Source organism: Lampris incognitus, chromosome 19 (genome assembly GCF_029633865.1).
Source record: "Lampris incognitus isolate fLamInc1 chromosome 19, fLamInc1.hap2, whole genome shotgun sequence".
Lineage (NCBI taxonomy): Eukaryota > Metazoa > Chordata > Actinopteri > Lampriformes > Lampridae > Lampris > Lampris incognitus.
Genome location: NC_079229.1, coordinates 14,622,942 through 14,695,030, shown reverse-complemented (window position 1 = coordinate 14,695,030; position 72,089 = coordinate 14,622,942). Strand labels below are relative to the sequence as shown.

The 72,089-nt window shown below is 44.4% G+C and overlaps 3 protein-coding genes across 4 annotated transcripts in view; 1 reads left to right on the top strand and 2 right to left on the bottom strand.

The window, feature by feature from the left end:
- Nucleotides 1-16,220, bottom strand: part of ppp1r16a (protein phosphatase 1, regulatory subunit 16A) — a 25,498-nt gene extending 9,278 nt beyond the window's left edge. Inside the window, exons 1-8 of the mRNA XM_056299731.1 lie at nucleotides 16,168-16,220; nucleotides 14,038-14,081; nucleotides 4,648-4,880; nucleotides 3,627-3,909; nucleotides 2,637-2,707; nucleotides 1,162-1,307; nucleotides 620-723; nucleotides 176-300 (exon numbers count right to left, since the gene is read on the bottom strand). Coding sequence (XP_056155706.1) covers nucleotides 176-300; nucleotides 620-723; nucleotides 1,162-1,307; nucleotides 2,637-2,707; nucleotides 3,627-3,873 — 693 coding nt within the window. The 5' untranslated portion in view covers nucleotides 3,874-3,909; nucleotides 4,648-4,880; nucleotides 14,038-14,081; nucleotides 16,168-16,220. The remainder of the gene's footprint in view (nucleotides 1-175; nucleotides 301-619; nucleotides 724-1,161; nucleotides 1,308-2,636; nucleotides 2,708-3,626; nucleotides 3,910-4,647; nucleotides 4,881-14,037; nucleotides 14,082-16,167) is intronic.
- Nucleotides 16,221-21,214: 4,994 nt separating this feature from the next.
- foxh1 (forkhead box H1) lies at nucleotides 21,215-23,992 on the top strand. The gene is given in 3 exon segments (XM_056299192.1): nucleotides 21,215-21,709; nucleotides 22,611-22,715; nucleotides 23,015-23,992. Coding segments are annotated over 3 exon segments (1,578 nt in total).
- A 4,271-nt stretch (nucleotides 23,993-28,263) lies between these two features.
- On the bottom strand, nucleotides 28,264-68,243 carry oplah (5-oxoprolinase, ATP-hydrolysing). 2 transcript variants are annotated; one of them, XM_056299616.1, is made up of 28 exons: nucleotides 68,160-68,243; nucleotides 67,340-67,511; nucleotides 66,758-66,949; nucleotides 65,620-65,734; nucleotides 65,285-65,408; nucleotides 64,277-64,472; nucleotides 63,317-63,482; nucleotides 62,174-62,312; nucleotides 61,475-61,542; nucleotides 59,016-59,191; nucleotides 58,243-58,383; nucleotides 57,694-57,806; nucleotides 56,837-57,007; nucleotides 55,642-55,779; nucleotides 54,877-55,015; nucleotides 54,608-54,720; nucleotides 54,316-54,467; nucleotides 52,643-52,803; nucleotides 51,475-51,576; nucleotides 51,151-51,325; nucleotides 49,844-50,028; nucleotides 47,533-47,679; nucleotides 45,781-45,915; nucleotides 45,381-45,530; nucleotides 45,046-45,203; nucleotides 31,413-31,573; nucleotides 30,506-30,603; nucleotides 28,264-29,264 (listed from the first exon to the last, which is right to left on the bottom strand). In XM_056299616.1, exons 2-28 carry the CDS (start codon nucleotides 67,508-67,510, stop codon nucleotides 29,106-29,108), a joined length of 3,945 nt encoding a protein of 1,314 aa, XP_056155591.1. In that variant the 5' UTR covers nucleotide 67,511; nucleotides 68,160-68,243; the 3' UTR covers nucleotides 28,264-29,105. The 2 variants fall into 2 exon arrangements, with proteins under 2 accessions (XP_056155591.1, XP_056155592.1); XM_056299617.1 differs by having other exon boundaries at nucleotides 67,340-67,439; nucleotides 68,160-68,223.
- Between the last annotated feature and the right edge of the window lie 3,846 nt (nucleotides 68,244-72,089).

Below are 72,089 nucleotides of genomic sequence, written 5' to 3'. Positions count from 1 at the left end.
CCTAATAACATGAATATTTCTTAAATGGTAGAGTTATTATTGTTCCCTATAATTTTTTTGGCTTAAGTACAAAGTGGGACAAGATGTTGAACACCAAGGAAGGATATGTGGTATTCAAGTTGCTGTTGTTTTTTTTACTAAGTTGTCTTTATGATTTTACATCATAGTGTCTTACCAATGTTGTTCCATTATCATCCTGAACATTTAAGTCTGCTGCACTCTGGACCAGAGCCTGAACATCCCTCAGCATCTCCATCTCTTTAGCCCCCCGACATTCATCAATACGGTCCTGAGTTATCCCTACACAAATATATACACAACATACACACACACACATAAATAAATAAAGCGCAGACATACAAAAACAGGCAGTTAATAATGGTGTGACCATACACTTGCCAGTGACATTCAAATTCATGTATGGATTGACGTTAGTTAACTATGCCACTGTGGACAAGAGCACGTCAAAACGTCTGAAAATTTTGATTTTTCCTTCCCAGGGGAACTGTTCCCTCCATTTATGATAACGTTTTCCTGAGCTCTGAAAACAAAGCTAAACATTAAAAAAAGTTCAGAGAAACTAAAGATTTAAAACATAGTAATTATAGCCTTCACTAACCCTGTTCAGCCATAACCATCTCCATCAACTCCAGGGTGGCCTCATCCTCACAGAGGTCATAGGGCATGTTGCCATCTGCGTTGACAGCCAGCAGGTCAGCCCCACTTGTAAACATACACACACTCAATAGTATTAGAGCATCACTAAGAGAAGGCACAGTGACACACCCTGATGTACTCAACAACTCCAGCAATATTTACACTCTTGTTTTGACAGTCACGCTGCTGTCACATTTGGATTTAATTTAAACTGCACTCCCTCCAATAAGGCTGTCATTTTGTTTACATTGTGGCCTATTGATTTATATCCCCTCTGTCTAAATGGAATGACGTGAATGAGTTACATAACACTTTATCCTAGTGAAGTGGAAACTTGACTAAAAAGCACAATATATGTTCATGGAGATGTGTGTTAACTTGCTGCGATAATAAATGATAAAATTCCCAGAGGAAAGGATGTCTTTTTGAGAGAGAGTAGCAGTGAGAGAGATTGAAGTAAAGAGGGTAATCATAGGGAGTTACTGAAATATTGTTCAGACTCACGCCTGCACCAGTAGCTGCACCAGTCCCGTGTGTCCACAGGTGGCGGCAGCATGCAGTGGTGTCCACAACTCGCTGTCACAGGCATTTACACTGGCGCCTGCATCCAGCAGGCACTGCACCACCTCCACAAAGTCATCGATACAGCACTGGGGAGAGTGGACAGCGGACAGACTGATATTCTTTTGTCTTTTTTCCTGGCCCATCAAGCAACAATATCAGCTACAATTTCTTCCAGATCCACTTTTGACACGGTTGTGATCTGGACTACAGTAATGCCCACTAATATACATCCTAGGGCTTCTACGAGCTGTGAAAACAGAGGCACCCATGGCTGTAAACAAACTGACTGCTGGCCAAATGCATTCTTGGGCCAATACACCTTGACTTAAGCAGAGATCACATGTGCTTTACATTCTGAAATATAAAAGTACTGTAACAAAGACCACATATGTGATGTTGTCCAAATTTTGAGAGCGAAAGCAGAGAACCAGATCCAACACCATCATGTCAAATGAATGTACTGCTGCTCGCTATCTGATAGGGATGGATTTATGTCAGTTGTGAGAGAAGACTGATACTATTAGATAGACAAAAACAAAAAAGTTACAGAGACACTCACAAATACTCACCAGATAAATAATAAAAGTATGTATCAATATTTGCAATGACTAATACATTACAGCATGTGATGTGAATTATTTGAATAGACTCAGCCATGGGGCTCAGCCCTTTGCTGTGTAAATACAGAGTTTTCCATATGGAGCCTTTCAAGGTGGGGGAATAAGTTGACCACTTTTAAAAAGAGTTCTCTGTGCCCTCAAGTGTTGAATTTAGTTAGGTTTGGGATCAGACAAAACAAAGACAAACAGTACTTAGTGTGCTAACAGCCATGACCGCACACAACATAAACAAACACACACACAGTACAGAAGGTGACCTGCCTTGTTGCGGGCAGTCACAACTGTTAGCGGTTAAGTGTTGGTAGCCACTTTTATCTGTAGCAAGGAGATGTTTGTGTAAGCATATGCACATGGGAGTGTACATCTGTACATGTGGGAGTGTACATTTGTACATGTGGAAGTGATGCATTGAGAGGAAGGGAAACTACATGCCACATACTGATGCAATGTTCTGTGTAAGTGTGTGTGTTGTTAATGTGTGATGTGTTTTCTATACTACTTGTAAAAATATGTGGTGGATAGATTAGGACAGAGATCAGCTCCAGTTGGTGTTTTAGAAGATTTTAGAAAACTGTTATTTGGATATATATAGCAAGCCATATCGAGGATTGTTTGGTCATTGCAATTGTAAATGTAATAATATTTTCAGGTTGGCTGAGGGATACAATTGAGACTACACATTTGAATTACTTTTTTGGGGGGGGACAGGGGGATCAATTTCGCAGCTGAATCCATTTGTGTGCTGGGGGGTGGGGGCGCAAATGAATGCAAAGGAAACTCAGAAAATGTGTGTACCTGATGCAGTGCTGTGAGTCCATCCTCGTTGAACAGGTCTGGGCTGACTCCACTGTTAAGCAGCTCCCTCACTACACACACACACACACACACACACACACACACACACACACACACACACACACACACACACACACACACACACACACACACACACACACACACACAACTTTAAAACTGATTCAGGGCAGATTCCCTTCAACACAAATATATTTATACTTGGCACATGGCCAGGTAAAACAAAATATTCCAGTTTATTAGTGTGCGGAGTATGTGTGCAAGTATGTGTGTGCACAGATGCATACATGCAGGTGAGCAGTTGGTCCAATCCATTTCCCACTATAATTGGCCTTAATCCTGTGGCTAACAATAAGGCCATTGTAATCAAATGCCTTGCCTGATAAGCTTGAAAACGGTGACGTATATGGTATGAAATATGTATGAATCACTTCCTTTGGAACTTGGGATTTGTAGAACTCCATGTTACTGGGTTATTGCTACCCATGCCCTGGCCACGACCAAGCTTGAATTTTACTGGATCATCAAAATTTTATTTGGGCCTGCAGTCTTTGTTGGAATCAAAGAGTTCAGAGTTTTCCCTGGCCTCAAAAGAGGCTTAGGTGGCAGCAACGCTGGTGGGGTCAGTTTCATGAGTTCATGGGGGTATGAGACGATGAAAGGTCTCTATGACACACTATCAACTCATTTCTTATTAATCAAGGATTATGCAAAGCAAAATGTTAAATAAATGGGGAAAAATAATCCAGTTAAGATAGAAAAAAAAGTTGAATAGGTAGAAAAACACTGGAATGGATAAGCTAAATTTGGACTTTTCAAAAACAATCTTGTCATCTTCTTGAACAGCTTTTCCTGAATTTCCCAAAATATAGCAATAGAAATCAAGGAAAAGTTACAAAACAAGGCCATTAGAGTATCTAAGATGTTAAATGTGGCCTTCCCTACTTGTGTGCTCTGTCCATGCTGACTTACCCTCCTCTAGATCATTGCGTGAGGCTGCCTCTAGTAGGGTGATGGTGTTGGGGAATGTCACTTTACTTGTGCGCCCTTTCTTTTTGTCCACCTTGGCCTTTGACCCTCGGGCTGTGTCCTTCTCCATCTGAGCCCAGCCCTTCAGCTGCTGAGCCCGACGTTTCTGGGCATGTTTTAGGCGCTCTGTAGCGCTCAAACGCCCCACCGTGGCCATCTCAGCTAGCAGCTCGCTATGATCAGCTGCCATATTGCCACGTCACCTGTGCCCCAAAAATGGGCACTCCTGCCGAGCCAAAGAGACCCCTTGTTAGGGTCAATGGTGAAAGTGGCTGTGGAGATAAGAGTCTATAATAAAAAAAGATACTCTCGTTTTGTCTGCTCAAAGAAGTCTGCTTATAATAAAAGTAAAATCAGGCTAAGCCAGAAAAATGTCCACAAGTTTTATTAAATCAACATCTGACAACTAAAGTCACAGGATCAGGTGACAAATATGCCCACGATCCAAGAGATGAGCAACAAGTAGTGATGATTTCTCCTTCCCATCTGCCATCAGCATGTTCCTCTTCTTATCCAAATCAAGTAAAAACATACCAAAACACATAAAATCCCCTTATATTGCCCCGGAGTTGTAAATTTTCCCCGTCAGTCCTCTTCTCCAAGTCATCTGCAGGTTACTTGGGACAATAATCCACCAGAATGGACACAGACAACAACAAAAAAAAAGACAATAATCCACCAGAATGGACACAGACAACAACAAAAAAAGTACGTAGCAGTACAATGAGAGGGAAAAAGATACTCATTCTCCACAGCAAAGGTTAAATGCGCCCCATTATCATCCAATCCATTGTGTACATGATTGTGCCCAAATGAAGACTCCAATAGAGGCGTAAATCAATGAGGATCCATGTGATATGTTCCACCGGTGCAAAGAGGGCAGGTGTGTACAATAAAATGGCCAATTCACCAGCTAGGGAAGAACCAGGTCACACATTCTAAGGCTGTAAAACTTAAACCTTACCAGCAAGGAGAATTGAAAAGGGAACATTCACAGGATTTTCCGTTACACAGGGCCTGATTCATCTTAAAGCGACAGTAAAAGCATTCAAGTAGCCCCAGGGTGGAGAGTGAGAACAGTTTCAAGGGCAGCCTGCAGTTTTTCTGACTTGGTGAGTCTTCTAGGAGAAGGCTAGGTGTAAACAGGTTTTCAAGGAATCATTGCTCAATGTCAACGATACTCTCCTTTGTTCTCACCTGAGGAGAGACAGAAAAGAGAGAGAGAACATTAAGTGGTGTGTTACAGTATATTGTACATACTCTGCTCTCCTAATCCTGTTATCTTTAACCCCTGAGCTGCTTTACCCTGCTCCCTCATCTCTGCCTTTTCCCACTCTTCTCCTAAGGGAAACCTGAAACCCGAAATGGTGGGACGCTTTTCATTAATGATTGACATGCCCCACAGTCCAACACACGCATACAAAAACACACTTTGCCGTCGTTGGTGTGTGCATAGGCTGAGATCAAGGAAAGGATGTTAGAGGGAAACACTGCTACTTAATGCAAAGTTCTAACCATTGGCACCCCCAATCAGCAACATCTCTTTCACTCCCTCTTCCTGACCATGCAAGTTTACACGGCTCGCACAACCTTGCTCTTTCAAGGCACCTCATTCATTATTTAGGGCTGGGCCTGTGAGCGCTGGGAGGGAGGTCAGCTAGAGGCACTCGGAGGGATGGGGGAGTGAACATGGTAACTGGCGGCGCTGTGCTGTGGTAGTGTTGGGACATACAACTCTACTGTTGACTGGAAAGTGTGCATGGCCAACAGCACTCCATAAATCAGCTGGCATGGAGACAAATAGATCATAAGCGAGTTCAAAGCAGCCAGGTTACAGTTATGGTGTTCCCCGTAGGCCCATGTGTTGTGGTAGCACTGGTACCAGGGATTAAATCTTGATTGGTCTAAGACAAGAGGTGCCAACAAAACATTTGCTAAATCAGATTCCAAGACTTTACAAAGACTGTTCATAAAATATCTTGATGCATGCTCAATAATCCAGGTAAGAAATTCAAATAAGGTTGAATCAGTTCCCCTGGATACAACGTTTATTGACAGATATGTTTCATCACTCATCTAAGTGACCTCTTCAAGTCTAAACTGACTGCAGGATCCCCACCCTTATAAACAATACAGTTGCATAACGACCGAAACCAACGACCAGTTTCATATGCAAATATGGGCGTGACAATTAACTACAGTTTCAATGGCAATGTGTACCCCTTTCAATTTTTCTGCGCTAGAGAGCAGAATGGACAGTATGTTGGCTGCATTTTATTCAAGATAAGTCAACGGAACTCACAAGATGCCTGAAGAAATGCGCCAAGAGGAGGAGGCTGAGGCCTTTGCCTTCCAGGCAGAAATTGCTCAGCTTAGTATGTCCCTGATCAACTCCATCTATTCCAACAAGGAGATCTTCCTCAGGGAGCCGATCTCCAATGCCTCTGATGCTTTGGCTAAAATTCACTATGAAAATCTCACTGACCACACCAAATTAGACAGTGGCGAGGAGCTGAAGACTGACATCATCCCCAATGTAGCAGAATGCTCTCAGAATCCTCTGTGAATGGTACACATGGGGATACCTGCAGTCTTGTTTAGACCAAAGAGGTCACTTAGATGAGTGATGAAACATATCTGTCAATAAACGTTATATCCAGATAAACGGATTCAACCTTCTTTGATGTTCATAAAATAGTGCAATTTCCATTAACTGCATTTGCCATTGTCAATGTTAAAATGTTATTTTACATTTTTTACATTTTTTATATGTTTATGTTTATTTAGATCCCCCATTAGCTGTTACGCAAGGCAACAGCTACTCTTCCTGGGGTCCACATTAAAAACTTCCTACAACAACATCCATGTATACACATGCTTTCACATGCACGCATACATACTAAATAAACACAATTGCATCATTAAATTAAATTCATCCCCCCCCCCACACACAAACAAACACACTTACAGTAGCATTAATCACAGACTGCTCTTACCAACTGCTTTGAGCTACATATTTCAGAATAAAAGTATGTCTGGGCCTTGTAGCAATTTTTATGACTTTTCCTAAGTTTTCCAATTTCATGACTTTTCCTCATACTCCATTTTCCATGACCATAGGGAACTCTGATGGACTGATGGATTAATAGTTTGACTGGCAGTGCAAAATACAGAGCTATAGCTTTGACAGATGAGCAGTGTCTGCAGCTGACAGTCTTGGAGGCGTCACTATGTTCGGGGTTTAACAAGCTAGTATGTACATATTCACATTGTAAGATACTGTACAGCAGTGATGTGCAGTTAGGTCAGAGGCTGGGTAGGTAGTGGGCATTCACAGACCCAATTTACATCCTTTTGTGCTCTCTAATGTTTTATAACAATCTGATCCTACTTCATTCTTCCAATTGCCACAGAATTCTAGAATATTGTGGCCCCCTGGCTGAACTACATTCCAAATGAAAACCTAAACAAAAAATATTGTCAAAGTATATATGAAGTACTTTTTTTCTTGTTTTATATGGTTTTTGATGGCTGTGAAATGACTAAGTAACACCACTGCCTTTCCTTAGAGCTCCCAAACCATTGTGGATTTCATTGCAGTCACTACAAACAGCAGTTATGAGATATTATTTGTAATTATTGTTGAAACATTACCTGAAAAGAAGAACACAAACACAACACAGAGAAACAATATTTGTGGTAAAAATATGTAATGTATGTAACATATACAAATACATACATTTAAATTATGTACCATTTCATTAATTCATTTCCAGTTTTAATAAAATGGCTGATAGCAGAACTGAGAGTGAATTCACACAAATAAACTGGGTGCTGAGGTGACAGAACGTTGAGATCAAATGTATTGAGGTCACCTAGAGATAAATTAAAAACACAAATTTTTGGGCAATACATGGGAAAATAGCAGTTAGTCACTTAGGGCATGCTTTTACCCAAAATGATTTAGAAGCAAACTTACAAAGTGACATCAGCCTAATCAATAGCTCCAATAACGACGGGCGCGGGCAAACATCGGTACACAAAAGATCCACTCATATCTATGGCTCTGTTAGCGACGGGCGTTGGTAAACATCGGGACACAAAGCGCCATGGACATCTATAGCTCTGACAATGACTCCAAGAGGATAAATTCTGAGTCTCATCACCAGCCAGTCAGACTAGGTTCGTCTAGGCAGAAAAGCACGAACTGAGGAAGCCTCTTGGATGAGAGGCGAAACGTCTTCACGGATATATACCAAGTCCAGTTGCACTTGATTCAACTCCGTTGGATAACCATGACCTGGATGAATGAGAACATTCACAGACATCAGCCTAATAGGTGACAAATGGTGAGAAGGTAAACATATAGTAATAACATGTATCCTATCATTAATGCTTGTCCTGTGCAGTTAGATCCCAGTCCAGTTCAACTACATAATATAACAACTTGTAAACACTTTAAAAAGAGAATCAACATAATCACAAAAATTGTATAGTGAAAGTGAACAGTAAATATTATTTATGAGTAATTGCACTGGTTTGTAGAAATGGAAGACAAACTGAGATGACTTGCACAAATCTGTAAATTTGTTGACAACTTTCAGGGCTGTTTTTTGATGTATTAGTGGGAGATGAATTGACAATCAATGAAAAGAAAATGTAGCATGATGCCTTGAGCCAGCCTGAAAAAAAAGAAAAAAAAATTGTGACTGGGGAAGCCATATATGACCCATGTACTCATGTTATTCACAGTACTCAATTTCACATTTAGCCAGCATGTGTGCAAGCATTCACTGCAGCTAAACACTTCAGTTCAGCTACACAACTGCAAAAGCACATGAAAGTAAGAACAGTGGAATACCTTTGTGGACTCTACATTTGTACAGGTTTGTAAAAATGACAAATATCAACACAAAGTAAAGGTCTAAAAGTGAATAATAAATATCAATTCAAATGTTGTATAGATTTGTAAAACCCATTACTAAACACTTCAGTTCAGGTACACAAACAGTTGTATACCTTTGTGAACTCTACATTTGTATAGATTTGTAAAAATGAACGATATCAATGCAAAGTTTGTATAGATTTATAAAAATGAACAATGAAACTTGAATTAAAACATATCTACAAAATAACTGTATAAAGAGCTATTAATAATAAGGATGTTAAGGCGTTTCAGCAATGGTTGTCTGATGCAGGACAGCTTTCTATATAAAAAGTCAAAATTCAGAGAATAAAATCAAATTAAAATCATATTTATATGTTAACTTGTCCAACACAGCAAGACTACATGAAGAACACATTTACATATTAATTTAACACTGCCATGAGCATAAAAGTGCAAAATCAATGCTTACCTTCACTTGAAGATGAAGTCCGTTCACCTGTCTTTTTCCATGAACCTCTCCATGACATGACATGATCTTGATGGCTCTGATTGGCTCGCATTCCCGCCATGAGCAATTCCTTTTCTCATCGGTTGATTTTGCCTTAAGCTACGCAATACACAAGCGCAAACTCCGAAATTCACAATGCTAAAGGCAATCCTGAAAAAAGCAGAGCCTATCCTTCCAATTGAAAAAGTAGGCGAACTTGTGCGCTATACGGCGTTTCGCTCTTAGAAGTTTAAGGCCTTAAAAAGGACAAGGACATAAAAATATCATTAAAAATACTTTATAACACAGCATACTTGTAACTACAGTGAGATTTTGATATATTATAAATTTGTTGCATGGTTATTTTGATTAAATCATCACAGGGGAGGCAGTGCCTACCCTGACTGCACATCATTGCTGTATAGTATGGTCTGTGTCGGTTGAATATTTAATTAGGCCTCCTAAAATGTCAACATAACCCCCTACGTTTGGAAGAAACATAAAACAATAAACCTAATTTGGAGATAAACAGAATTTTGCCATGCTTTCTACTATTTTTAGGATACCTAACCTCTCCTTTGTCTGCCCACAATGTAAGGATTTCCTCAGTTTCAGGGAATAGGTTAACACTCCCTATAGGCTGGAAAAATGGAAGGCTCCCTTGACAAGATTTCCCACAAGAATAGTACTATCATGGAGTTATGTGTGCCAATGGTGTGACCTAGGTGGGTATGCGTTATACACACATTTAACATGCATATAAATGAACAGAAACTATTTCACTTTTCCTCTGGACAATTATTGGTAAATAATTAAGAGATGTACACTGAATAAGCAAAAGTAAAGTCTAAGCTAAACCCTGAGCAGAAAACTGCCTCTTGCTATCAGCAAAACGCTTTGCAGGAAGAAAAGGCCCGGCTATACCAAGTTAGAAGCGGAACCTGCTTGCAGCCAGAGTTTTAAACCACAGCAAACCCATGTAAAATAAAACACGATTTGTGGCACTTTAAGAGGCTTTATAGAGTGACGGGGTAGGGAAAACCCTTACAATCCTCTTTGGAACTTAACTACTTTATTGCCAAACAAAATCTGAAAAATGAATGGCCCAATCTAATAAAATCACAGTTGTGTAGCTCATTATCTTAACTATTGAAAACCAAAGTTGCATTTAACTGATATTTTGCTATTGCAGTCTCCAGTAATATTTTAGTTTTCTAAACTAAACAGGGTACTAATAGTTTTCTATTAGTACCCTGTTGTTAATTTGTTGTTTAAGGTGTCAAAGTACATTATACTTTGTGAATTTTGTTGTGTTGACCTTAATGACCTAACTGTATCAATAGTCTTATGCATATGATGGCAAGATATTGCTACCATAATTATTCATAACCTGTACAAGAGCATAGTCATGCAACAGTTGTCCCTTGTTGCAAAATAAAAGTATGTGAATCTTTCGTTGTTTGATGAGTCTGCTATTTGTCGGTACAAACTTGGCATGACAGAGAAAAACAAAACAAAACAAAACAGAGCAGAAAACCAGCAACCTGCCATTTGAAATGAATGAGGGTTGTGTGTTCACAACACTGAAATTTAGAACAAAACAAAACATAACAATCCCGACCCCTCTGCCAAAACATCCCATCCCTGTATAGAGCAATGTGGAGACTGTGTTTGTTGCTGACTGGGCACTCCACTGATTGGTGTTTTTTTTGTTGTTTTTTTTGTCTCTTTCTATTCTATTTCTGCCCATTTCTTTTATGACTGCAAATCACAGATCTGGTGGTCAGCACAATGAAATCGGTTTGCACTACCTCTGTTTGTTAGACAGGCAACCTCAAACATGGTTCTACTCAATTTTAGCTTCAAATCTGAATTAGATCTGAGCCATGTTGACCTGATGTTGCCTCTGGCTGTGCCACTTTTGACTAGCTAGAATTCTAAAACCACAAGACGTGACAAAGTTAGTCACATCTCTGTCCTCAGATCAATACCGATTGACTGGTAGTTTGGCATTCCAATGGAAATTACAATTTAACTAGAGAACTTACCAAGAACCATCTGATGTATGATAAAGACCTTTTAGTTTCTTTTTAAAATAGAAAAGCTAAGTAAGGAAAGTTACATTTTGATGGAGACCTGGTCCCAGTTTTCTTTGTTATGCGATTTTGTAAGATTTGAGATTACCGAAATACAAAATTGCCACTAGGAACTGAAAGAACACTATATTTTTTGCAACCTTTATGGAACGCAACCTTTATGGAAGTGCAAATTACCCAGTAGCCTACAATGTTACAACCTGGATTATCAAGAAGGCCTCATCATGACTGACACTAATTCTCATCCAATTTCAATCTCAAAATCATAATCTTGAGGCCAATAACAGATTAATCACCACTTTACCAGCCATGTTAAAGTGGTTCCTGATGGACCACATGACACCGTGTCAATTAGCTAAGATAGACTGCATTAGCTTGTTTACTTGTACACTATGTGAATCAGCTTTGCAATAACTGGGACTATACAATTATTTGCCAGGCCAAAGGTTAGAGATAGAAAAAAAAAATCAGAGCTCTTCTGAAAGATGCAGTAAAAAGAGACCTATGATGACCTCTGACCATCTGTTGCAAACACACCACCAGCTCCACAAGTATTTTTATTAGCTGATCTCCGTTATATCATTCCAAGGAAAAAGAGGGGAGTGTCATTGATGTGATCAAACAGGTGCCAATTAGTCGATATTTTGAGGCTTCCGTTTATTTTTTGTTTCACTTAAAATGGAAAACATTGGCTTAAAGGCACTCAGTGCATAAGTGGTATTCTAACCATTGAATCTAGTATATGACGTTAGTGATCACACCTCTTATACTAGTCACTGGGTTCTGTCTGGGTCCAAGAATCAATGGCAACCCCTAGAAAATAGTAGAAAACTGAGACTGCCCTGCTTTGTGGTGTTATTTTCCCCTAAAAACACAGTCTTGTCAAACAGGCATTTATTTTTTTGTGCTTAAAAGTCAAGACAAGTCTGGTGTCAAAGTAGCTTTATTGACCGTGAGACCTAAGAGTAAAAAGTGGGGTGAAAGAGTGCTTTCAACCAAAACAGGTGCTTTACTCTTGCATACACTGTATGCAAGAGTAAGTCATGTCAAGCATATGTAAGTGGGTCATCAGGGTCAACAATTTAGTGACTCAACCTGCTGTCGGGCACTGATCAGCATCCAACTTTTATCAGTAGTAAACCTGAAGTGAGGAGACTCCTAACTGATCCAAAAAAGCATGTGTGTAAGATAACTTGTCTTTAATTCTTGAACTGGTTGTATGTGTTGCATACATAAAACACCAAAATACTAAACTGATAGGCTAACCCTAATCCTACGTGAGAGGGGAAAAACAAACAAAACAATGTTCTTCATTTTGTTCCCTTACCTAATTGGCATGTCCATCCCAACAGATTTAGCCCTAAATCAATTACAACATGCCTGGTGAAAACAAGCCCATTTCAGAAAGTATTTAGATGCTATATTTTTTGCCTTGAATTGAATACTTGTGGGGCAGTTAACTACAGATGCATACACCCGTGCTCGCGATGAATTCAGATTAATTCAAGCTTGGCTGGTTGACACAAACAAAAGCATCAAACATTATCTAGCTTCGGCAAGGGTCCTGAAAACTCAATGGTTACAAGATGCAATCAAACATGACAAATAAGCAAAACCGACCGATCCAAACAGACAATCTTTAACAGTGTCTGACGTAATTTTCTTGACAAACGTTAAAAATGCACCATTTCTGGAAAGCTAGGGCTGTCAAAAGCGTTAACCGACCATGTATAAATTAATCTTTAGTCTTCTGCACAGTTCATGTTGCTTCTGACTAATGACATGTTCCAGCACACACAGCACATGTGATTTTATGAAGGTTGGGCATTCTGTGCAAGAGATTCCCTAACAAGCAGGGACCAACCAGATGGAGAAAAAAAGAGGAGAAACAGTCCTAGCAATGATACAGATTCTCACCTAAGAGGATAGATCATCGGTGAATGTAAGCAGTGTGGTTTAGCTTTATTGTACTAAATAGGTAGGAAAAAACATCACCAACGCCCCTTATGAACGCATGTGTCCAGCAACATTTGTCCACTTCTTTTTTCCTCCTAATGACGTATCAGGAAGGGCTCACTAGAGCTACGGAACATAAACTTGCTCTAAAGCTTGAATGAATAGACTACTATAAATGCACACACATAAAACTGAAGGTCATGCATTTGCTAAGTGGGTGGCACCTTAGAAAAAAAAGCCTGCAACGTAATTCATTAACATTTGGCTTTGTACGGAACTGACAGACAGTGCTCCAACCGTTGCATTCACCTTTTGCAAATGCATCACAAAATGACATGGCATAAAAGTAGTTAAATATCACTGCCAGCCAAATGAGTGATTTGACATGACCTGCAAAACTCCCCATTCATTGAAACAAACAATGGAGAACTTGACTGCTGAGTCAACACAGCTTGGTGATTCAGGAATGATCCTGACTGCTGTCTAAACCAATGCCAGGCGACTGAATCTGTGTGCCAAACATTCAAATAAAGGTCTACTCCTCTCTAACTCTGAAATCATGTGTGGTTAAATGAAAGTGTGAGGGAGGAAAAAGAAGGCCAGAGGAGTCTATAGAACCACTGGAGGTTCTAGGTTTTATAATGTGTCAAAGGGTTGAGCTCCTTGTCATGTTCCATCTGCAATCTCACCTAAAACCACAAAGAAAGAGAAACAGGGAAAGACAGAGACAGAAACAAAGACACAGACATTGGGGTGTGTGTAACAGAGGCAGGCTTGCAGATGTGGAAACAGAAACACAGTCAAACGTTGCAGAGGGCAGGATATGGAATGAGAGGGCAAGAGGATGTAAAGGAAAAGACCGCAATGGAGATAGAAAAAAATATGAAGAGAAGGACGGATGGGGAGGAGACAGACAGACCAGCTTACTTTAAATCCCGGCTGTTTCTACCCAGGATGTAGGGGGTCACGTCCTGTAGGCACAGAGGAGGAAAAAAAGAATACGGAAGCTTTAACTGGTGCCCACAGGATGGTGTGACAAATATGATGTCTGCATGCATGATCTCTCTCCTTCTACATCTGTCCCAGACACTTAACCCAATTTACTACATCCAAATGGACTACATTATAGAGTTAATAAATATATGTTTGCCTTCTAGGACCCCAGGGGCTTTCCCTAATCATTCACCACACAGGCCTCAAAGCATCTCAGATAGATACCAAACTAATGAAATCTAATTAGATTCTCAGAAGCATTTTTTATTGATGGACATTTACACCTTATCTACATGAAACTTTTAAACTAAAGCTTTTTAAACTAAAAAAACTAAAACTTCTAACAGTTTTGTAAAATTCTTAACTTAGAGATTCCTTGGGTTTCTCATTCACTGAACTTTTTGGAAACTGTCTGTCTTCAACACCAATGCCCCCCCCCCCCGCCCCATAAAGCCACACTCTAACCGTTAAGCAGTGGTTAAGCAGTCCCTCAGGTAAGAGCTTGTGCACAGTGTTAAGCACATGGATAACAAAGCTTAACCAGAGGCCAAAACAAACAAATAATTAAGAAATACATTTTGGGTGTCAGAAAAACTCTTTGTTTAATGCAGTAGCAAAACCAGGACTTGGTGTGATCCTGATGTTATTATGTTATAGTACTGAGGAGTAAAACTCTCAAACATAAGACCATTGTTCTAAATGTGTTTTGTATTGATTGGACGGTAGCCTGGGGTCTTTGTCCTTTTGTAGTATCTGAAAAGGAGTTTGCTTAGCTTGGAAAACACCTTGCTGTTGAGGATTAGTCCCCTGGCAAGATTAAAGGGGTTGTCGTCTACTAAAAAGTGTGCCTACAATTTTGCAGTGTAGCCTAGACTTTGTGATAATTTCACAAATCGTTTTAAATCACCAAGTGTGCATGTACCACAATAATCTTGTTTGAATTGTTTGTGTAGGTGGGGTATAGGGTAATCAGTTGTAAACCCTAGCTCTCTGCTATCACTCCATTGGGCAGACAGTCTACATTCAGCTGCCCATTATTTCTAACATGCAAAACTGGGCCCATATTGTGACAACCTATGCTGAGGCACTGTGAAGATGCACTTTGACCCGACATGTGTAATATCCACAAGCCAGACAAAGCAATAACGTATAGCCAGAGGACATGGCTGAAGAGTGGCTGTTTACTCTAGTCTGCCTTTTTTCCTGTTGTTTAAAAAAAAAAGTCGTCAATAAGAATTTCCCCCACTTATATTCATGATATCAACCACAGCGATATACTAACTTACTTTATGGTCATTGTTACCGATGAAGGTCATATTATTTCACTTTTGGGTCAATCACTGTTAACTGAGCATGGAGAGTGCAGCAGGAATTTGTGGGGAATTCTCTAGTATACTCTATTTAACGTTATACCGGTGTTTCTCAATCAGGTCCTCAGGTACCACCCGTACTGCTGTTTTCTATTCTGCCAGGTAGTTCCATTACATTCGCCTAACTCGGCCGTTATTCCAGCCTTCCATCGGAGAGGTTTTAGACCTGGAACAAAAGTTGATGGTAACTAATAATCTAGTAGAAGGCAAAACCAGGTGTACTGGTGCTCCGTCTGAGGATCAGATTGAGAACCACTGTTACTCCACTTCAGGATTATTGCGAGGCAATAAACAGGGCAGATGAGATCACGTGGCGCCCGCCTCACAGGTGGCTACTCTGACAGGTAAGCTAGCGACGTTGCTGCACTCACGTCGAGTGAGTCGACAGTTTAACCAGTCATTCCAGGCGACAATAAACTGTTAAATCACGACACTTGTTAAACTGAATTAAACTCGCTGCATCCAACGTAAAACAAGGTTTAAGATAAATCTGTTGGTCGTTGCCTCGCTTCAAAGTAAACTGACGGTTACTGCGCACCGCATCGCACCCGTTCTGTCGAGGCAGCGAGAGCAAAGTCACGCCGTTAACTTTACGTGACCCCGGTGTAATCCCGACCATTAACGGCAAAACGGTAAATTAACAAAACCGGGGGGAGTAGGATCGAGGTGGCTTTACACGTGTTTCGCTTCTTACCTGTTTCAATTCGTCGTCATTTATTTGTCGCCGCCGGCTTTTTTTCTCTCCGCTCCCCAAAGTCTCGTCTGAAGCCGAGTCCACGGCCGGCAGTCCTCGGGGGGGAAACGCTTCACCATAACAACCGGTGCTGCTCTTCCGCTCCTGTTACGCTGACGTCCAGTAGAGGGCGTGGTCGAGTCACACTGCAGGAGGGACTTGAGCGGGTAATAAATACTGACCGCCGGTGTTGTTTTACCATCTTTCTGCTGATGACTATGAAACGGCAAATGAAGTTTTTTTTGGCGTTTACAAGCAAAAAACCCCAACCTTAATGGGTAATCCTTGTAAACCTCCACTGACTCAATCGTTTTTTAAGTGATCATAAAAATTATGCGTTCAAAAACATGCTGGTTGTGCCTGCAGACAAAAAACAAAACAAAAACAAAAACGAAAAACAAATTCTAATTACATTTTTGTTCTGCTAAAAATATACTGCTACATAGTTGAGTGCAAGTGAGGAAAGCGGGGAAAAAGGCAAACTCTTTATACAAACAAGTTAGTGTGACATTCTGTAGTAGCCTGCAGAACATTTACATGGCGTAAGAGTGTTTGTTTACTCTTATCTGCGTTTCTTTGTGTTTAAAGTAAGAATGACCAACATCTAAAAGGATGATCAAACCTAGGAAAAGAAAAGAAATTGTGATGAGTCTTCGGTTTATAGAAGAGTGTCTTGACTATGTTCTTCCTACACATCTCAGTGGGATAAAGGAAAATCGCACCTATGTAAGTGGATGCTTATTCGACATCTCACAAATCAACCCTCATTTAAATCAGTCAGCAAAGTTTATTGTTCAATTCAAATGTTATGGGACTGTCTGACTGGTAGCGTAGTCCTGAGAAATCTCCCATGAGCCAAGGAGCCAGTTGTTAATACCCAGAAACAGATAGAAAATGATGTCCCTGTAATCTATTGACCCCTCTGGTGACCTGGCCAGTCAGCACAGCAGTGACACTCTGCAGGGATCCGGCTGACCACAGGAAACAGGACAGAGCAGAGGCCTCTGGATTTTTTTAATTTATTTTTTTTACTCTAGCATGACAAGATAGTAGCAGTAATAAAGAAACCACCACATTTGTAAAGCATTAAATAATTCTAACATTTGTGTAGGGGGCGAAAAAATGCTAAAAGACGAAACCAATAATACAAACACAGTTTCAGTTGGCTGGATACATTGTGGCAATCCAATGAAACCAGAGCAGAAATGGAACGACGATGCAACAGTCACATTTACAATGCTAATAAACATAAGGACATAACTGTGCAAGTTGAAACACCACCCAAATGTTCAGCAGTTGCTTGTATGCAGAATGCAGGAGCCTCAGAGCCCGCACTACCAGGCTCAAAAACAGCTTCTTTCCACAAGCTGTTGCCCACCTGAACCTGGCTACCCACTGAATGTCTGTAGATATTTTTTAATATTTTGTACTCCAGCTCTTTCTTTTTTTTAACTTATTTTTAGCTTTTGGTCTTCATGTGTGTATATCTTATATTGTGTTTGCTGTGTTTGTCTGTGTCTGTCTTGCACTGTTTGGTGAAGCCAAAGCCCTCATTTCATTTTTAACATGTGCCTGCACATTGTTTTTAATGACAATAAAATTGAATTGAATTGAATTAAACTGAAGTCAAAAGGTGAACTGATACTGCTAATGGGAACCTTGAGACAGTTTAATTCATCTAGAAACCAGTTTTTAACAAGGGTCAGGGCCTTATTGTGGACTCACACATAGCTACATCAGCTGGGGATACCTCTCACTTTAATTTCACATTTTTATTAATTCATTTTGGATTGAACGATAACTCGGCTGATGTTTTCTATTTATAATTTAAGTGCACCAATGGGTCTTCTCCACATGATAGGACTTGCAGATGTTCTCATCGACACCTCTTCTGAAATAAGATAAATAATTTGGGTCCCTATTTTAAAAAGGTTTAAGAACCTTTCTGATGTAGATTTTTTACCCCAAGTGAGTGACCCCCTCATATGTGAAAGCTGTAAAAAGAAAAGAGAAAAAATAATTTCCAAGAATTAGTTTCTGCAATTGGATTTGCCACTCGACTTGTGATTTGCAAATTGTGCTTGATGTTCTAGGTGGATGAAAAGACCTCTCTCTCTCTCTCTCTCTCTCTCTCTCTCTCTCTCTCTCTCTCTCTCTCTCTCTCTCTCTCTCTCTCTCTCTCTCTCTCTCTCTCTCTCTCTCTCTCTCTCTCTCTCTCTCTCTCTCTCAGCAGGTTTGAATTTACTTTCTTGATTCCGACTCAGTGTCGGGGTGCATCTCAAAGCAGCTTAGGGGGATTTGTCCAGACACGGTTTATGTGAACAGCCTTGTCCAGGATGGCACCCTATTCACATGGTTCCCTCTCATTCTTCTCATGCATGACATGACACCACTAATCCAATCAAAACCTATTAACTAGCTCTGCAGTAGACAGGAAGAGATAGCCTTGGCAGTTTATATTCAAATGAGTTTGTTTTGCAAAGATCAGTGTCACTATGGATAGACTGAATAGGATCTAAACATTGTACATGGGCATATACAAGAGACTGAACACAGTTTGATTATAGGAAAGCAAAATATTAAGGCTCCAGAGACATGCAATAACATTGATGTGGAACATTCTGGTAACAACTGTGCAGCCGTGACCATACTTGTGAAGATTTATCTTACTTGTTTATTGGTGTGTGTGTGGGGGTTACATTTGCATCCCTTGAGAGGATCATCATTCATCTTTCAGTTGATAAATATAACATTTTCTTATAAACAAAGTCATGAGCTATGCAAGAACATTTTTGGAAAATTATCATTAGAAAACAAAACAAATTCAATTACTTAGAAAAGACCATAGCACTAGTATGGTCTAATGGACTGACTCGTTGAGAGTTGGATCCTGTATCATATTTATTTAATTTTTCCAAGGCTATTCGATATGTGGAAAATCCGTACCAGAAGGCCAAGGCTTTTTTTTAGGAGTTTTGAGAGTTGCCACTAGAGGGCGAAGTGAAGGTTTTCCTTCTCCAATAGGCTGATCACGTGTTATTTGTTAACGCTCGCGTATTCAAACGAGCGTCATGAACGCAGTTGCAACAGGCGGGTGAGGTCTGCTGCAGGCCATCGTGTTTCATTTAAACACTTCATCGCTTACAGCAAAAGTAGTAACCGACAATTTGCATGGTGAGAGAGAAAAAAATGGCTCCTGAAGGAAAAGTACCTTGTCGAGATGATGGCAGGATTTAGTTATGAAAGCCGCTGTATTTGTTCTGTAACGCATTCCTCTCTACACGGTCGTCTTTCTAGGAAGTTCCCTCCGAAATTATTTCCCACAGCTTTTCTAAAGTGTCTGTAGTATAAAGACGTCTGTAGAGTTCAGTGGGCACCTGGTAACCAACCAAACCAAACTGGTGAAGAGGTTGTCTTTTCAGTCAAAGGCAGCCCAGTTCATTTTCCATGTAAGCACGTTAACTCGGTTAAAGGTACATTAAATGGTCAAACATTTGCATGTATGTGCTTACTTGAACGTTTCGAGAAAGTGAAATTGTAGCTTGCATCAAGTTGTGTGTTACACCAAAATCTATGACCATTGAACACTGGCCATGTTTGTCCTGAACTGGTATTATACTAAGGCCGGTTTAATTTAAAGAGATCTTTGCTGGGCTATATTTTGAAATGTAATTTCTCCAGTTCTAGGCGTGAATGGCCCATCTACGACACGTATCAGGTTGTTAGCTGTGTAGACGTCTTAAGGTGGTGTTGGAATGGCCCCTGTTTTTCCTCACATGCAAAGCAGCATCGCCGGGAAGGACTGGACCCAGTTTGCCAATGGGAATCCTCCTAATCCAACTTGTTTTCACTGTCTTGCTGGGAGGCAAGTGCGTACACATTAGCACTACATTAACTTGAACAAAAGCGACATGAATTTCCGAAACTTATTCTCACGTGGAATGGCATGCCGCATACTAACGGCGGACCCCACTGTGCGCAATACAACCCCTCGACAGCTCGACGGCCGCTGCTGCATTTCAAAGGAGCTCTACTGTCGCGCACTCATTTTGGAGAGGATCCCATTGTTTCACTTTTGAGGGTGTGTAGTACCACATTTTGAATATGAATCGCATGGATCATATGCCATGACAGTTATGCATCCCCGCACATTCATAAAGGAATCCCAAGACACTAAAATCATTTAAACCCCAAAGGCTCCCGTTACTACACCATAAAACATTCTTCATAAATTATTGATTTGTCAATGGCATTGCTGCGCAATTTCCTTATTTTAACGCGTTAGAAGAACAAAATACATCAGCATTCGTATTGTTCAACAGAAAAAAGTTGATTTCATGAAATCCCCATCGAAATCCCTGTTTATTTCTCTTGCAAGCCACCCTGCCCCCACGCTGTCTTATACCTTTGCAATTGACTTTAAAGAGCGATGCGACACTAAAGGGGGTTACTGGTTTGTAGGCGCATAGGGCACAAAAGTATTTTGCTCCATTCTTTGGCGCTTTTCTCTCTTGCACTGTCAGAGATATGCCTAATATAGGCTATAATAGCAGAAGGAACACTGAAATCCCAGCAGTCTGAATTCCCTCACTGCACATTCCAAGACGCGATTTGGGCCCCTTATGCAAAGGAGATCCTCCAAGCGCTGCTGTATCCACAGCAAAACCCGGCAATGTGTTGATATCATCACAAGGGTTATTTACAGGTTTACTGCTTTCCCCGCACGCACACACACGCGCGCGCGCGCGCGCGCACACACACACACACACACACACACACACACACACTGCCCAGCCCCCCGGGGCGATCAGTCTTTCTGCTCACAGATAACGCTCCATTCTCTCCTCGATTACGCAGCAGGATTTACATGAAACTGTTAATTGTTTGCTCTTCAAATAGAGTCAGCCTGGAGCCAGCGGTCTGCCAGAAGTTAAGGACTGGCTCTTTCCCTCCCCCCTCTTTCCAGTCACTTGTCCGTGCGAGCCGGTCTTCCCCCATGCTGATCAGCATGACAAAGCATTGGTTGGAGTAGCGCGTCTTGGCACCACCCGCCCGCAGCCTGGAGGCGCATCACGACCATCAACTTGACTCGGGCACCACTGCGCACCAGCATGATCTCCGGAGCAGCGTAGTGAGCAGCAGCTCCACAGCCCAACGCTGGCCCCACCACCAGGAACAGATGTTCGTCCAGCAGCCGCTCCGGCTGGAGAAACCCGCCGGCCCCGACCTCCATATGGACTATATGGGTCAAGTGATACCAGCAGACAACCGCGGAGCCCCGGGGTCGACCCGCCCTACACCTCCGTTTAGCGATGGAAATGCTGAGCTGTCCAAAGCGCAGCACGTTTCACGGAACTCGTGGGAAAGCGGAGGAGACGAAAAAACTACCAACGGGAGAAGGAAGAAAAACTACCAGCGTTACCCTAAACCACCATACTCCTACCTTGCCATGATCGCTATGGTCATCCAGAGCTCTCCGGAGAAGAAACTTACATTATCGGAGGTAAAACCAATTTGATGTGTTTTACACTGGAGCGAGTGAGATGGATAGTGCAAAAGTGTGTTTTAAATGCACGCCATTGCGTATTTTAATTGCGGTTTTACGCACGGAAAACTGTTCATTCATCAATGGTTCGTACATACAAATTAGTTCTTACACACCCATGGCATTTTTTAGCCCCTAAGTTTGTCTCAGAGACCAGTGTAGACTCCGGGTAACCCCTGAATTTAGACACCAGTTGGCTAACAGTGATGTCTTTGCAAGTCTGGGTTGCTCGTTGCAAGATGATGTTGGGTGGAAGGAAATCGCCATCAGACTTCGGTTTCACCTGACAGACAATGTTGAGGGCTAAAAAAAATCCCATGGTTGTGTAAGAACAAAGTTGTACCTGCGAACGATTGATGTACGTCTTTAACTTCAGGTTCAAGTAAAGTTCATGATGAAGAATTACCAGATTGTAACACTGGCCTCATTGAAATCGGAGCAGATTCACTTCACGTTTTCCTTTTCAGATAAAGGATAATGTACCAGTGCGATGACGACAGATCATTTTACAGTTTATTAGGTGACACTGAACAGCAGCCTCTCGGTGACACTGCTATCTATGCCATGCTTGGGTTGTTTTGATAAAGACTGTAGTGAAACCAGACACCGATGCATATCAGTAGAAGTGGGTTGATAAAATGGTGCTTGCTTTTGCTTATTTGTTAAAAAGTTGTCCAGGCAAATTTACTGGTTAATTTTCCTAGTCTGTTATTGTTCAATCCTAGAACATGCAGAGATGCATATTTCTTAGTATCTTGGTGGTTTTAATTCCAGGCCCAGAACCACAGCAATAGCTGCATTTGTTTTTGGCTTGCAAAGTGACAGCATAAGTGACTCCACTGTTTAATTTTTTTCTCAGATTCTGCAGGAGATCAGTACTCTCTTTCCATTCTTTAAAGGAAACTACAAAGGCTGGCGGGATTCTGTGAGACACAACCTCTCCTCCTATGACTGTTTTGTCAAGGTTTGTGTCATCCCGTTTTTTCATATTGTAGCCATTTAACAAAGCCCAACTCTAGAAATGTAAGCTTAATTAATGATTATATTATGTGGTCCAGTGTCGTTCAGGGAATAGAGCATGGTACATCTATGGCAATCCTAGTTACACTTATTGAACTGTAAAGGGATAAAAAAATAAACCAAACTGTATGCATATTTTTGTGATTAGCAAGCAGGTAAAGAATGTGAAACTAGCTCAGTCCTGTTAGACCAGGTTGTGCTACTCTTCATCTTGCTCTTCACCCTACCCCCAACCACCTCCAGGTGTTGAAGGACCCTGGTAAGCCTCAGGGCAAGGGAAACTTCTGGGCTGTGGAGTTGAGCCGTGTGCCTCTTGAGCTCCTCAAGAGGCAGAACACGGCTGTTTCGCGTCAGGATGAAACAGTCTTTGCCCAGGACCTGGCCCCCTACATCCTGCATGGACAACCCCACAGGACAGACACAGCAGCTCCCTCTGGTTCTGTCACCTCCCTGCCTCTGCTGTCCTCCACACACCCCTCCCCACCACAGGAGGACCTGTTCCGACCCAAGTTGGACTCATCTTTTGCCATCGACTCGCTGCTCCACAGCCTGAGGCCAACAAGTGTTGCCAGGGAGGAGGACAGGGCTGGTAGATACTGCTGGGGGGAGGTTGAGCACAGGCGGCCCTCCCCCCCTCTGCGACCCCGCTACACCACCTCCGCCCGCAGTGCTTCTGCCAGCTCTGCAAGCCCAGCTTCATCTTCCTCTGATGAGGACTGGCGAGGCATGTCGCAGGCCGGGAAACACATCCCCATCCAAGGTGAGATACGGTCGGATGGATCCGAGGACTGCGAACCCCCGCTCTACAAATCAGCCCGGCGAGACTCCGTTGCCCCTCCGTGGGAGCTGCCCACCTCCTACGCCAAATATACCCCTCCAAATGCTGTTGCCCCTCCCAGCATGCGGTTTAACGGGGCTCCCTTGGTGTCACTACATGGAGGACTTCCGCTGTATGGCTACGGCAGTTCTCCTGTAGCACCCAACCGCTTCCTAGGCCATACTTTTTGGCCCATTCTTCCCAGTGGGCAGGTTTCTCTCCAAGCCCCTCCCCTCATTATGGACCTGGACAGCATGTTGCAGTCCGTGCCACCAAATAAGAGTGTGTTTGATGTCCTGGTACCAGCAAATCAGAACCCTAACCTACATCATCAACCGGCCAGTCAGTACACGCTGCAAAATGGGGCTCCCTTTAACAGGTACAGACAGTATCCCAAGTACTGAGTGATCAGAATACACTAATATAGCAAGATAATGATACAGAGGAACATGATACAGGACCTGAGACAATATGCTTTTTTTTTCTAAACCAAATTTACAAAGAAAATCCATTGTGTTGTTCCTTGTACCCATATTATACACAATTTCAGACAACATGAAAGACAATCCCCCTCAAACAACTGTACAAATATATTGATATCTACCTCAGTCTTTCAAATGAATGAAAGGTGTATAAATACAGGGACTTTGCACTGCCAGTGTTATTTGCACTATTTTGATAGCAATACGGTGATATTTTTATCCAGATACTGCTTGAAAATGTTTTCCTACCTAACCTGATGGCTGAATGTTTGTTGGGACTCCCCCCCCAGAGTTTTGTGGTTGTCTTGTGGAAAACCTTGCACAGACAGGTGTATTACTGAGTGTCAAAACAGGGTCATGATGCCTAACAGAGAAACTATTAACTTGTTTAATGTGATAAGACAGAAATGGGAACCTCATAATGGGTGTGATCATTATTTGGCGCCTGTCTTTGCTTTCATTTTGTGTGCACATCTGTGAGTACATGCCCGAGTCGACCTTTTCATCTCGTGTTTGTGGAGATGGTTAAAGCTGAACCACATCAGGACAAAATGCTTTTGGTGGCTGTCTCATACAAGTTTGGTACTATCCAGTAGATGCCAACCTGTACTCAATAGTTCGATTGAGTTGTAAACTCTCAAGTTTGACTCGTTTTGTCGATCGAAATGAGATCCACATATTGATAACTTGTGTAAGTACCACGGTTCATCAATACCTCGTACTCCTGAGACTTGTTAACATGCAAAGTGGGACCAATTACATGGGATTAATGCCAAAGAGGATCTTAGCTTTGAAGTGAGTTTTTTTATGTCGTTTCGGATCGTTCTGTGTGAATACTACATGGTTTCAAGACACCGGGGCCAGTCTCTCTCTCTCAAATTAATATACAACTATGCAAAATGCCTACCTCGGTCCCTTCATGAATGTAACAAATCTCAGTAAACGGGGCTTTTTGCACTGCCGGTGTCTTTTGCACTATTTTTGTTCTTAAAGAGAAATTATCTAGGAGGGTTGCCTGCTCCTACAGCAAAATGCTTCGTTGGGATTGAAGTTCCCTGCTTTGTGGTTTTCTTCAGAAACCTATAGGTTCTGCTAAATGAAATTGTGATTGTAAGCCTATAGGACTGAAATGTATGAACGAGTTCACAGAAATGCAGTGTTATTATAAGATTGTTGTGGTGCCTCACAGGGTATGAAATAAAGTAGTTTATTGACAAGAGAATGTTTTCTTCTTCTGTGTGTCAACGCACAACTGCAGAGAAAGGAGTCCTTTTCCAATTTAGTTCCTATTTTCTTTGCACTTGCACCACTGTGTGTGTGTACATGCTCAGGTCCACTTTATCGGCTTTTGTTACTCTGTTTTACTGTGTTTGTTCAGATGTTTAAAGAAAAGACAAGTTGTTTAGCCCCCACCCCACCCCCACAAATTAAAAAGGTGTGTGTGTGTGTGGGGGGGCAGGTTTACTTTTCCTAAGTTGTTTTTTGGTCTGGACCAGCTGTGGTTTGAAATTCAGTAATCCCCCACTTAATATCCTTGTTTTTACGATGAAACCAAGATACATAGCCAACACTTGAAACTTCATCTTGTTTCAATTATTTTCATTTGTCATTTAATTGTACCTGAAAGCCACAGATCTAGCTGGTGCAGAAGGAGAGCCCTGGCAAATACCAGAGGCTTTTCTTCTGTAGATTGACATACCACGAAGTATTCATAGTCATCCATGAATGGAGACTTACAATCTTTTGATCCATAGTGCATGGGCCTTACACTGAGGTCCACACACACAGAAACAGACACAGACACAGACACACGCACACACCCCTGATTTACATAAGCAGTCATGCAGCCATCACCCTCCTGCTGCTTCTACAGCAGTGGCCGCTATCTCTTTATCAGATGTCCATACATGCCTGCACTCCCTCTCTCCCTTCCTCCTCCTCCCGCTCCGAGATAGTTCCAGACTCACTGGTGGGGGGGGGGGGTCAGCCCCCCCATGATGAGCTAAACCCCCATCCTAGCACAAACATTGAAACTCGATTGTACCTTTAAAAATGCCATATTAGTAAATTTTTACAGCTATATGGGCTTACGGTTATTTATGGAAAAAAAGATTTTGATAACACTGCAGGCTTGTAACAGGGTTTTGGTGGGGATCATAGCACAAAAGAGTCAGAGAGAGACCTTTTTAGCCTCGAGGTCTTCACAGCTTTCCTTTTCCACGCCCACCTGCAGCCCATTGTCTCTATGCGTGACTGTTGTATTTATTAATGGCAAATTCCAGCTTACCAATGTATAATAATGCCCCTACTTCTATTATTCACAATAACTGTTGGTGATCGATTTATGCTTGTCATGACATCTACTCTACACATAAAGTTGAATCTGTTCATCTGGATATGTTTATTGAGAGAGAAACATTTCATCACTCATCTAAGTGACCTCTTCAGTCTCAACTGACTGCAGGTATCCCCACTCTTACAAACAATACAGTTGCATAACGACCGAAAACGATTATGCCACTGTATTATTTATAAGGGCGGGGATACCTGCAGTCAGTTTAGACAGAAGAGGTCACTTAGATGAGTGAGGAAACGTTTCTCTCTAAATAAACGTGTCCAGATGAACAGATTCAACTTTCTGATTTATTGAGCATGCATAAAGACATCTACTCTTGGCTGTGATATTACTTTTAAGTGCTCCAAGATTCCTGTAGGTTGACACACAAATATATCTGCTAATTGCCCTATCTCTTGCAAGGTGTTGAGGAAAAAAAGTGTCCGCCAAATGAGAAACTAAATAATAAAAATTGTACAACGTTTATATTCTAACATTGGTGACTCGGTGGCTCATCTCCCCAGTGTTTATTGCACGTGGTGGGATGAACACTGGGTGGCAGCACAGTATTAAATGCCTTTAAGTGTAAGGGGTACTTAAAACAAGGTTTATGTGCAATTTCTGCTGAAAAATAAAGAAAGCGTCACTCTTGACAAATTCTGTTTTGGTTGGGGTATTGCTTAATCCTCAGAGGAAAAACACTTGTGGATTCGCAACCTAAAGTTTGACACTGGAGGCGAAGGCTAGCTCCTACAACACTGTGGCTTGTTTCCATGTTAACTAGCATATAGTCTATGCACCTGAATTACAGCTCAACCTCTACAGTTGTTTCCACTCAAGCCCTGCAGTATCTAGTCAAGGTCATCCATTCAAATACGACAAAAGCTGTGATTTGAAACTACCACACTGGTAGATTTTCCTTGGGAGAAAAAGAAAAACCCTCCCATCATAGAAATGTCTCTTGTTTGTCTGGCCTAGACGAGCAAGTGTGGGTACATATATTCGTCTCTGAAGCAACAACATCAAGCTCGTCATGAAGCTGCGCTGTGAATTGGTTTGCTTCAGTTCATCTTGAAACGACAGCCGGTCAGGATCCTTCAGACTACGAACTGCTGTATGACTTGAACAATTCACTTTTTTTCTTTGGACCCCCCCCCTTTCCTCCCCAATTGAATGTTGGCCAATTACCCCACTCTTCCAAGCCATCCGGGCAGGGCTACAGGCTAACATGCCTTCTCCGATACATGTGGAGTCACCAGCCACTTCTTTTCACCTGACTGTCAGGAGTTTCACCAGGGGGACATAGCGTGTGGGAGAATCACGCTATTCCCCCCAGTCCCCCCCAAACAGGCACCCCGACCGACCAGAGAAGGTGCTAGCGCAGCGACCAGGACAGATACCCACATCTAGCTTCCAACCCGCAGACACGGCCAATTCTGTCTGTAGGGATGCCCGACCAAGCAGGAGGTAACACGGGGATTCGAACCACTGAGCCCTGTGTTGGTAGGCAATGGAATAGACCGCTACGCTACCCGGATGCCCCAACAATTCACTTTTGAATTATGAACTTGGTTAAACTCTAGCACGCCACTTTCGGTTTCACGTTTGGAGTCAGCACCTTATTTGATCACTCTTGCTCCCGAGCAGATAAGATTCATTGGGTTCATATAGAGCTCGAGAGTTGAACCACGAGAAATTGGAGAAAATGTACAAGTCTAAAAGGGCTTTTTTTTTTTTGCAAATTGAAGTCACTTCATTCTCAAACTGTGTTTATACTGGAATAAAAGCTGTGCAACAGTCTCTAGCAATCTTTCAGAGCTGTCCAAAGAGAAAAAAATCCATTGATTTACTGAAAAGAAATCCACACCATTGCAATGACCAGGGGGCACCAGTGGTCTGAATTATATAAAGGTTACATTCAACTTGCTCTTACTAATACAGTATATGCAGTTCACAAGTGTCAAGCATGAGGAGCACAACTCTGCAGAGTATAACAGCTTGGGCTTCTTGATGGAAATATTCTTGCTTCGCACCGCAATGTGCAACTATTATTATATAAAGAAAAGGTGAATACTCAGTCTCAATTACTGAAGGTTAACTTTTATCAACAAGATATGAGTTAAGTCGACTGCACATTCATTGAGAAACCGACTAACACGGAGTACACACATCTTTCCCAACGCACATCCACGTTAACAAGGCTACATTCTGAATGGCTTGTGCACAACATTGCTTAACTATTGGATATGATTAATTAATCTGATTAGATGGCTCGTGAAGAAATATCGTCACCAGGGCTTTTCTGGGATCATGACAGCCCAGGTAATTAGACTAGAAGTTACGTCTGGTGTTTTATCTTCATCTGCACATTTACTATGCCCTACTGAATTGTATGGTTTAGAAAAGTTTTGTTTTCCCAAGTGATGTGTGCGTGTGTGTGTGCATGTGAGAGAATAAAACTGCAGGAATGACTAGTACCAGAATCAGCAGGAGTGGACAGTTGCTAGCCTACACCTACACCTGTACTTGTACTGTACCTTCAAAACTTAGACAAGCTCCCATTGGCAATACTCTAATTTTTCCTTGAACATTTAATAATCTCCTCTCACCTTTGTCTCACTCACACAGACTCTGACATCCTTTTAAGTACCCGGGCTCTTTCCTTTCCTTTCTTCCCCATTTGTCCTTCATATCGCTCATTCAAACACCCTCTTGTAACATGCGGTATTCAAACACACTGCCTCTCTCGGGGAACGTCTCGTTCAAGCGCCTGCGCTTGACCTGAGCTTTTCCGTTCACCAACTCCTCCTCCTCAGCTCCATATCCCCCTCCTCCCGGGGTGTAGAGACAAAACATGTCCTATAAGGGGAGACAAACCGGGAAAAAATGGGTGTCGGATGGATATCCATGAGGATATACCATGGACTGTGCCGTATACACAAGTGGACAATGTGACACCATTCACACTCATAATGCTGTTTTTAGGCTAAAATATCACCTGTTTGGTTGCCGTCATGTTGCTTAATCAATTAATCAATCAATCAATCAAGATGCATTTTATATAGTGCTTTTCTAGCTGCAACAGCCACTTTAAGCGCTTTACAATTCAATTCAATTCAATTCAATTTTATTTGTATAGCCCAATATCAAAAATTACAAATTTGCCTCAGTGGGCTTAACAGCAACACAACATCCTGTCCTTAGACCCTCTCATCGGATAAGGAACAACTCCCTAAAAAAAAACCTTTAACGGGGAGAAAAAATAGGAAGAAACCTCAGGGAGAGCAACAGAGGCGGGCTCTCTCTCCCAAGATGGACAGCGTGCAATAGATGTTGTGTTTACGCAATTTACATAATACAACATTGAAAGAGGATAACAGAATTATAATGGACATAAAATTACAATTAATTCACACACACACACACAGACACACACTCGTACACAGATGATATGTCAACTATGCAAGGTAACAACTGCCCACTGGGAGCAGTGAGGAGTTCAGGGTCTTGCTCTGGGACTCCCTCATTTTTCCCAGGAGGAGCCGAGGATCAAACGAGCAACCCTCAAGTTATCTGTCAGACCTATCAGCCTACATTTTTTTGTGCACAGTTATGAGTGTAGATATGAGTATAGAGTGTAGATATGAACTTGATGAAAATTGGAACCAGAGTTTGTGCAGTAGAGACGGAAGGTGGAGAAGTAGACCAGCTAAAACTCACTAGCATGTGCATGCCCATCTCATTGCAGGATGTGAGCTGACTGCTTTAGCGAGTATTGCTGTCAATCAACACATCCCCAGGTACTACCACCCTCTTTTGAATATCATTAAATAACTTCCATAAACAAAGTGATCCAAAAGGTAAATATTAAAGGAAATATGTATTGGGCCTGTATTTCAGGTTTTACAATTCGGCCTAGTGCTCCATTCAATTACATTGGTATAGGCGGGTTTAAAAGCTGTACTGTTCGGGTTTAAAAGCTGTACTGTTCACAGCTGTTAGAGAACAGCAGACATTTTTTGGCTTCACTTTCTAACCTAACTTTTTCTCCCTTGGAGCATACTATAATATATAAAACTCCCATAAACATGCTGTCTTACCCCAGGCTCTAGACTGACAGTAGTCTTGGCTCCCAGGTTGAGGACTCTGCCGTCTGCTCTGTGGAGCTGGTTAAGCCCTGCTGCACCACTCCCACCTCCTGACAGACAAAAGAAGAGACATTGGGGATAGGAATAAAACAAAAAAAAGAAGAAAAAAAAGACGTAAACATCAAGGCATGTTGCACACTCCAAACAACGAAACATCGGATGGTATCAAATACCTTCAGAAAGCTTTATTTCTGAGTTCAGATTTTGCAACTTTTGAGTGACTTTCCAAACCTGATATTCTGAGGCCTACTCCCTGTCTCAGCAGCAGCTGGCTAGGTGTGCTTTGATGGGGAAAAGGGAAAGTGTTTGAGTGGTTTACAAAGTTTTTTTTTTTTTTTTGAATTTTTGATTTTTGAATTACTCCACTCTTCTGAGCCGTCTCGGTTGCTGCTCCACCCCCTCTGCTGATCGGGGGAGGGCTGCAGACTACCACATGCCTCCTCCGATACATGTGGATTCGCCAGCTGCTTCTTTTCACCTGACAGTGACGAGTTTCACCAGGGGGAGTAGCAAGTGGGAGGATCACGATATTCCCCCCAGTTCCCCCTCCCCCCCAAACAGGTGCCCTGACTGACCAGAGAAGGTGCTAGTGCAGCGACCAGGACACATACACACATCCGGCTTCCCACCAGTAGACACGGCCAATTGTGTCTGTAGGGACGCCCAACCAAGCCGGAGGCAACACGGGGATTCAAACCAGGATCCCCGTGTTGGTAGGCAACGGAATAGAACACCACACTATACTGACACCTACAAAGTTAATTCTGATCACTCCTTACACAACTACATCAGCGACCACGTACACAGCAAAAGGATAGTAAAAAGATTTTTGAAGGGAAGGACAAAGAGGAGAGATTACCCTCTAGGCCGTAGGGTCGTGTGGAACGTCTCTCAGTCAGTACAGACAGTATCACCTTGTTCCTGAAGAGAAGTTTGCGGACCACACCATCTCCGCCATGGTACTTTCCAGTACCTCCTGAGCTGAGCCGCAGAGAGAATTGCTCCAAGATCACTGGGTACCTGACACCCCGATAAAGACGAGATCCATCATCAAAAAACACACACAAAATAAAGTACATGGTCTTATATCTTGAGTTTCCAAGCAGGATGTAGAAATCCTAACTTTCCAAGCTGAAGCTTATAGTCAACAGAATATGGTTCCATTTCAAATATGAAGATTCAAAATGACACACGCACATCTAAAATATTTTGCAGGTGCTCAACAACCAATTCAGACACAAGAAAAAGGGAGAATTGCGAGTACACTGCTTCCAAGTTCCCAAGTGTGATTTCTCTGATGTTTCATATTAAACAGATAATTTGGCGGACACTAGGGGCTATGCCTCTCACCCAGCAGGACTGTGAGCTGGGGGCGTGGTTTACGTTCCCGGGCTTGCTGGTGCAGGGTTGTTCCTGCTGGAGTTTGGTTTTGGAGCTGAGGAATAAACAGCAAACTCGCCTTCGTCTCCTGTGTTTTTTCCTCATCCTGCCACATTGGTGACCCCGAATTGAACATGTTCGGAGCAGAAGATGAGTGTGAATCCACTTCGGCCATGCCGCCCCAACTCTCACAGCCGGCCGTTCTCGCCGCGGCTGTGAAACTCCCAGAGTTCTGGCAGAGCGACCCGGCTTCGTGGTTCCAGCATGTCGAGGCGCTGTTCCACCTGCGTGGAATCTCCGCGGACGACTCCAGATATTATTTGGTCGTCGCTGCGCTGGACCAGCAGTCCACACGCCGGGCCATGCAGCTGTTGCGCGCCCCTCCGCAACACGATAAATACGTGGCCCTCAAAAATCTTCTGCTCCGGAGGTACAGCCTATCTGCCGCAGAGAGGGCAGATAGAATGCTTTCCCTATCCGGTTTGGGCGACGGGACGGCTGTGGATCTCATGGACAATATGCTGTCGCTGCTAGGCTCGGACGAAGGCGGATTCCTTTTCCCGCACGTTTTCCTGCGCCAGCTTCCGTCTCCTGTGCGCACGGCTTTGGCTAACTCCCTGTGTCTGGCCGCTGGTGACTGCCGAGGTTTGGCTGAGGAGGCCGATTGGGTGCTGATGGCTACCAGACTGTTCTCTGTGCGGAGTGTGGCATCTGAGCCTCTGCAGCCGGCGTCGGAGGATGCGGACCCGGCGCTGGTGGCTGGAGTAACTGCCCGGAGACGGCGCGGGAGAGGCCTCTGTTTCTTCCACCAGCGGTTCGGCGGCAAGGCGAGGCGCTGCGTCCCTCCGTGCACGTTTGAGGCGCCGGGAAACTCCAGGGCCAGAGCTCAGTAGCAGCTGTGGGCGCTGGCGGACATAGTGAGCTGCTCTTCATTAAGGACACGATGTCAGGAAGACGGTTTCTGGTGGACTCAGGCTCGCAAAAGAGCCTACTCCCTCCTGCTAAGACAGACAGGTCGACCCAAGGCGGCGGCCCACAGTTAAGTGCAGCTAACGGTTCGTCCATTGCGACGTTTGGCACAAGGTTGGTGACTGTTTCCACGGGCGCCATTTTGAGTGGGACTTTGTAGTGTGGCCGCCATTACTGTTCCTATAATCGGCGCGGATTTTGTGTGCTAATGGTCTGCTGGTTGATGTTGCAAACCGCCGTTTAATTGATGCTGTGTCTTTCGCCACTGTTCCGTGCGAGACAGGGGGAGCCGGGCCGTTAACACAAGCTAACTTTGTAGCATTAGGGGATGTTTTTCAGCGTTTGCTGGCGGATTTTCCATCGGTGACTACGCCTGCCTTTTCCACCGCGGTTACTTAACACGGGGTAGAACATTTCATTCCCACTTTGGGACCGCCAGTTTTTGCGCGCCCGCGGCGCCTCGACGCGGTAAAATTGGCTATAGCCATCTAGGAGTTCGCCATCATGGAGCGTCTGGGTATAGTGAGGCGTTCCAACAGCGCGTGGGCCTCGCCGCTTCACATGGTGCCCAAGGCGGATGGGTCGTGGCGGCCTTGCGGCGACTTTCGCCGCCTGAACAACGTCACCGCCAATGACCGCTATCCCATCCCACACATACAGGACTTTTCCATACGCCTGGCGGGTACCACTATTTTCTCTAAGGTGGACCTGGTGCGCGGCTATCATCAGGTTCCCGTGCGCGCAGAGGACGTGCCCAAGACCGCAGTGATGACCCCATTTGGGCTTTTTGAGTTCATGTGCATGCCTTTTGGCTTGAAGGGGGCTGTGCAAACCTTTCAGAGGCTGATGGACTCGGTGTTGCGTGACCTTGATTTCGTGTTCGTTTATCTCGACGACATATAAGTGGCCAGTCCGTCAGCTGAAGAGCACCTGGCGCACCTGAAACAGGTTTTCCGTCGTTTGGACGAACACGGCCTGATAGTCAACCCGGCCAAATGTCAGTTTGGACTGCCGGTGATTGACTTCTTGGGTCACCGCATTTCGCCGCAAGGCGCGGTTCTAAGGTGCAAGCGGTGGCGGAATTTCCCCGCCTGGTCTCTGTTAAGGCATTGCAGGAATTCTTGGGCATGGTGAATTTCTATAACCGTTTCCTCCCTCGCGCTGCCCACCTCCTTCAGCCACTTTACGAAGCCCTGCGGCTTAAGAAGGCTAACGACCCTGTCGACTGGACTCCCGAACGGGTCCAGGCCTTTGACGGAGCTAAGTGCGCCCTGGCTAACGCTGCCCTCCTCGCCCATCCCACACCCACGGCGTCCATAGCTTTAACAACCGATGCGTCTGACATAGTCGTGGGGGCTGTGGTTGAACAGCGTGTGGCGAATGCGTGGCAGCCACTCGCATTTTTTAGCCGCAAACTGCGAGATAGCGAGCGCAAGTACAGCGTTTTTGACCGGGAGTTGCTGGCACTGCACCTTGCAACCCGGCATTTCCGCTTCCTGCTGGAGGGTCGCCCATTCACGGCTTATGTGGATCATAAACCGCTGACTTTCGCCATGTCCAAGGTGACTGAGCCGTGGTCTGCTCGTCAGCAGCGCCACCTAGCGGCAATCTCCGAGTTCACAACGGATATTCAGCATGTGGCCGGGAAGTCCAACCATGTTGCTGATTGTCTGTCGCGTGTGCTTGTGTGTCCTGTGCACCTCGGTGTGGATTTCTCCGCTATGGCTGCCGACCAGCCCAGCGACCCGGACGTCCTTGCCCTTAGGTCAACGCGTACCGGCCTCAAGCTGGAGCACGCTGTGATGCAGGAAGGCAGTCCTGCCCTCCTCTGCTATGTCTCCACCGGCCGTCCCCGCCCCGTTGTTCCAGTGGCCTGGCGCCGTCGAGTTTTCGATTCGATTCACTCCCTCTCGCACCCTGGATTTCGGGCGTCAGTGAAGTTGGTCGGTTCCAAGTTCGTCTGGCCTGGCCTCCGCAAGGACGTAAAGGGGTGGGCCGCTGCATGTGTAGCGTGCCAGCGCGCTAAGGTCCACCAGCACGCTAAGTCGCCCCTCGAACCGTTTCCGATCCCGGCCAGACGTTTCGACCACGTGCATGTGGACCTGGTGGGCCCTCTACCTTCTTCACAGGGTTTTACGCACCTGCTCACAATGGTGGATCGGACCACCAGGTGGCCAGAGGCTGTCCCTCTGTCCTCCACAACATCCTCGGATGTTGCACGTGCTTTTCTTTCCTCCTGGGTCGCCCGTTTCGGCGCTCCGTCAGATATCCCCTCAGACAGGGGCCCCCAGTTCGTGTCAGAGCTCTGGTCGGCACTTGCGCGATCCTTGGGTGTGCAGGTACACCGCACTACCGCGTACCACCCTCAGGCTAACGGCTTGTGTGAACATTTCCACCGGTCGCTCAAGGCAGCGCTGTGCTCTCGGATGGTAACTGGGTGGGCCGTTTACCTTGGGTTACGCTCGGGTTGCGTTCGGCTCCTAAGGAGGACCTCGACGCTTCGCCCGCTGAGCTGGTGCTCGGTCAGCCGCTCCGCGTCCCTGGGGAATTTTAGCCTGGGAGTTCCGCTCCTCGACCCCGTCCGGCCGTTTATCCTTTTTTGTCCGACAGCACTCCAGTTCCAGGCCCCGTTCACCATTGTTTCCCGCGGTCGTTCGTGCCTGCGGAGCTCATGTCGGCTCGTTTTGTTTTTGTATGGCATGATGCTCACCGCTCGCCCCTCCAACCCCCATACGAGGGCCCATTTCGGGTTCTTGAGACGGGTCCTAAGGGTTTTGTGCTGGATATGGGTGGGCGTAGGGAGCGTGTCACGCTTGATAGGCTTAAACCGGCGCACAGGGTGGCAGGCGAAGTTGTGTTTCCGGCCCAGGTTCCCCGTCGGGGTCGTCCTCCTTCCAGGACCCCGACAGTGTCTTCACGGGTTCAGCGTTCTGCTTCTCAGCCGACTTTGGACAGTGTTTCACCTACTGTTTCGGCTGAGGGACGGCACAGTCGTTATGGCAGGCTGCTTAAGCCTCCAGTGAGACACTAATTTTCTTTCCAGGAGTCCCTTCTGGGTGTTGTGGTGGGGGGGGGGGCTGTGTGGCGGACACTAGGGGCTATGCCTCTCACCCAGCAGGACTGTGAGCTGGGGGCGTGGTTTACGTTCCCGGGCTTGGTGGTGCAGGGTTGTTCCTGCTGGAGTTTGGTTTTGGAGCTGAGGAATAAACAGCAAACTCGCCTTCGTCTCCTGTGTTTTTTCCTCATCCTGCCACAATATGGTCTTTTCCTAAATTTCGAGAAATCAATTTTGACGTGATGTATATTGCTCTAGTTGTTAGATTCATTAGTGTTGTAAATATGGGTTTGTGTCCTGTGTCAAGTTGTGAAGATGTCCAAGACTTAATGTCTTTGCATGTGGCCAATCATCCAATCATAGAATAATCATCTACCGACAGTGGTCTATTCATAATAGCGGACTCAAATGATCACCTTCACTTGACAAAGACCGCTTGGCTCATAACATATTGCTATTATCATAATATCAAATGAAAAAGAAATCACACTTGTGAGCCTAAAAGCAGCATCACAGAAAATTGAATCGGTTCTTCCGGACACAATGTTTATTGAGAGAAACGTTTCATCACTCATCTAAGTGACCTCTTCAGTCTAAATTGACTGCAGGTATCCCCGCCCTTATAAACAATACAGCTGCATAATGACCAAAAACAACGACCGGTTTCATATGCAAATAGGCGTGACCATTAACCAGTGTTTACAATGGCCATGTGTGCTATTCACAGAGGATTGGGGAATGTTTGCAATCACAGCATTGCAAGATGGCGACTGATGTACTCTTAGCGCCCCACCCCCCTCGGTTTGGGGATGGTCATTTCCTCTTCACATAGATGGCCTCTTTGACTCCCTGTTCAAACCAGCGTTCCTCCCTACAAGGATGTGCACATGGGGTTGTCTGGGTGGTGTGGTGGTCTATTCCGTTTCCTACCAACATGGAGATTGCCGGATCGAATCCCCATGTTACCTCCTGCTTGGTCAGAGGTCCCTACAGACACAATTGGCCGTGGTATGTGTCCTGGTCGCTGCACTAGCACCTCCTCTGGTTGGTCAGGGCGCCTGTTCAGGGGGGAGGGGGAACTGGGGGAATAGTGTGATCCTCCCACGTGCTACGTCCCCCTGGTGAAACTCTTCACTGTCAAGTTAAAAGAAGCGGCTGGTGACTCCACATGTATCAGAGGAGACATGTGGTAGTCTGCGGCACTCCCCGGGTCGGCAGAGAGGGTGGTGCAGCAACCAGGACAGCTTGGAAGAGTGGGGTAATTGGCTGGATACAATTGGGGTGAAAAGGGGGGGGTCCCCCCAAAAAAGGATGTGCACATTCTCATCCTTGAAAGAGTAGCCACTGGCCTGTAGATGGGTGTAGACTGCGGGGTCCTGGCGCGTATTTTCCAAACACCGCGTCTCAGTTGCTTTCAAACCCCAAAACATGCTGCGCCAGAAATTGGTCCACCCCAAGGATCAGGTCCTCCGGCACAAACAGAGCAATATAGTGTACGGTGTTAAGTGCCGAGAAGACTGCCATGACTTGTACATCGGAGAAACCAAATAGACGAGAATGGCACAACACAGAACAGCTAATATGTCAGGCCAGGGCTCATGTTAAGTACACTGAGAGCCATGAAACCAGAGTCAAACTTCATGTAGTGCAAACCTGCATGGTCAATAAACATGATTCTGATTCTGATAACCTTCAAGGTTGTGGCTAGATGGGATACAGCCACGGAAGGAAGTGATGCAAAATCTCACTGGGCGTATTTCGTTGCTATGGCGACAGCTAGTCTAGCTAACCTCCTGAGCTACCACGAGTTTGGACTTTGGTTTTTAAAGCCGGACAAATGATGAGTCGGATGAATTAGTTTTACTTAAAATAACTATAATTTCACTTAATAAAAACTAGTAATTGTGTATTTTAAATGAGCTATCACTGTTGCTTGTGCGTAGATACTGCTTCCCAATTCTAGCAAGCCAGCTAAGTCTATATAAAACGGTAGCTAACGTTAGCTAGTGCCTGCGACACTGTGGCTATTTATCCATAGACATAACTCAGGGCTGCCAACTCTCACGCATTGACCGTGAGACTCACGCAATTGACACTTTTCACACGCTCTCACGCCACACCCTCAATATCTCACAGTGAAGCAAGTTCTTCTTTTTGTTTGTTTTTAAAGTGTAAGGTTTAAGTTCAAAGCAGAATAGACCTGACCTGTTGAGCACGAGGAAAGGTAACCGTGATCGATTAGTTATGCTTGCCACTGACGCTGATCGCATCATTCTTCACAGAGCTCCCTGAGAAGTGTGACCGCCCCCCCTCCAGGTATGTGTATGTTTTGAGTACTTCTTCTCTTAAACTTTAAAGGATGTTTGCTAATTCGTTTTGTGTGTGTTTTAAGTCTTTCCCCGCCATTGGCGACCTTAGACGTAATTCATGACACAACGCTTCCCCGCCATTGACCAGTTTTGACGCGTATGGCTGTTTTCACTGTTTTATGGTGGGGGGGGGGGGGCAGCACTCTGGCGCATCATCTGACAAAGTTTGGTCACTCAAAGCGGGAGAACACCTCCGGTTATCCAGCTGAGAAGTAAACGGATGTCGTATAAACCACCTGTATCTATGTTATACACAGCCCTTAAGGCGCACGTGGCATGAAACATGCCAGCCGGTGCCCCGCTGCAGATCCGCGGGACACAGCGCTACAGCGCCCGCGAGGACCACCGCGCGCGCGCGTACCCCCCGCGACTCTGAGCCCTTCTGCGGCCGGTGGAGAGTGAGCTGCAGGCGGGCACAGACCGCTCAACCCCTCGGTGAATACACACACACAGACACACACACACACACAGCTGCTAATGCTAACTGCTAATGCTAACTACACTGATGACGGTGGTGCTAACGTTCCACATGTAATGAAAGTCAAGAAAAATACAAACGTTTTCTCTGCTTATAAAAACACAACACATTAACCTAGAACAAAACGGTTTTTGTGTCTAAAACTAGAAGGTCTTTTCTTTCTTTTGACGTATTCCATGTTAACATATTCGTAGAATTAAATATTCTGGGGGCGTTGAAGGTTCAGTGAATTTTGTCAAAAATGCCGGCGCTGGCTGGCAACTTTAAAAAAAAAGCGGGCGGGGAAAGAGTTGAGAACATTTTAGACAGATAAATAGATCAATTTAAAACATACTTGGGCCTGAGATAGTAACCCGTTTAGAGAGAAAGCATAGTGTGTGTGAAGCAATGAGAATATACTGTATATTCCAACTAAGTCATAGCATGTTGTAACTGGTACATTAGTCTAGATTAATAAACCAACATGACCATTTCAATCCTCAGAGGCTTCAAGGATGCCCCATAAAGATCTGGCAGGGCCAGCAGCAGGAGAAAAGAGGAGCCTATTGTTCTATTTTTCAAAAGATCCGCCACCCAAGAAAAGAGCCAGACAGACAGACGAACAACAGTCTGTAGAGAGAGAGAACAGCATCAGACAGAACAGCGACAGACAGAACAGCGACAGACAAAACAGCTACAGACAGAACAGCGACAGACAGAACAGCATCAGACAGAACAAAGACAGACAGAACAGCGACAGACAGAACAGCATCAGACAGAACAAAGACAGACAGAACAGCGACAGACAGAACAAAGACAGACAGAACAGCGACAGACAGAACAAAGACAGACAGAACAGCGACAGACAGAACAAAGACAGACAGAACGGCGACAGACAGAACAGCGACAGACAGAACAGCGACAGACAGAACAAAGACAGACAGAACAGCAACAGATAGAACAGCGACAGACAGAACAGCATCAGACAGAACAGCGACAGACAGAACAGCATCAGACAGAACAGCGACAGACAGAACAGCGACAGACAGAACAGCATCAGACAGAACAGCATCAGACAGGACAGCGACAGACAGAACAGCGACAGACAGAACAAAGACAGACAGAACAGCGACAGACAGAAAATCATCAAGAACAGCAGCGGCGGAAGAGTAGAGCCTTATGTGGAGCTGCAACATACAGGTGCACCTTTACGAATGAGTGGACCACAACATGGCCATTCATCATGAAAGGAAGCCTCAGTACACATTACTGGTGCTCTGTGTGTCGTGTTGAAAACACATGTTGCCACCAGGGTGCTACAGATGTTGAGCGACACATCAAGAGCAAGAGCCATCAGGAAAAGCAACGGGCCCCTCAGTCCACAGCTACCTTAGACAGGTTTTCAGTGTGTGCTCCCTCTGTTGGGGGGATGTCAGATCAAGAGGCTAAGGTAGTTTTCTTAGTTCTATGTACGTCTTAATTGCTCATTGTGTTCACCTGTGCCCTGTTGACTGGTGTAAATTTAAACTCAACTGTGTTTTTTGGGGAGTACTAATAACGTTTTTTTTCTTACAGACAAGGAGGGCTGAGGTCAAAATGGCAGCAACATCAGTGCATCACAATGTGCCGCTTGCTGTTGCTGACCACTTGGGGCCTCTTCTGAAGGAGTGCTTCAAGGATTCAAAAACAGCCCAAGACTACAGGTGTGGCAGAACCAAAACTGCATGTATAGTCAACGAAGCGCTGGCACCACATTTCATGAATGAGTTGGTTGGTCAAATGAGGGAAGGACCATACAGCCTCATCATAGATGGATCCAATGACACGGGTATTTCCCATTGAATTGAACATGATGTTTTTCCCCACCACAATAATCTGGCATGAGTTAGTTTTTAAACATGTATATAAGAAGATGGGAGGCTGTATTTGCTTATGCTGTCATTGCAGGAGTAAAGAAGATGAACCCCCTGACTGTCCGGATTTTAACTAAAAATAAGGTTGTACACCGCTTCCTGGGGATGTGCACCACAAGCGGGCCAAGGTGTGGGACAGCAGAAGTGATCTTCAGTAAGATAAACACCACCTTGGAAGAAAAGGCTATCCCATGGGAAAACTGCTTCGGTCTCTCTGTGGATAATGCTGCTGTGAACACAGGTTCACATAACTCCATCGCATCCAGAATGCTGAAAAAACAGCCCAGCATTTATGTCCATGGTTGCCCATGTCATGTGGTCCACAACATGGCTAAACGGGCGGGGGCCAGTTTTTTGGACGTGAGTATAGGCCTAATTGTATGTTACATGTGAGTTTATATTTGTGTACTGATTAAATGCATTAACTGAATGTTTATGGTCTGATTCATATATTGCAGGTGTCCAAATTTGATCTGGAGGACCTGATAGTTGATGTCGGCTACTGGTTCAAGGGTAGCACAAACCGGAAGGGGTACTTGACAGGTATGCGACTCTTGACAGTACCACTTATAATATTGAAGTGCAGTGCTTTTGAATACATATGATTTATTATTAAACATCTGTGACAGAATTTTGTGAGCTCCACGAAGCAGAGTATATGGAGATCCTCCTGCATGTCTCTGTTCATTGGTTAAGCCTTGAGTGCTGTGTGACCCGCATTCTGAGGCTATATGACCCTCTGGCCAGCTACTTCAAATCTGCTGGTATGGTCCCTCATACCATTTTCATTATACAGCTACTACAAATAGCACAGGATCGTTAACTGTATACTTGTGATATTGACAACCTTGTTTATTCATTTTTTATTTAAGATGAAAATCAGGCGAGGTTCAGGAGACTTCGGGAGGCATTCTCTGACCCCATGACGGAGGTATACCTACTGTTCTTCCAGGCCACCATGCCATCATTCACCTCATTCAACCTCCTGCTCCAGAGAGAACAGCCATCAATATTCTTATTACATGATGAGGTATAATGGGAGGGTGGGATGTGCTTCTGCTGTGTGTTTTTTTCTGATTAGTGTGTTTTGCTGCTATCTGCTAGGAGCTTGTAAAACATGTTTCACTCACTGTTTTACACTTGTACTGTAAATGTCTGTGTTGTAGATGATAAACTTCATTCGCAAGCTGTGTGCAAAGTTCATGGTGCCTTCAGTGCTGCAGCGCCACAAACAGCCTCACGAAATTAATTTTCAAGAAAAGGCAAACCATTTACCAGTTCAGTGTTTGATCATTAACTATCATCCACTATCATTATTGTTAATACTTCTAATTTTACAAGTGATGAGACCAGGCCACAGGGGAACCCCATATCATGCTTTGCCTTTTCTCATCTCATGAGGAGAAAAACCTGGTAATGTTCTAGTAGGAAGCTCAGTGTTAAAGGAAGTTATTGATCCTTATCTTCCATTAATGCTGAGCTTCTGGTTAGCCCAAAACCATTACACTTCATGCCCAGTGTGTCGTGCTGATATTATATGATCAGTATGACACCGCATTTCTATTAAACTGATTTGTTGTATCTTCGACAGGAAGAAAGCTGAACATTGACTACACCAGTGTTTCTCAACCGGGGGTCCGCGGACCCCTAGTGGTCCGTGGTGTAATTGCAAGGGGTCCGTGAAAATAAAATATCTTTAAAAAAGATCCTATGACATTTATAGAAATGGGATTATTTTACTCAGATGTGACTGAGACCTTTATCTACCTAAACTATAAAGGGTAACAGGACTTTTTTCTCTAATTACATCTGTTTCACAAGTGTAATTTATTGTATTTTAATAAGAGATCTCGCTCCCGTTTGCATTGTTAAAAGTTACTGCATAAAAATTCTGTTGTTACATAGATGTGAAAGTTACTGAATACATATTCTGTTTTGTTACATATATCTGAAAGTTACTGCATAAGAATTCTGTTTTGTTACATATATCTGAAAGTTACTGAATACATATTCTGTTTTGTTACATATATCTGAAAGTTACTGCATAAGAATTCTGTTTTGTTAACTATATCTAAGTTACAACTGAAAGCTATTATTTTTGCCCCACAGAGTCAATAAATGCTATAATGCAATTTAAAATGCAGTTTCTACTGTTTCTATCAAATTGCAACCCCCCTCCCCCAAGATCAGGTGGAGGGGTCCTCAGGGTAGATCAAAAATACGCAGGGGGTCCAGGACCCCAAAAAGGTTGAGAACCACTGGGCTACACCACCAGAGCTAAGCTCAACAGGCTGCTGAATGATGGAGGCATCACACCACAGCAGATGGAGAAATTCCATGAGGCTGCCTTGGCATTTCTGATCAACGCTGTGGACTACGCTTTGAAGAAGCTGCCCCTACAAGAGCCACTGCTTAAGCATGCCAAGTTTGTGGATGTTCGGCAGAGGTTGGAATGTGGCGTAGAAGATGCCCTTTACTTTGTTGAGAGGTTTGGATTTTTTTCTTCAATTTTCTGTTTGTTATCTGAGATTAAATACCCTGATTTCTATTCTAAGGTACTTTAACACTAGGGAAATTTGATACTAAGACACATTAACACCAGAATTTTGCCTCTAAGCACATGAGCCATCCCTAAGTGGCTTCTTTTTAAAATGCTTACTCCTTTGGGATGATGACCATATATCAAAAACAAATAACTTGTAATTTTGCTCTCTTGAATTAGGTTCTCCCACCTGCTCCCCTACCATGGACCACAGGAGCATGACCTACTGAGCGACGAGTTCCTAGAATACCAGACAACGCCAATGCCACCCCTGCAGGACGGAGAGGAAATTGAGATGGAGAGCTTCTGGGCTGAAATGGCAACCCGAAAACATAAGGTAAGAATTATTCTTGCACACAGTGGAAATAAGCTCTCAAGTGTCAGTTTTATTCCATTTTAACAGATTAATTTGGTCTATTATGTCAAAATCATGCATCTATATGCTGCTTTAAAATTGTGTATTTAATGCATCATACAGATGCATGCATTTTGTCTTGATAGACAAAATTAATTATGCATCAACCTAGAAGAAAACAAAAAACATTGAGTTTATTTCCACTGTGTCCTTGGTTCGTTCTTCACAGGTGACAGGGGTAAGCCTGTTTCAGAGGCTTGCCACCATTGCTAAGCTGGTCTTGGTGCTGTCCCGCTCCAATGCAGATGCAGAAAGAGTGTTTTCTGTGGTGGGACTAAACAAGACCAAGACCAGGAACCCTGCTTCAAGTGGGAGCCCGCCCAAGCAATAATCAAGGCCTCAAAGAAGGCCACTAGCCAGTATAACAGGGCACACAGCTCTTAAAGCAACACTATGAAGTCCAACACACAAAGTCCTGCTTCGGAGAGTTTGCTGGTGTCATTGGCTTGTCAACAAATGCACATGTAACCGTGACACATTTTGTGACAGTTCTTGATTGAAAATGTTCTTGTTCTGAATAAACGTTTTTGCTGTGATGCTGAATGGGATAACAAAAATTTGTGTGTATGTGGCAAAATTTTAGTCAGCCCCACCAAATCTCACTCCAAGATTTTTTGAAAAGTTGGCAGCTCTGATAACTTCATATTTAAAATGTTAATTCTGGGCATTTATCCCTATTAAGTAATCACGTTTGCCACGCTCCGCCAAGAGTGAGGGGCAGGAAATAAACTACAATGTATCAGATTCATCGCCAGTGCATAGACACCATATAACTAATAGCCTTCGTGGGCTTCTTCTGAATTTGCCGCCATGTCTCTCGGCTAGCTAGGCTAGCTAGCTCCATAGCAACGAAATACGCCCGGCGAGATTTTGCATCACTTCCGTCCATGGCTGTACCCTATCTAGCCACAACCCTGATTCAAGGATGAGGATGTACACATCCTTGATAGGGAGGAACACTGGTTTGAACAGGGAGTCAAAGGGGCCATCTATATGAAGAGGGAGCGACCATCCCTAAACCAAGGTGGGGGGGGGGGGGGGCTAAGAATACATCTGTCACCATCTTACAATGCTGTGATTGCAAACATTCCCCAATCCTCTGTGAATAGTACACATGCCCATTGTAACTCTAGTTAATGGTCACGCCTATTTGCCTCTGAAACCGATCGTTGTTTTTGGTCGTTATGCCACTGTATTGTTTGGGTGGGGATACCTGCAGTCAGTTGAGACTGAAGAGGTCACTTAGATGAGTGATGAAATGTATCTATCAATAAACGTGTCCAGATGAACTGATTCAACTCTGGGATTTTCTTACCTGGATTATTGTGCATGCTTTAAGACACTAAAAGCAGCATGTTAGCACCCCCCCACCCCCATTTTAAATATGCCCACCTCTTCTCTAGAATTTCTGGGTCAGTGATTCGTGTGTTTGTCATGTGACTGTGCACACCACTCCGCCCACTCCAGCCAGGACCCGCCCCTGCGCCCCCAGCAACTGTCTCGTAATAACCGCTCCTCTCACTGCCAAATGAAATGTTGTTCATGCAGCCCTGACAGAGGTGGGGATGACAAGAAAAGTTAGTGAACTGGCGAACGAAAAAGCAAATGGTGATCCTTTCAGACTCAAAATATATAAAAGAAAAAGGACTGATTTTTAAACATGACTTAAATCATGGTTAAACATGACTTAAATCACGATAGCACACATCTGTATAGTATAGTCTCACCTGCGAAGCGGCACACACTGCGAAAGCCCGAAATATGACATCGACCACTCTCTGTGATGTGAGTACATTCCCGCCCACCACTGCTGCATTCTGGGAAGGCTGGAGGATCGAGCCAGAGGGGATGATGACTTTAATTGGTGTGAGACAGCCCTGGATATGAAAGATGTGAAACAGCTGTTTAACTGTACACATACAACAGTGAATTTATTTATGTAGAAAATATGACATTGAAAAACTGTTATCAATAGAAACAGTTCAACCACAGACAAGCTGCGACAAATTAGTTTTCATAGAAAGATTTTAAACGGTTGACACCAAATTCCTCACTGCAAACCTGCTAAAGATAAGTGATTAAACCTAAACAAAATAAATAATTTGAAGCTAGATAATGCCATTTTACCTGGTTGAGGGGGATGTCCTGTCCGACCATACAGCGTACACAGTAGATGAGGGCAGAAAGAGTGATGGCTCGTGGCGCATTACAGTTCCCCCACACCTCCGTCCCGGTACCTGTGAAGTCAAACACAGCACTGCCCTGTACGGATAGAGGAAACAGAGAAGAGAGGGAGACCAAAAAAAAAAAACACCCCTTAGTCTGTGTAATACACTGCATAACTCTAGCGTACATGAAGGCGTAACTTAACACTAGACTATTTTAGTGAGTTTGCAGTCATCTGCAGATTAAAAACCATGTAAAACTTCCACTTCCGGTGTGGAAAGATGGCGATGCGAATTAACATTTGCCGTGGCCTCACCGAGTACCAGTGTGGGAAGATGGCGGCGCGAGTTCACGTTTGCGGTGGCCACACCCAGTACCGTCGTCCATGCAGTGTCTTTGTCCACTTCTAAGTTTTGTCTTTCTTTGATGGCTGGAAAAGCTGGTGCTGGATCAGCTGGGAGAGCTTGGTCTGCTGCGTCTTGTGGGCCCAAGGACCATGGTCCTGCCTGGAACTGCGCCCAAGGAGGAAACACCAAGGGAAGTCTGACAGGATGCGGAAGCAGGGCAGGCTAAGCTAATGCCTTCCCTTTGCAGACCGGCAGTTCCGACAGTGATCCTGGCTGGCGTTCGTTCCCTTGGACAGTGATTTTTTTGTTTAGTTTGGATATATCCGACAATCACTTGGGTACAACCTGTGGGCGGATCCCATTGTCTTCACTCCTGTGTTGCCATGGAACTAGATCCTCCCAGGCCAAGCAGCGTGGAGCAGCGTCGCGACCTGATCACCACTTTAATCAAGGCTTTAGCGAACGGCTCCGAGAGTTTTTCGAGGACCGTGCTTTACCCCACCTGGTCAAGCCATCTTCGTTTCGAGCGCACACCTCAATCTCTTGGAATGGATCCGTGGACACGAGAGATGCCAATGATGACCATGTGTGTTAGTTTGGATATGTGTGTTCTTGTGGTTCTTGTATTTTATTGGATATGTGATTTTGTCTTTGTGTTGCACTAATGTGGGCTGGGGAAATGATATTTCGCTTCATTTCATGTTCCTGATTCCTGATGTAAAGGTTAAAAACATACCAGGCTGGTCTTAGTACAACGTGATGTTAGCATAGTAGGATAAACACAGCTGCAGCAGAGTACTAAGACCAGCCTGGTATGTTTTTAACTTGTACATGCCAGCAAACTCAATGAAATAGTCTGGAGTTTAGTTATTCTTTAATGCACTGTTGTGGCTGCAGCCTTAAATTGATGACAGAAATCAGTTCAGCCTTTTTTATATCTCTGTTTTAAAAGTTATAAACTGATATCAGTTATGCTGATGCTGATTGTAAATGCTGATTATAAGCTGACAGAGATTTCAAACAAATATTGTAGAAACAACAGCAAATGCTATCTTATCAGCCGACTGAATGAGATGGGTAAGACTTCATGGTCATTGCAACAGCAGCACATAGATAACAGAGACAAAAAGAAAAAAAACAGTGAGATAGAAGCAATCATATGGCCACTACTAATAATAAATTAGAAGGACGAATAAAGACATACTACCACTTGGATGATTGGGTGGGTGTACCAGTTTACATTGCTAGTTATGCCTGATACGGAAAAGTAGCTACAAGACAAGTGTGTCCAGCTCCATATTGTTTCTAAATCCAGTTAAGATCAAATATTATGATTATAATGGGGAGCTTATCTTATCTTGCCCACCTCTTCTTCATTGATCTGGACCCGCAATCTGATTGGTGTTCCGTCATCCATGAAATCCTCTGACTCCATGTCAAGGGAGCCGGTCTGTTCCCGCCAGCGACGGGCAAACTCTCTTAGCATATCCCTCACTGCCAGCTCTGCATTACTCTACACACACACACACACACACACACACACACACACACACACACACACACACACACACACACACACACACGCGCACACACAACCACGCGCGCACACACACACACACACACACACACACACACACACACACACAAACAAAGAGCAGTTATGGAAGAACATGTAAGTAAACATGTATTTACATGTATCAGATTATGCATACTTATGAGCGATACATATGGAATCCAACACCAGACCTTGTGATACGGGCTATACTCCTAGAATACGCTTCTGCACCTAAGCATATCTTGCTGTTGGCCTCTATAGATTCTGGTTTTAGATCGATTCCTGCACTTAAGAAAAACAATTCTTGCGAAAATTTCTCCAAAACTGCACATACAAGACAGGGAGTTGGGCTGTGAATGAAAATTATGATTCTTAAGTTATTTCTTAAAGTTGAGTAATGATTCAATACAGAATCTGGGTTTCGATAAATTACTGTTTATTCTAAAGGTGACAGCAACTCTGGCAACTTGTTGCCGGGCTTGATTCATTTTCTATGAGAGCGAAGGGGGCGGGAGACAGGGTGATTTGGCATTATGGGCTGGGCAGTGACCTGTAATAAAACTTTTGGGCAACAGGGGCAATGTATTGCCTGGAAATATCCAATCTAATTCAAGCATTTCACTTCTCACCTACCGTGCAGAAACAACAAACCTAAGTTTGGTTCTTACTTCTCAGTTCTCACTAAAGCACAAATGGAGGAGAAACTCATTATTACAGTCTGAGGACCCCAAGTTTTAGGGAGTCTTCATCTGCAGGAATATCACAATGAAAACAAAAATAATGATGAAGAATGGGGTGACTTGAGCTATAAATGCATTACTAACTTACATATCGTCACCTTCTTAAAATAATGGCCTAAGTCATATTTTCAAGATTTTCAAAAAACAGAATAAACTGACAAATTTTGATTCAGTTTCAGTTTATTCTCGTCACCTTCTTAAAATAATGGCCTAAGTCATATTTTCATTTTTTTCAAAAAGCAAAATAAACTGAGACTGAAACAAAATTTGTCAGTTTATTCTGTTTTTTAAAAAACTTGAAAATATGACTTAGGCCATTATTTTAAGAAGGTGACGATATAAACTGATGAAAGTTGTGAGTACATTAGAGTTATTTGGAAGAAACAAAATAACGCAGCGGGATAAGCCCACAAGGTATCAAGACTAGCAGCTTCAGAGATGCATTGCTGTGTGTCCGAACACAGCTTAAGAAGAAAGAAAGAAAGCCATTTTATGTTGTCATTGTACAGGTTACAATGAAATTTGTCTTCTGCATTTAACCCATCCTATTGTATAGGAGCAGTGGGCAGCTGCAGCACCCGGGGACCAACTCCAGTTCTTCCTTCCATTGCCTTGCTCAGGGGCACAGACAGGAGTATTAACCCTAACATGCATGTCTTTTTGATGGTGGAAGGAAATCGGAGCACCCGGAGGAAACCCATGCAGACACGGGGAGAACATGCAAACTCCACACAGAAAGGATCTGGGACGGACCTTCTTGCTGTGAGGCAACAGCGCTAACCACTGGGCCACCGTGCTGCCCATAAGAAAATCAGATCTGTAGAGGTTTATTCTAAGCTAGAGCCATAAATCCTGAAAAGTGTCAAAAGTATATACAACTCCCAAACCTCAACTACAGCAGCACCTCCACACACACACACACACACTTTTTTTTTCTTTCCCCGTTTTTTCCCAACTGTACCTGGCCAATCACCCCTCTCGCTAAGCTGTCTTGGTCGCTGCTCCACCCCCTCTGCCGATCCGGGGAGGGCTGCAGACCTCCTCTGATACATGTGGAGTCGCCAGCCGCTTCTTTTCACCTGACAGTGAGGAGTTTCACCAGGGGGACGTAGCATGTGGGAGGATCATGCAATTCCCCTCAGTTCCCCTCCCCCCGGACAGGCGCCCCGACCGACCAGAGGAGGAGCTAGTGCAGCAACCAGGACACATACCTACATCTGGCTTCCCATCTGCAGACACGGCCAATTGTGTCTGTAGGGACACCCAACCAAGCCAGAGGTAACGTGGGGATTTGAACTGGTGATCTCCATGTTTGTAGGCAACGGAATAGACTGCCATGACACACACACACACACTTCTTTGGAGCACTAAACCATCCTCACCTGAATGTACCCCATGTAGGCCTGCACCACAGGCAGCCCGTAGCTGTCAATCAACTCCCCCACCAGCTGGCTGCCTCTCTGATTGGCTGCCACCTGAGCTCGTAGATCTGACAAGTTGTCATGGAGATTGCGAGTCCCAGAGCAGTCTGGGTACTGGGCCGGTGCCATGAGGGCTTCAGTTACAGCTGATATGAAGGGGTAGTGTTGGGGGAGTGCGTTGGATGGTAAAGGAAAAGGATAGAAGAAAGAATGGTAAGAGAAAGAAATGGATGGAAGGGATTTAATGAGTATTAAATATGATGTACAAGTGCTTGCAAGTGTTTTAAATTCCTGGGATTTGACTAGTGTGTGCTGGATGACATGGAAATTGTTATCACGATGGTCATAGAAACTTTTGAAAAACATCAATTTGACTATATATCACAATAAATGCATTCATATGCAAAAACACCATATTCAAGAATCCACCTGAAGTGTATCACACTGAACTGTTTGGTAATATAATGTCAAACAATACTCCCTCAGATATTTGTGAACCAATTCCATGAAAATCATAATAGATTCTCTTTATCATTAATTTAAACAACAAAATTGTGCATCACAATATGACAATATCAGAATTTCATCTTGATTCAATACCATTGAGACGATAAATAATAACATTAATTTATTGCCCAATTTTGACTGAACTCTTTAAAGGTTACAGTTTACCTACAAAGAAGGACAATCCTAGACTACACCTAAACCAAGTGAGAGGGAAAATTCAACACAAGTAACCTGTGTTGGTTGTCAGTGACCTCTAAACACTGGCCTACTGCCAGCATTGTCTTTACTTTTTATCTATGTCTGTTTTTTTCATTTTCTCTCCCATTTCCTTCCTCCTGTCTTATTCATATTCACTCCTGTCTTACTCATATTCACTCCTCTCATTCTAAGGCGTCATCCTTTCTGTTTTTGCTGAATGAAAGCTGCTTTATTTGACATTGTATTCTTACAATGAATGTGTTCTCTGCATTTAACCCATCCTATTGTATCGGAGCAGTGGGCAGCTGCAGCGCCCAGGGATCAACTCCAGTTCCTCCTTCCATTGCCTTGCTCAGGGGCACAGACAGGAGTATTAACCCTAACATGCATGCCTTTTTGATGGTGGGAGGAAACCAGAGCACCCGGAGGAAACCCATGCAGACATGGGGAGAACATGCAAACTCCACACAGAAAGCCAGGATCTTCTTGCTGTGAGGCAACAGTGCTAAGTTTTTGTTTTTGCTGTTTCCCTCTCTTCTCTTTGCTTCCTCTCTGTTTCTTACCCTCTTCCTGGAAGACTCCACCAGTGACCAGTTTGAAGGAAGTGAAGACAGCCCCCTCCTGCTGAAGGGAGGTGGAGTGGGGGGGCATGGAGCCCGGCGTGATACCCCCGATGTCCGCATGGTGTCCCCTACTGGCCACAAAGAACACTGGACCACTTACGCCTTTTCTGAACACCTGGAGAGGAATGGGTTAAAAAAAAGAAGAGAGAAAATGGGCGAAGAGAATGAAAAAACAGAGTGCATACTTATGTAGTAAAAGCTTTGTACAAATAAAGTGTGAAGCCTGCTTGTAGACAGAAAAATGTGTCAGAGAGATAAACTCACCGGTGTGATGACTGTGAGGTCGGGAAGGTGGCTGCCCCCAGCACACGGATGGTTACTCAGAATTACATCTCCTTCTTTCAGATTATTACCAAGTGATCTCATCTGTACCCAAAGAGAAGGAAGGGAGAGGCCAAGGGACTCGGGTTAAGAAGCAAAAAATCAAAGAGGTAGAACGGGTCATCTAGTAATCAGAAGGTCACTGGTTTGATCCCCGGCTCCTGCAGAGAGTGTGTCCAAGTGTCCTTGAGCAAGACACTGAACCCTTAATGGCTCCTGATGAGCAGGTTGGCACCTTGCATGGCAGCCTCCGACATCAGTGTATGAATGTGTGTGAATGGGTGAATGTGAGACATACACTATAAAGCACCCTGAGTGGTCAGTAGACTAGAAAAGCGCTATATAAAATCAGTCCATTTACCATTCATTTGGATATAATGTTTATTGACAGATACGTTTCATCACTCAACTAAGTGACATCTTCAGTCTAAACTGGCCATTAACTCTAGTTAAAGGTCAAAGAAAGTTGAATCAGTTCATCTGGACACAACGTTTATTGGCAGAAATGTTTCATCACTCATCTAAGTGACCTCTTCAGTCTCAACTAACTGCAGGTATCCCCACCCTTATAAGCAATACAATGGCACAACGACTGAAAGCAACGATCAGTTTCATATGTAAATATGGGAATGACCATTAACTACAGTTTCGATGGCCATGTGTACTATTCACAGAGGATTTGGGAATGTTTGCAATAACAGCATTGTAAGATGCTGACCGATGTACTCTTAGCCCCCCCCCCCCGGTTCAGGGATGGTTGTTCCCTTTTAACAAAGATGGCCTCGTTGACTCCCCATTCAAACCAGCGTTCCTCCCTACTTCAGTGGTCACGGCAATTTGCTTATGAAACAGATCGTTGTTTTCGGTCATTATGCCACTGTATTGTTTATAAGGGTGGGGATACCTGCAGTCAGTTGAGACTGAAGAGGTCACTTAGATGAGTGATGAAATGTATCTCTCAATAGACGTTGTGTCCAGATGAACCGTTTCTACTTTCTGTGGGGGTTTTTTCTGGCACTTGCATTTTAGAGTCTGTCTTCACAAATAGTGTGCACATGCGCGCGCGCACGCACGCACGCACGCACGCACGCACACACACACACACTCTTACCTGGTATTGGACAGTCTCCTGCATGGCCCCAAGGTGGACGGGGATATGTGGAGCGTTGGACACCAGTCCGCCGTCTGGTCCAAACACGGCACAAGAGAAGTCCAGACGCTCCTTGATGTTGGTGGAGATGGAAGTTCTCTGGAGAACCCGGCCCATCTGTTCTGCATATGGGCAACAGATGGCACAGAGTTGTGCATGCTAAAGTTTGTAATTACACAATGGTGTCACACTTGCACTGAGGTTGATGTTAAAATATTAGCTTAATTAGGTTCGTAACAACTAGATGGTCCTCAGCATTTTCTAGCGTTTGATAAGAACACTGCTTTCTCTACATTCTAATGGATCCTCATTATTCTGTTTCCTCTATCTTACCGTTCATTCCCTTCCCTCTATCCACCTCTCACATCTTTCAAAAACGTTCAGTTACATCCTCCTTCCTGTTAATGCTGAGTGATTCAACTTTTTTCCTCCTTGTTTGGTCTCATTTCGGTTCGGACTTGGAAATAAACAATTTCAATTTCAGTTTTGTTTGCATTCATTTTGCCTATAACCAGTGGACCTGTTTTAAAAAAAAATGCACCGTTCAACTTAAAATGACATCTAAAGTTCCAAATACCATTAAAGTAACATCAGTTTTAGCCAATATTTGTAACCATTATGAATGGTTTTATACATACCAAACTTTTTGTGACCATATCTCTCTCCCTGTCATCTCTCACTCAGCCATAACACATCTGCTAACTCATGCAGTATTGTGAAAATTTGAAAGCATCACTGTGTGCAATGGTTAATGGTCATGGTCGTTATTGCAACGCTGAACTTTGCTGTGTGTCTCGCTTTTGAAACGACAATTTCCTGCATGCTAGAAGTGATTATGTGTATTCCTGTACTCCGCAGTCAATAGTGTTTATTCCTTATCACCAAGCTCACAAAAAAAAAAAAACAAACCAAAAACAAAAACGATAACCGCGTTTCAATGGGCCTCATTCATCAACCGTTTGTACGTACAAATTTGTCATTACACACCCATGGATTATCTTTTTTTTGTGGACCCCCCCCCTTTCTCCCCAAATGTACCTGGCCAATTACCCCTCTTCCAAGCTGTCCCAGTCGCTGCTCCACCTCCTCTGCCAATCTGGGGGGGGGGGGGGGTGCTGCAGACTATCACATGTCTCCTACGATACATGTGGAGTCACCAGCCGCTTCTTTTCACCTGACAGTGAGGAGTTTCGCCAGGGGGATGTGTAGCGCGTGGGAGGATCACACTATTCCCCCCAGTTCCCCCTCCCCCCCCAAACAGGCGCCCCGACCGACCAGAGGAGGCGCTAGTGCAGTGACCAGGACACATACCCACATCTGGCTTCACACCCAAAGACATGGCCAATTGTGACTGTAGGGATGCCCGACCAAGCCAGAGGTAACACGGGGATTTGAACTGACAATCCTCCTGTTGGTAGGCAACGGAATAGACCGCCACGCTACCCGGATGCCCTAGGCGTAATTTTTTTTAATAAAGGCAATCCTGAACAATTAGTTTTCAAACACCAAAAATTAATAGAAATTTCAGGTAGTCGCTCAGTACAAATTCCTCCCGTCCCTTCCCATATTCCCTCCCCCTGGCTCACTCCTCCCTTCTCCTCCTCTCTTTCCATTCCTCTCATACAGCAGCTGACCTGCTATGCTCATGAATCGATGTGAGAAGATTGAGAGCTGGACAGTGTTGAGTTCAGTGCCCAGGGCACAGTGGGGGTCAGAGCCTACAGTCATGCAAACATCGCCCCCCTCTGTCAGGTGGGCCTCACAGCACGGCTCCACCAGGATGGTGCTGTGAAAGAAAACAGAAGGGAAAAAAAAAAGAAAAAAAAAGATGAGCGATGAAATTTCAGGAGCATATTTATTTGTTCTGTAACATGAAGAGGTATGGAGATATGTTGCGTGTATGCCAGTAACTGGGAAATGGTCAACCTGTTCTTGTCAATGATGATGGCTGGCCCTTGTAAACTGTAACCACATGGCAACTCCTCCCATAGATACACACTGGTGTCAAGGTAACCATCCTCAAAGTAACACTTGGTCACCTATAAGGGTAAACAAAGACGTCATGCAAGATAACCATCATTTTATATGTGTATGCATGTGTAGTATGTGTCTGTGTGTATATGTATATGTGTATAAGTGTGTGTGTGTGTGTGTGTGTGTGTGTGTGTGTGTGTGTGTGCATGTAGTCCATGTACCACGATGGGCTTGGCCTGTCCATGTCCCTTTTTAGTTTCATAGACTGATTTGATGCCAGATTTACCAGAACCTCTAACTCTGATGTCATCTACCACGATAGGTCTGTCTGGGATGGTGAAGCCAAATTCTTTCAGATAGCTAGAATGATAAAAGAGAAAGAGAGCGAAGGAGAGATGGGGAGAGAGACAGAGAGAGAGTAACAATATGAAAAATTAGTTAAAACAGAGAGGAATAGGGACGTCCGGGTGGCGTAGGGGTCTATTCCGTTGCCTACCAACAAGGGGATCGCCGGTTTGAATCCCTCCGGCTTGGTCAGGCGTCCCTACAGACACGTGTCTGCAGGTGAAGCCAGACGTGGGTATGTGTTCTGGTCACTGCACTAGTGCCTCCTCTGGTCGTTCGGGGCATCTGTTAGTGGGGGGAGGGGGAACTGGGGGGGAGTAGTGTGATTCTCCCACACACTACGTCCCCCTGGTGAAACTCCTCACTGTCAGGTGAAAAGAAGCGGCTGGCAACTCCACATGTATTGGAGGAGGCATGTGGTAGTCTGCAGCCCTCTCTGGATTGGTAGAGGGGGTGGAGTAGCGACCAGAATGGCTCGGAAGAGTGGGGTAATTGGCCGGATACAATTGTGAAGAAAAACGGGGGGGCAGAGAGGAATGAACGTGAGAGATTGTGAGCAATAAGGGTGAGAATGGTGTGGGGAGTGAAATAGATAAGTACTACTACTACTACTGCAACAATAAACCCACAAATGAACTCACCGTTTGGTGAAGGCACTGCGGAAGTCGCCGGATCGACAGGACTGGACGTTGCTGGGGTAATCTGCAGCGGTCACCATGAGGGCGCAGTCAGTGCCCTCGTAACGCAAATGGAGGAAAACCTCGGTGGTGATCTGACCGCTGACCAGAGGAATGTAAAGGTGCTTTATTAACATGTTTATTCTAAAGCAATTGACATATAAAGACTTTTGCTTGCGGGACCAAGGCAAAGAATATGTTGTACAACTTTAATCTGCACTGGCATAAAAAAAAAACCAAGTTTTCTTAACAGAATCACGTTGACTTGTCAATATTTTCAACATGAGATTTATTTGTGGGGAACAAAAATATTTGGCCATACACACAAACTCATATGAGTTTATTGTGACTGCAGATACCAAGTCTATGAAAGCAATTGGATTTTACTGTATACCCATACAATCGCTTTGGTAACATAACCCAAGCACTAAACAGGTTTTTGTGTGGAACCCCACTTAATGTTAATAACAACAATAATAATAATAATAATAATCATTACATTTATATAGTGATTAGACACCCAAAGTGTTTCATGTTGAAGGGGGTAACTCACTTCAACCATTGCCAATGTGTAGCACCCACCTGGGTGATGCACAGCAGCCATTTTGTGCCAGAACACTCACCCCACATCAGCTTGAGGTGGAGAGGGAGGAATCATTGAGCCAGTTACATGGGGGGATGATTAGGTGGCCAGATGGAGAGAGCCAGGTTGGGAATTTTGCCAGGACACCGGGGAACCCTCTACTCTTGGCGATAAGTGCCATGGGATCTTTAATGACCACAGTGAGTCAGGACCTCGGTTTAACGTCTCATCTGAATCTGAAGGACAGCATCTCCTACAGCACAGTGTCCCCATCACTTCACTGGGGCACTGGATATTTGCTGGGCTTTTTTATTAAGACCAGAGGGAAGACTGCCCCTTACTGGCCCACCAACACCACTTCCAGCAGCAACCCGGTTTTCCCGGTAAGTCTCCCATCCAAGTACTAGCCAAGCCCAGACCTTCTTAGCTTCCATCATTTGGCAGAGCCAGGGTACATGTTGGTATGGCTGCCAGCCTTAACTTGAGCTCTCTGAGGGGGCTCCACACCAGTGTGTATATGTGAATTAAGTGTGCTTTTGTGTGTTAGCTCTATCTGTCTACTGTTCTGGTGCTGACCTGCTGAAGCCACGTGCATGGAGTGTTTCACAGCAGCGTTGTGTCAGCAGGTCCACCCTGCGGTCCAGCTCGCTGAAGGAGCGCTGGTCGTACTGCAGGGAGCACGGCTCCTGCATCTCCTCTACCACGTCAGCCAGAGCCAGGCCATAGGCTGACAGCACGCCGCTGTACCTGGAACACACAATAGTGAACATGTAGAAGGAGATGTACTTGCTTACATACTAAATTACATTCATAGGTATCCAAGCAAATAAGTTGTCATTAAACCTGAATTTATGCATTTTTCAACTACAGTTCCAAAGTCCTTCACAAAGATAAAACAAGCAATACAGCTAAAGCAATAAAACATGAGCAAATTTCCAAAACAGACACACTAATAGATAAACACACAAATACTAACAAAAAGCATTTTCTTATTTTGTGTGGCAATTTTATTCTTTGAAAAGGTGCACTATAAATAAAGTTTACTTGTTATTATCATTGCATGCATGGTTAGACATAAACATGTGCATATGCAAAAGCAATTCCTCCCAACACATAGTCGACATTGTTGCACAAATGTAAACCCATACACAGAGCAACACACACAGTGATTATCCCAATAGCACATATGCACACATGCATGCAAGTGGTTAATATTACTTTTGTGATTCACTTTCCCTACAGAGAACACTCACATTCCCCTAATCTAATCTAATCTAATCTAATCTAATCTAATCTAATCTAATCTAATCTAATCTAATCTAATCTAATCTAATCTCATGAATGTGGAACAGAGCTCTCTGGCCGGCTATCAAAACACTGAACCACAGGGGACTGATACCGGCCTATGCTCGCTCACTCGCCAGGGTCCTTACTTATGTATGAAGACATTCTTCATCCCTAGGGCACGGGCAATAGCACAAGCATGCTGCCCACCTGCTCCTCCGAAACAGGCCAGCACATGTTGAGAGGTATCGTGGCCCTTGGCCTGTGGGGAGGGGAGGGACAAGGGGGGAAAGGGAGGACAAAAGGGAGGAGGAGAGGTAGAGACAGATTAGCTGCATTTCTATAAATAAAGACAAGGCTTGATGGAAATTGCTAATTTCAAACAAAATCCCCTATATTCATGTGTAAGTTTTAAGTATGGACATATAAGACATTGGACAAGTAGGCTTACGTTCAGGATTTTATTCTTTTATACTGAAATAGATGTGATGGAAATGCGCTGTGATATTTTTTTTTTGCACATTTAATTTGTTGCTTGAAATTTATTCATAAGTTAGATGGAAACATTACTAATATTGGAGAAATGGAGTTTTTCCTATAGCTTTTCTGCTCCATTACTGAGATTAAAATTTCTGGAATTTTAATCTGCTTCACTTGCACAAATCTACATGCACTCGGCACCTAAACACCCAGACTACCTGCGTGAGAGCTCTGATCGGCCGGCACATTGCCTCATTTGCAACACGAATGAATCCCATTGCAACCTCCTCCAAGCTCATCGCCGACGTACCGCCTGAAGCTGGGCTGTTCTGGGAGTGGTCTGCCCTGTTGTTGTTAGCCTGAAAAACAAATTAATGACTGAGCGGTTATTTCTTCAGACAACTTATAGCACTTAGTTATGTCAAACATACCACTGCAAACCCCTGACACAATTATTAGACAAATTACAAATTTTTAAAGTATTTTAAATAACAAACTTAAATTTAAAGTTGGACTGAAATTGAAACACTAATATTAGCTAGCATCACTTATCATTTTAATCATCACACGTTTTGTACCGTCTCTTTCGACTGTTAAAAAAATACAAATGGTAAAAACCAGTTTTTCTGTTGTTCTCTTTTTAAAGGCACGCCCCCTAGTTCAGCTTCTCTCAACCAATCATTTTTTCTGTCACTCACGATGTCATCAGATCCAACCATCAACGTGTGACGCCCCACCCACTCCAACCCTTGCTTGTACTTGATGCTCTAAAGTCAGCTCATGAATATTAAGAAGGACTAGACAGTGCCCTCACTGTTTTTGAGACAATAATGAACAGTAATGGATAAAAGGTATAAAAAATACACATTATTAGTAATTTACAAATAAAAATAATTGTTGCTCATGGTTTTGTTTGAGGTTTTATGGCATGAAAAATTCAACCTGATTACTGATTTGGTCTGACTTTGAGATTAGGAAACAATATTGCCACCTGTGATTGGTTGGAGGACAGGAAGTGGTTGATCTCCTGGGTGAGATGCTGGAAGTGCTTCATGGTCTCTTCCAACGACAGCGGCTCGTTCTCTCCAGGACCGAAGATCCGTGGGAAGAAGGAAGGGAGAAGGCGTCCAAGGGCTAAATTAGCATCTGTCACTGTCAGAGGGCCACCTGAACCAACCCACAGGTAAACCATCATTTATTGTTTTCCATTTTAAAATGCTCTCGTGTAAGATGCTATAATTCATGCAACTGCTTCTTTTAGCAAGTTGGAAAAATGCATCAAGGATTTAATTCCTTCCATGTCAAGATGGAGTAACTCCCTCTATTCCTGCCTCAATCAAAGGTCACTCACATGCATCCAGTTACTACACAATGCTTTCAAACAGAATTTCAACTGGTGCCACAACACCATATTATCCTGGTTAGAGCTTCCTTAGTTAAACTATTACAGCATTAGAATTGATTTCTAATTTCTGAGATTTTACTGATTTCTCTTAAAGGCAGGTCTGTATCCAATTACTGGGGCCAAATTCACTAAATTGTCTCAAGAAAAAAAATATTCTCAAGTGCCATTTTTTCATAATGTTATTCTCAAGAAAAAAGTTTAAAAAAAGAAAAGAAGGAATACATACGTGTGAATGAGAGGGAGGGCAGTGGAATGATGAGGATGCAAGGAGTAGAGGTGACGAAGGTGGGGGGGAGTGGGTGGAGAAGAGTGTCAGGAGTGATTTGCGACAGAAGGGTACCAGCAAGAGTTAAAGGGAAGGTTTACAAGATGGTTGTGAGACCAGCTATGTTGTATGGTTTTGAGACAGTGGCACTGACAAAAAGACAAGGAGGCGGAGCTGGAGGTGACAGAGTTGAAGATGCTAAGATTTTCATTGGGGGCGACGAAGAAGGATAGGATTAGGAACGAGTATATTAGAGGGACAGCTCAGGTTGGACGGTTTGGAGACAAAGCAAGAGAGACAAGATGAGATGGTTTGGACATATGTGGAGGAGAGATGCTGGGTATATTGGGAGAAGGATGCTGAATATGGAGCTGCCAGGGAAGAGGAAAAGAAGAAGGCCAAAGGAGAGGTTTATGGATGTGATGAGGGAGGACATGCAGGTGGCTGGCGTGACAGAGGAAGATGCAGAAGACAGGAAGAAATGGAAACAGATGATCCGCTGTAGCAACCCCTAACGGGAGCAGCTAAAAGTAGTAGTAGTAGTATTCTCAAGAAAAAAGTTATGAAAAGATGAGATCCTCAAAAAAAGAAAAACCTTCATATATATTTCCTAATTTTTTTGTTATTTTTGTTATGAAGAAAAAAATGTATGAATAAATGGCATTCTTGAAATAAAAGTTCCCAAATTTGTCCTCTACACGTGTCTTAACTTCAAGACAACCCTTCACATAATTGTCACCAAGAAACAATTTCATTCATTTAAACAAATTGTAGGGAATTACGCTGGCATTTCAAAGTTTTACTGTTGTCCTCCACGGTTTACTTTAGGCACACCAATAGCTTACTATATGTCAACTAATGTTGATGTATCCCACTATCAGACAGATAGATAGATAGTGTTGGCAAACATGCTTATTTCAATAAATGACAATTTGAAATTAAGTCTCTTATAAATAAACCAAATAAATTGTGCTGAGCCTGATTTACATAATGCTACTGCTTCATTTTGAGAAGTTCGTAAGTAAGAAAAGAAGTTTGTAAGAGATGAGACTCCCAATAAGAAAATACTGACTAAAGAGTTCGTACCCATCATTTTAAAAAGATGGCATATTAATTAACCTATGCCAGAATATTTCTTCTCTCCCTGCACAGACAATGAATTTAAGTCCAGCGCTAAACATCTGAGCGAAGGACAGGCAAAAGACAAGTGAACTGTCAGTGAAAATACGACTGATTTATACCAAACTCTCCCAGACTGTGCCCCTATTCAGAAGTCAATGAGTTCAGTACTTCATTTTTCAGCAGCACACATTACAGCTCCCCATGAGGACTGTGTGGGGAACCGGAGTTATGCTGAGCCTGGACTCAGGCCAAACCCACACCCTCCTTCACCTCAAACAAAACACAACTGTTAAAATAAGGCAGAGAACCAGGCCGGGGGAATAATCACAACCGGCTCTGCCTCGTCATATGCAAAACGTTCATAAAATGTAGCCCGACAATGCAGAGTGGATTAAGTGCGTCGCATATCTGAAAACCATCTTTTCCAAAGAGAAGATGAAAACACATTGTGGAAATCTTCAGGCTAAATCATAGGATGGCTAAAGAGAATAAGGAGGAGGAGGAAGAGGAGAGAGGAAATGAGAGCGAGCCAAGTAACTATCATCAGTACCAGGACTTACTGAAAGTTTTAAAAAAAATCAGTCATAGGAGAAGGAGATAACACAGAAATGGAGGCTAGAGTGACAGCTTACAGGGGGAAACACAACAGCTCTGTCACCTTTTCTGTAGCAGGCCGGTCCAGGGTGTGCTCCTGCAGACTCCGGCCCCACCACAAACATCCCTGACCTGAGAGACAGAGAGAGAGAGAGAGAGAGAGAGACAGAGAGAGAGAGAGAGAGAGAGAGAGAGAGAGAGAGACAGAGAGAGAGAGAGAGAGAGAGAGAGAGAGAGAGAGAGAGAGAGAGAGAGAGAGAGAGAGAGAGAGAGACACAGAGAGCGCGAGAGATAGAGAGAGATAGAGAGAGAGAGAGAGAGAGAGAGAGAGAGAGAGAGAGAGAGAGAGAGAGAGAGAGAGAGAGAGAGAGAGAGAGAGAGAGAGAGAGAGAGACACACACACACACAGAGAGCGCGAGAGATAGAGAGAGAGATAGAGAGAGAGATAGGCAAACAAAAAGGGGGGGGCAGTCAGAAAATGCTCAACCACAATCTGAAATTCAACACTTATCGAAGTAACCATTTATCATGACACATGTGACTAAAGCAGAGAATTTTTAGATAATCTATCTAGGTTAAAAAGCATTGTGTATGTGCGGCTAAAACTTGACATTTCAATGCAATTTTCAACTCTTATCTACTTTGTTTTTCTAATGGAAGCTGGTTTACACTTCAAATGTGCTGTTGCGAAATCTAAAGTTGGATCAAAACTCAACCCCGCTGTGTCAATTCTGAGATTGTCAGCATGCTCCAGGTGACTGACCTGAAGAAGAGTCGTGACCCTCCACCCGCTGCCACTGTGTTGATATCAAGCTGAGGAGCTTGCAGCGTCACTCCGGCTGTGGTGGCCTCGAACACATGTTCATACTGGCCTGCGTAGCGGCTAACATCTGTGGATGTGCCTGGAGACATGGAGAGCAATACATAGAAAATGGCAGTATAGATGCATTCACTTTTGTGCTGTACTTTTCCTGTCTGTGGCAAATAGACCACAGACAGGACATATAATCTGAAACAATGATTGGATCAGTAACAGCACTGTCATTGCAATGTAATGAAAGCCAGGTATCTAGTTTTCTACTTTAGACTCAAACTGCAGTCAACTCTTCAACCCTCATCCTCCTTGGTTCATTCCCCTGAGCTATTCACTTTCTATTTAAAAGAAGAAAGCTACTTTATTATGTCACTGTATTCTTAAAACGCATTGTATTCTTACAATGAATTTGTCTTCTGCATTTAACCCATCCTATTGTATAGGAGCAGTGGGCAGCTGCAGCACCCGGGGACCAAATCCAGTTCTTCTTTCCATTGCCTTGCACAGGGGAACAAACAGCAGTACTAACCCTAACATGCATGTCTTTTTGATGGTGGGAGGAAACCGGATCACCCGGAGGAAACCCGTGAGAACATGCAAACTCCACACCGAACTCACCTGGGACAGCCTGGGGTTCGAGCCCAGGACCTTCTTGCTGTGAGGCAACAGTGTTAACCACTGGGCCACTGTGCTGGACCATAGACTTAAACTCCTGGTTCTTGATGTTCACCTTCTGCCTCCTATCTCTGCCACTGCTATAAAAACAATGCCAACATACCTTCTCTCCTCCTCCCATTGCACCTCCTTATGAAGGGTGCATTGTTCTCTTATTGTTTCCTTGCTCTTGCCACTGAACCCTGGACTAAGCCCCAACCCTCACTTCCTGGATGGTTCCTCACTGGAGAAACAAATCTAGTTTGCTGTGGCAAAGCAATAAAACTTTAGCTAAATATGAAACACATTAATGGTAGTTTTTGACACGTGTTGTCATGCTATACACTAGATCTACTTTATGTGAAGGCTGGAACAGGTATGAATGACACTGCCAAAAAAAAAAAAAATGACAGAAGGACCAACCAACCCCCCGCTTACCGCCCATGTCGAAGCCGATGACAGGTTTCTTCTCCTTCTGGCTGTAGGAGGTGATCGCATAACCCACAACACCCCCCGCCGGGCCCGACAGGACAGCCCGCGAGCCGCAAAACTGCTCCATGGGAGTCAGACCCCCATCTGACTGCATGAACAGCACATCCACATCCTAGTGGGGGAAGGAGGAGGAGGAGAAGAGGAGGGAGGTGGTCATTTCACTGAATAAAGTTCTACAATCAGTTTCATTTGCAGGTTTACTGTGGCATTGTTACCCTTATGTGCCTCCGTAACACCCGAGAGACTGTTTGGAAAACCTTGGGAATGCTAATGCACTGTTTGGGAAATACTACAATGGAGAAGCATGAATGAATAATACATATAGCAGAGATATTCCACGGGTGTACCCAAGCGGGGAGTCAGGTGGGACCTTTAATATACCCCAAAAAACACAATATGCAAGCCCACCTAAAGTGTATTTATTGAAACCAATCAGCAGTTACCTTAAGAACAAAATACATTTATGGTCAATACCATATTATATCTTTAAGCATGAAATATCCATTATTCAGGGATCTTTCCAATGTTTCAGTATGTATACAGTATGTAAAGCCATAGTAGGTCAAAGGCCAGCTTGCATAAGGTATCCTGCGCTCAAAATAAAAAGGCCCACTTTTTGGGAAAAAAGACCCCCCCCTCCATTTAGTATGCTAACTACAGCCTACTAAATATTACAAGTGCAAAGCGTCATTGACAATATTCAGTAAGAAAGTAAAAATTAAGCACAGGTGCATGAGTATCTGTTATTAAGGGCGATAAATGCATTATTAAAGATATATTAAATGATACGGCCTACACACACACACACACACACACACACACACACACACACACACACACACACACACACACACACACACACACACGCACACAAAAATAATCTACATGAGAGCAGATGGCCCACACCTTCAGACCGCCCTTGAAGCCAGCCGTGAAGCCCTTCAAGTACTGATGAATCTTTGGTGTGAGGTAGGCGTCGGCACAGACCGTGTAACCTCGTGGCACTGCCCGCACCATGGGCATGACCTCACTGGAGAGAGATACCTGGGTAAACCCCAGGCGGCGTGCCAGAGAGCCCACCGCTTTCTCATGGGCTGACCATCTAAGACAGGTATGGTCGAGATAGCAAGAGGGAGAGAGAGAGAGAGCGTATGAGAGTTGAGGTGGGGCAGGGGAGGTATGCAAGTCAAACTTAAAGCTCTTATGCAACTCCAACGCTGCCTTTCACAAAGCATTGTGTGTGTATCTGTGGGGGGGGGTTTGTTATACTTTAAAAGGCCCCGTCTATCTACTCTCACCAGAGGCTACAATTGGTCGGTCAGAAATGGCACAGAGCCAAAATGTTTTCGGGATGACTGCTACATTTTAAAATGTGAAAAGAACAGCAAAACTGAAAAAACTGTTAAATCAAAGTTGAAAAGACTGAATTTCAACTAAACAGCAGGAAAAATGGGCCATTTCGTCCACCTGTTTCAGTTTTCTTCCTGGCTTTCTACAAGCTTTCACACAAGTAAGCCACATGGGCCAGCCCTGCATGAGAAACAGGCACTCTGAAACAAGATACTGAAACAAGATACCCAAACATTTACACCCACAACCCCCACCCCTGAGACTGGTGGAATACAGTCAGAGAGACGGAGAGCAACAAAGACAGGAAGACAGCAGGAGCTATACAATTATGTAAACCGAAAAGCAATGGAGTTAAGAAAAAGCAGAGAAAGAGAGGGCACCGTGTGTGAGAGTGTAACCGACTGTGTCATAAATTACTACTTAGAGAAGGATTACAGACCTGATCTTCCAGAGTTAAGCTGTGTGTGAGGAAGAGAGAGCGAGAGAGACACATGGACAGATAGACAGACAGCTAAAGAAGAGAGACAGTAAGACAGTAAAACATGATATCAGGGATGTACTGACGTGTAGGAGTGTAGAAGAAGGACAGCCAGACTGGTGATGCCACGTGACAACACTCCTCTCAAGTCTCTTTCTACTTGCTCAATATCCAACTCCCTCCAGACCTCCAGAGTATCTCCTGTACTGCCTGAGGAACACCAACATACATGCACGGGAGAGCTTTTACAGGATCACTTAAATTAAACGTCGCATGAGTAGAACATAAAATATCCTGTGACCATACGAGCCCAGTGGAAAACGGCCTGTGACTAGCTTTTGTTCATGACTGAAGATTTTACGCATTCTCACTCTATCACCTGACTACAGACAGCGTGGGAGACCTGTCATTCATTTCATACCTGTCACAATACGTTTCAGATCTTGCCTGGGCAGCCGGCAGCCATCTTGCCTGAGGACAACTCGCTCATCCACTTCAACTACTTCTTCATAAAGCACTTCAGGCACTGACACCTCCTGCACACACACACACACACACACACACACACACACACACACACACACACACACACACACATCAGGTTTGAACAATTATTCAATCATTAGCCAAAAGCTAGTGAATTTAACACCAGTTCCATGACAAATAGACAACTTGGTGAATTCAGCCCTTGTGCAATAGTATATTGACAACCCCCTTTTGATAGGGATATGAACTAATGCTGACCATCCATTATCTCTCTCGAGATTAAAAAAGAAGAATCAGTCCGTTGTCATCTGGGGTCAGGCCAGTATCTCAACCTAATCCTGATGGGACAGCAGTAATGTAGTCAGGGTTAGCGTTCATGTGCTCGTGTTTTGGATTAACCTCTGTGCATTCATTCCATAAGGTGCACAAATATGCAAAGCAAACAATGTTAAATAGCCTTTTCTGTTAGCTGTAAGTAGTCAATGATCTATCCACAAGTGTGCGTCTGTGTGCACATTTCCAAAGATCCCCTAAACTGAACGATAATCTCACAAAAACGAAATAATCATCGATCCTGTTAACAGATAAGACTTGCACGTTAAAAAGTAATATTTTATCTTTACTTCTAATAAAAAAAAAACGGAACATTATCTGTGTCTGACTGCACTTATTACATAATAGCCCAGTGATAAGCGTGGGCACCAATCCAGCCCAGTAGGACAATCATTATCTCAACTGCTCTGTCAACAAGTTTCTCAAATCACAACAGAGCACTGAAAAGATAAAGAATTAGCACTAATAAGTAGAGATAAACATGCAAAGGAATTACAACAGCGTAAACCTGTTTCCTGTCTATTGTGCGAGGTCATAACCTTCCAAGCATCATGAGTTGGTAGCCAGTTAAGCAACCTTGCATCATATCTCAACATCCAATCATGCATACACATCACATATACATATGCATGCATCATTACCATTACATTTTATATAAATAATCCATAAAGCCCACAGAAAAGGACTTGGTGAGTTTGAAGCAAGTTAAAGGAGAGTGTTCGACAACGGGGACCACTAACCAAATCAAAAAGCTTTGGTCTGGCCTGGGTGCCAATGTGCAGTAAATCCTTGAAGCCCTTTGTGACCAGGAGGGCAGTCCGCTCTCCTTCCCTCTCCAGCAGTGCATTGGTGGCCACTGTGGTGCCCATTCTGATCCAGCCAAGTAGAGAGGTGTCCAGGGGCTGATCCCTTGGAAAAACTTTGCCTGTTTCCTGGCAACGCGCACGCACACACACACACACACACACACACACACACACACACACACACACACACACACACACACACACGGGACAAAGCAAGAATGGGTCATTATGCTTATATCAGTATACATGCGCCATCATTCAGACACTGGTGCATATGCATACATATATATGTATAATCAAGCATGCTGACGCAGCAAATAAATATAGTGGAAAAGACAAACAGGAAGAAAGTGACATCCATGCACATGCACACGCTAACAAATGCACACACAATGAACACATTTAGCAAAACTGATTTTACAAGGAATATTTGATGCAATCCCATCTTTTTCTATTCTATCTAGACAGCACCTCCAGTCTGTGATTTTTGTCTACAATTTTTCTGCCGTTCCTCACCTCCTCAAGGACTCTGCGGATTCCTTCAGTGGGGGCGTCTTTGTAGTTCTGGGGGTCTCGGGACAGAAGTTTCAGGACTCTCTCCCGACCATCCGGCAACCTGGCAAACACATCTGTGAAGGTGCCACCCCGGTCGATGGCAAAGCCAAATTTCCCTTGGGTCTCTGCCATTCTAAATGCAGAGAAAGGCAGAAAATGAACGTGTAATATATACGTATAAGTACAACAGCTGTTTAGTGAAGCAAATTTCAGCGTTTATTCACCGGTGAATCAACGTCGTGGATCAACTTGAGTCACTGTTGAATTTTGTTTTCGATTTCAACAAAGCGAATCAACGTTGTTACTATAACCACCACTTTATAACTATGGTTATAACGTGTTTGTCAACGTTGAAACAGCAACATTATTTCGACCACATTTCAACGTTGACGGACGGTCACGTGCCGGCTAGGAGTCACGTTCCCGTGTAGTTTCTTACGGAGGGACTGCTCTCAATAAGCGAAGTGACAGCTGAGTTGGGACATATTTCGGCGACAAAGTGACGAAGACTGAGATCGTGTTGTCCGCGAGAATTCACCTTCACCCATGCAATGGACCTCAAATTTGGCTGCTGTATTACAAATCCGAAGCTTTAGTAAACTGCTGCCACATTCCCCAACCGTAACCGCTGGTTGTCTTTAGTGGTTCATGCCTTGTGAGGTAACATTGGGTTTCTTGCTCACGTTGAGCGTTACCACTCGCATGAAGATGTGGAGAATAAGCACGTTTTGTTTTTGGTTTTTTTGGCTGTCAGTAATCAAGACTCTTCATCTTAACTTACATGTACGGCGGTTGCGTTTGCAGTGCGTTGATCCCTAATAATCTGGTCGGTAAATCGTCCTCCTCCTCCCCGGTCTCTCCTTCCTCTCCCTCAGTGCACAACAGGAACCGCAATCCCTAAATCCAGGCGTTTTCCAGTTTGCCGAAGCCGTTACTCCACCCCCTGCAAGAAACACATGGATTCAAACGCACACTTTTGCACCACTAATATACATTTCTTACCTGTGTAATCTCCTTCCATTAATGAACTATCGGGTAAATTTAATTAAGTTTTAAGTTTCCTCTTATTAATCCCATTGGGGAAATTCAGTTACTGCAAATTAACCCATCCTAGCTGTGATCTGTGTAGCTAGGAGCAGTGGTCTGCTAGTACTATGGATTAGTGCAATTCAATATTATAGTATAGTATAGGTTTATAATTATTAGTATATTAGTAGTTGGTTAACTTAGTATAATATTGTAACGTGCATGGACAAGTAGACACGTTGGTCCATGGCTAACGGGTCGGAGCCTTTAGTCGACTGGTTAACGTTGTCGCTTGCATAGTGGAGAACATTGGTTCGCGTGGCGGTCTCGGACTGCCTCCCGAACTCGCTTCAATATTATGAATTGATTTATTAGTTTCAACATACTTCAAGTGTACATTTGAATAATATACAACTATATTTTAGTATCTGACTTGAATACATATTTCAAGAAGAGGGAGGAACACAGGGGGACTATTGTATTTAGAAATCACGTCAGGACACAGCGCTGTCGCTCGACACAACCGCTACGTTGCATTCTTTAGACTGACACAGCAACACAGGCAGACCCGATCAAACAACCCAGAGCCCGCAGGCATCACCAATCGATCCCAGCACAATGGAACAGCACCAAATCAAATGCAGCACTGTCGATGTGTGCAGACTTAACATTCCCCCCCCCCCCCGGCAGGATTTCAAACATGAAAGGTTGACACAAAGTCCTCTAGGTGGCCAGGGTGTAAACGCGTGCGAACAGGTCGCGGGGCAGCCTGAGGCTGGGCAGGCCGAGGTGGGGAGGGAGAAGGCAGGGGAAGCTGAGGCCCAGGAATGTCTGGGGCCCGTGTAGGAGCTGCATGAAGCCCCGGGGCGTCTCGCCAATGCTGAGGGAATGGCTAAGGTTGTGTCACCAGCTGTGTGTGGCGGAGCTGACACCTTCCGTAGACGACTGGAGTGCCACCGAGTGCCATCGCTGAGGAGGTAAGTGGCTGGGCCCAGCTGACGGGTGACTTGGAGAGGAGAGGACCAGTATGAAGCCATTTTATTGTCCCTGTGGGGCCTGCGGACCCTGACCCAGTCTGACACATTGATGTCTGGCACCCTGGTTCGTTTTGACTGGTCAAACCGTTGCTTCATCCGCGTCTGCTGACGAGTGACTGAGGCTCTGACCCCAGAGGGAGGTGCCTGGAGTGTGGAGGGGCAGAGCCTGTCAAGGGGCATGGACAGTTCCCGGCCTAGCATGAGAGAGGCTGGGGAGACGCCTGTGGTCGAGTGCCGTGTGGCCCGATAGTGCAGCAGAGTGTGACGGATGGCCTGCATGAAAGAGCACCCTTGGGCCATGTGTGCTCTGAGGCCGTTCTTCAGTGACTGGTGAAAACGTTCAACGCCGCCATTGGCCTGGGGGTGGTAGTACGCAGTGTGTATATGACGGATGCCCTTGCTTTCGAGATAAGCAGTGAACTCAGCAGAGACCAGCTGAGGGCCGTTGTCAGTGGTTATGGTCTTTGGGAGGCCCCAGTGAGAGAAAAGAGAGTCCAGGAAGTCGATGATGATCTGTGAGGTCACAGTGCCGGAAGTGGTGAGTTCAGGCCATTTTGAGTGTAGATCGTAGGCGACCACCATGAAGCGTTGGTGGTGGGGAACTCCATGGATCTCACCACAAATGTCCAACTGCAGGTGTTCCCAGGGCTGAGAGGGCCAGGCGAGAGGTTGCAGGGGTGGGGGAGCCTGGTGGCCAGTCTTGCCACTCACAAAGCAGGCAGAACAGTCCTTCACCAGAGCCTCAATATCTCTGTCTATCCCCAGCCACCACACCAGGTCTCAGCAGCGCTGTTTCAGTTTCACAATGCCCAGGTGGCCTTCATGCGCCATATTCAAAACACGTGCACGGAGAGCAACTGGGACCACTGTGCAAAACCCACGTGCCACGCAGGTGTCGTTCCAGCAGGAGAGCTCCTGTCGGACTCGGGCAAACACAGCCAGCTCCTCTGAGACCTTGTGAGGCCAGCCGTTCTGGATGTAGGTGCGGAGCTGGGAGAGGACAGGGTCCTGTTCAGAGGCTGCCCTCAGCTTCTGCAGAGAGACAGTGGCCTGAAGGGGTGCGTGTAGCATTTGGACAATGTCCTTTTCCACACAGCCAGTGTCCGTCTGTGGAGCTGGGGTGGAGACAGAGCGAGAGAGCAGGTCAGCGACAACATTGTCTCTGCCTGAGGTGAACTGCAGGCTGAAGTTGTACTGGCGGAGGCGGTCAGACCAGCGGTGCAACCTCAGGGGTTTGTGGCCTGTCCCAGATGTGGACAGCAGCGCTGTCAGGGCCTGGTGATCTGTCCTGAGGGTGAAAAAGCGGCCATAGAGGTAGAGGTGCCACCTTTCACAAGCCCAGATACAGGCTAACGCCTCACGCTCACCCACGGAGTACCGCTGCTCGGTCAGGTTGAGGGCATGGGAGGCGAAGGCGATGGGCTTCTCCACACCGTTCTGGGTTTGAGACAGCACAGCCCCTATCGCTGTGGCTGATGCGTCACAGGTCACAAACGTGGAGATGTCGAAGTGAGCCAACACTGGTGGTGAAGTCAGTTGAGTCTTGAGATCACGCACAGCGTCACTGCATGCCTTTGACCACACCCATGGCTCGTCCTTACGCAGCAGCTGGCGCAGGGGGGCTGTGGTCGCAGAGTACTGGGGAAGAAACCTCAGGTAGTAACTTGTCATACCCAGGAAGGAGGCGACCTGGGCGGCCGAGCTGGGCTCAGGGATGGCCTGAATGGCGTCCACGTTGGATTGTAGTGGAGTTACACTGCTCGCCGACAGCCGGAACCCCACGAACTCGATGGCTGGCACAGAGAGGACACATTTCTCAGCATTGAGAGTTAGCTTTTGCTTGGACAGGGCTGCGAAGACCATGTTGAGGCACTTGTCGTGGATTTCACTGGTGGGCCCGTGTACCACTATATCGTCCAGATAAATGGCCACGCCCAGTATGCCAGCCAGTACGGAGACCATGATTTTCTGGAAGCAGCTAGGGGCGGAGCTGAGACTGAAAGGCATCCTGGTGTAGCGAAACACTCCTGCATGTGTCACAAAGGCTGTGAGGTTTCGGCTGCTGGGGTGGAGGGGCACCTGTAAGTACCCCTGTCTGAGGTCGAGCTTGGAGAACACCTCAGAGCCATAGAACTGAGCAGTGAGTTCTTCTGAGGTGGGCGGTGGATACTTATCAGGGACCACTGCCTTATTTACTGCACGTAGATCGACGCAAACACGCAGCCCCCCCGACTTCTTCTTAGCCACCACGAGGTTTGAGACCCAAGGTGACGCGTCCACCGGTTCAATGATGCCAGCTTCCAGCAGTTGTTGCAGCTCGGCGGAGACCCCATCACGGAGAGCCAACGGGATGCGGCGCAGTGGTTAGATGACAGATTTCACAGCAGGGTTGAGGAGAGGTTGATGGGCGAAGGCGGAGAGGCAGCCCAGCCCCATAAACAGCGATGGCCACTTCTGCTGCCAATGTGTGGTAACAGTCAGGATTGCTGCCCCCCTTGTGTCTAAGAGGGAGAACCCCAGAGCGGAGAACAGGTCCAGGCCCATCAGGTTGGCCCCACGGCGTGCCACATGAAAAACTGCATTGGGCACCAGCTTGGTTCCATAGCGGACAGTCACTTGGAGAGAGCCAACCAGATCGATTTTGGAGT

What these genes read in the sequence shown, in the direction of transcription:
- oplah (XM_056299616.1), bottom strand. Translation starts at nt 67,510, where the DNA reads ATGGCAGAGACCCAAGGGAAATTTGGCTTTGCCATCGACCGGGGTGGC. An exon ending in GGGTCACGACTCTTCTTCAG is followed by an intron (nt 61,543 to 62,173) that starts GTCAGTCACCTG and finishes TCTGTCTCTCAG; the next exon opens with GTCAGGGATGTTTGTGGTGG. An exon ending in CGATCAGAGCTCTCACGCAG is followed by an intron (nt 57,807 to 58,242) that starts GTAGTCTGGGTG and finishes CCCTCCCCACAG; the next exon opens with GCCAAGGGCCACGATACCTC.